Consider the following 72089-nt stretch of genomic DNA (forward strand, 5'->3'; position numbering starts at 1 on the left):
GTTAAAAATATGATGCTTGCTTCTAAAATTGTGAAAAATTCAAATTAGGTTGATTTATGTGTGAGAAGAATTTAGAATATTTTTGTGCAATTTTTGGAGCTATGGAATTTGAGAAATGGAATTTATACAAAAATATCCAAAAAGAATTTAATTAAAATCTAGAACTAAGTTTTAACTTGTAATTCAAATTTTGTTTGGAATTTGGTCTTGCTTGTTAAAGCAAAGTTGTAGAGTTTTTATTTTGGAACAATTTTGTTTTTGGGAGCAAGAGGTGAAAATGCTTTTTGGCTGGTCCAAATAATTTTAGAAAGGAATTTGGAAAAAGAATTTCAAAAAAAAAAGAAAGGGGGAGCTGTTCACTGGCGGGCCGGCGCCAACCAACCGGCCCAGCCAGCGAAGCCAGCCCAGGCCGACCGCGCCGCATCCACCCCCTCCCCGCGCGCGCTCGGACACGGCCGCGCCGCGCGCGCCCGACGGCGTCAGGCCGACGGCGCCGCGTGGACGGCATGCGCTGCTCGCCGGCGCCACGACCCCCCCTCCGCTGCGGACAGCGCCACCTCCCTCGCCATTCTCTCCTCCACCCGGTGCGCGCCCCCTCGCTCCCTCTCGCGCTCTCCTGCCTCCTCTCCGCGCGCACCGTGCCGCCGCTCGCCATTGGAGCTCCCCGAGCTCCGCTCGCCGTGTTCTCGGCACTCCGTCGCCTCTCAGCACCTCCTTCCACCTCTCCGAGCTCCGCATTCGTCTCCGCGTGCTCGGACGTAGTTTCTTCGCGCAGGTAAGCGGTTCTAGCGAGCCGAATCGCTCGCCGGAGAGTCCGCGGCCTCGCCGGAGCTCTCCGCGGCGTCGGCATTGCTGGTTTTCCCCCTTCCGAACCTCTCTTGCCTCGCTAGCGCGCGCATTATGGTCGTCGTGGCTCCCTGAGTCGCGAGAAGCCGCACTCGAGCGCTCTACCGGAGCGTGGTGGCCGGCACCGCTGCGGCAGCGCCGCCGGTCCGCCATTGCCGGTGGCCAACTCGCTGTGCGGGGTTTCAGGGCGAGTAAAGGGGTGGGATCGAGTCGCAAGAAGGAGGCGAACGTGTTGGTGCCGTTGGTTCCGGCCGAGAGGCATCACCGGCGGCGAGCCGTCGTCGGGGATCCTCTCCCCTCTCGGTGTCCTGGCCAGCGGGCCCGGCTGGCAGGCGGGTCCGCTCGTCAGCGGCCGCGGGTGCACTGCACCGGGTGCACCTAGCGGGGTCACGGGGTGGATGACAGGTGGGGTCCTCTGACTCACGTGTCCCGCCTGTCAGTGACTCCGAGGGAATGGATCCGGGTGCGTTTAGTGTTTTAGGTGGTTTTCCGTTTTAAAAGTTTTTCCAGAAAATGATTTAAATGTTCAAAAATCCATATCTTGATGAATATAGCTCCAAAAATGGTGAAATAAATTTTGGTGTGTTCCTTATTTCCAGATCTATATCCTAGTATGATTGCATGTCATGTTTGAGTAACTTTTCTGTGTAAGTATAATTAATCCATGTTTTTGTTAAACTTGGAAAATGCATAGTAAATGAAATATGGCTCAGAAAAATGTGAAACTTGTTTTGCTGGCTCTGCATGTGTGTTTACTCACTGAGAAAATATTGTTACATATTATTTGGTGTATAAATGAATTTATGGTAATTTAAATGCTTGCATGGCAGTACTTTATGATTTTTTAATAATTAATTGAGTCATGCAATAAATCTGGAAAATTTTGTGGATGTTTCTTATGATATTAGACAAATTGTAAAAATATGAAATCTGTTGTTTGACACTTATACCTCAGTAGGGTGATTATACTTACTTCATTACTTAATCTTGTGATTTTTGTGGTTCAAAATAAGTAACCAAAAATTATGAAAAATTTACAGTGGACTTTATGATTAACTAGTAGTCTCCTGTAATTTTTCTGGAATTTATTGATGAACAGAATTGCATGTGATTTTTAATGGGCTTAGAAATGAATAAAGAAAATTTTGAATGGTTGTGTATATGGGTTGAATGGACTAAGTTGGGTTTGGTGTATCTTTGAAGCATCATGTAGGTTGCTGATGTCATTTGAAAAATAATTATAGAAGAGAATGTAATAGATGTTTGATTCAATTGTTTATTCTTGGATGATGTTGACTACCTTGTAATAAGCATGACCAAGTGCATTACCTATGCATCATAACATGACTCCTTTGGTACTCTCTCATATAAGCATCCACTCGGGCATCTCGCACTCCACTCATGAGCATATATGCATCATACAGGCTCGCAGGAAAACGAGGTGGGAACCGAGGAACCCGAGGAGCTTCAGGAGCAGGAACCTCCGGAAGCACAGGAACCCGGAGAGGATTTGCAGGAGTGTCCGGATCACCGACCCAGCACGTTTGAGAAAGGCAAGCCCCGGAGCATTCTAAGTCTCCCTATTCTCGCTAACTTATATAAAGTGCTATACTTATTCTACTATATTGCATATTACGTGATAGGAGTTGCCTGATACCGTTGCTGCATATGTACTCCTTGTTATCCCTACTCGTTATCTACCTTGTCCTATGTAGATAGGCGCGGAGTCTATGCTTAGCTTGCTTAGTCCGGTAAAAGTCGGGTGATGTCCTGTCACCTGCGAGATATAGGTGGATACCTGCTTGATTAAGCAGTGGTTGCTGGGGAAAGAAATAACCAAGTGTGGAATGTAATTGGAGACCGGGCAGGGTCTTATGGTGGGTTGACCATGGTGCCCCTGCCTGTGTCGATTAAGGACCGATCGTTGACGGCCCTCTTGTCATGTTGAACGCATGCCCCACACTTAGCTGGAAGGATAAGTCGTTCCGACCGCGAAGCCTGAACACTATCCGGTCCGGGAATCGAGCCGCCATGCGCTGTATTGGTGGTGGTTGAGGAGAACGACGAGGGCGCGGCGCGCAACCTTGGTATACCTTGGATACCTCGGTCGCCGGAACGGTCCTCGGGTACTGGCGGTGCCTGCCGAACCCGCGAATTGGTCCTGGATAGTGTAATACGGTGATCTGTAGCTCACTTGATCAGTGAGTGTGGTTTGTGTGGGGAATACCTCGCCAGCTGGTTAGAAATCGATTCGAATCGCCATCGCTCCTGGATAGTGAGCACTTGACATGAGCCCTGTCCTCGTAGTAAGGACTATAAACACTTGGGTTATAATGAAACGGATTTATGACTGCTGTGATGAGGTACTATCATAGTCTCATACTTGCTTGTAATAGCACAGGAGCAAACCTAGATAATAGATAATGATACTTTCAACTTGAGCAGATTAAAAGAAGAAAAGATTTATGTAGGTTCGGAAAATAAAACCTTGCGGTCTTTGCAAAATGGTTGTCAGCTACCCCACTAAATAGCCTTCATGATCCTTGATGAGTCTTTATTTTAAGTTTATGACGGGTAAGTCTAGCTGAGTACCTTCTTGTACTCAGGGTTCTATTCCCATGTTGTTTTGCAGATGGTCAAATGCATTATGGTTATTGCATCCTCTGTCTGTACCCAGCTATGGGGGATGACTAGACCAAGGGCAATGGTCACTCCGTCTCTTCTTTTGCTTTTGTGGGAATGACCGAACTATGGCACTGTATCAGACTTATCGTGTGTGTTGTAATTTCAAACTATGAAACTTCCTCTACTTGAAGAACTTGGTTTGTAATAACTTTAAGCACTCCGATGTATTTTATGAATCTTGTAATCTGGATGTGCTTGTGGATGGCGTCCGCTAAACTTATTACGATCTTGGCTGTATATGCGATGTGTGGTTTGAAATCCTTCGAGATTTCACGGACTACCGGGATTATATGGGCTTAAGCGTGATAGTTCGACTATGCAAATGGTCACTATTAGGCTTAATCTCTTATAATTTGGTCGGTTCTGTTACAGACTTCCTTGTCGTAGCCATCGGCACAGACACATCACCACCTATAGACTTAGTCACGTTCAACCCTTCCTTCATCGGCAACCATCCTCATCGGCAACTCATCCTGTAGACAAAACACCGCCGTCTTGTCCAACCTGCCTGCACTCTACCAAACATGGACACGTGTCCAAAAACGGTGTCAACAGATGGATCTTTATAGCAATAGTTATGACCTGTTTACTGAGCTGTTCGGTTATGTGATGCTTGCTGATTATGGTTTGACTAGCTAAGTTTTGCTAAGTTAATTAGTTATCCTTTGTGAGTTTATCTTAGAAGTTTACTCAGTAAATGAGTGTCCAGTGAAGTACTAATTGCATTGGCAAGCATTCATCCTCATCTAGTATGCACCCATTCTTACTTATCATGCATGCAATAGGTGCATCGGACGTGACAGCTTCTTTCGAGCTACAGGTGAACCCCGAAGGCCAGGAGGGCAACCCGAAGACGGAGGTCCAGCAAGCCGGACTCGAGGAGCCCGAAGAAGAGGTTGAGTGCCCTAACCACGAGACAACTTCGTTCGTGAAAGGCAAGCCCCGGAGCATCCTAAGTCTCCCTTTACTTTCGAAAGTTTACTTGAATATGTAATATCTATTGATGCATTTAAGTATAGGAGTTGTGATGAAACCTTTGCTGCATTTTACTCAATCCTTGTCTAGATATCTTACCACTACCTGGTTATAGAGTTAGGAGCGAGTAGCAGCTTAGCCATGCTTTAATCGGTAGAAGTCGGGTGATTTCCTGTCACCTGCGCGATATAGGGTTATGTTGGTTACGATGGACTATATGTGCTATCGTGGATGGAACCTGATTAAATGGACTTAAGTCGGGAGGAGTTTTGCAAGGTTGTAGTAACTCCGTCTGTGGCAGTTAAGGACCGACCGTTGTACGTCCTCTTATCATGTTGAACGCATGCCTAACACTTAGTTGGCCGGATAACTCGTTCTGACCGCGAAGCCTAGTAATATGACTCAGGCCGGAAGGCTGGCAAGTATAAAGTACGCACTACCGGAGGAAGTGCGGTGTGCGGGGGACAATTGGCGTAAGTCCAAAGGCAGGTGAGTTAAAATTCCTGACCTCCCTGGCAGAGTGGTAGCCCGGGGAGTGCGGCGCTGATCGGAACCGTGATTCCTGAGTCGTACCAAAGGTAACCCGTTGGCTCTCCAATGGGGGATGCTTGGGTGAGTGCTAGGAATACCCCTCCAGCTGGATAGGAATTCGATTCGAATCGCCGTCTCTCCCGGTTAGTGAGAACTTGACAGAGCAGCGGCAAACGTAGCATTCACTAAAGAACTTGGTTCATGATAATGATGATAGCAAGGAAGAACATATGATGAACTTGATATGGTTATTATTGCTTGTAATAATCAAGTGAAGTGCTTTAGTACAGGTGCTAATCTAGTGGTAGGCTGATGATGATTAAATATGATGCTCTCACAACATTGTAGCTATAATCTAAGCTTTTGGCAAATGTTGAGTCAACCAGCTCTACTTGATATTAGCCTTGCATGATCCTTGGTGTCTTTTATGTTTTACTAGACTGGTAAGTCTAGCTGAGTACAATCTCGTACTCAGGGTTTATTCCCACTTGTTGCAGATGATATCTTTTATGATGGCTTCTGCAAGACCTGTCTCCATCCCGCTGGGGATGAGGACTAACCGTTGGGCACGGTTCTCTAACAAACTCGTACCTGCTACTTTTGGATGGATGGTGTACGGCTCTGGCTATAACAAGAACTTGTGAACTGAACTTTGGAAAGTGTGTGTAATTATTTTGCTTCCGCTACTACAAACATGGGTTGTAATAACTAAGTAACTCCGATGTGGTGCCGCTTCGACGGCAATGAATGACTATGTAACATTCGCTGTGTTGTGTTGAACTATTACGATCTTGGTTTGTTGCAAGTTGGTTTGAAGTCCTTCGTGATTTCAGTTGACTACCGGGATTATATGGGCTCAAGTTTGGAAACTTGATTGCTTGTCGATCGTTTCTACACTTGAACTCTTATAATTTGGTCGGTTCTGTGACATAGGTGTTTCTGCAAACTCATCTAAGGGTTCCGGTTCAGATGGTTCAGCTTCTTCTTCTATGAAGAAAGGAGCTTCGTCTTCTAAGTCTGGTTCATCTAAAAGCTCTAGAGATGCAGCCTTTACCTTCTCCATAGGATCAGACAAAAGATATGACTCGGCCTTATTATTTAAGGAGTGTGAAATCGTTATGAGAAATTTAAAAGTTTTTCCAAAAGAAATGTGTAGCTTTCCAGTATGTCCTTCATAAAGGAGTCTTCTAAAAGGTTGTCCTATCAACAGGTCGAAGTCCCATGTATCAAAGATATAGAAATTCAAATGAACCATGGAGCCTTCTACCACAAGGGGTAGGACATTAATAATTCCAAGACTGGGGACTAATCGTCTCGAAGATTCCTTTATGACCTTTGTTGTGGGGGTTAAGACCAAATTTTTAAATAATTTAAGTGCAAAAGATTCAGACATGATGTTGATCCCTGTTGACGGTCCTTAAGTACTAAATATAACCATCAAATAAATAAAGAAAAGGATCCCAATGCAACCAACACCCAGACTTAGGGTTTTCTCTGACAAAATTCCACGAGTTTTGGTGTTTGTGTATTTCTGCAGGGGGTTATCAGGAAATATGGAGGAAAGGCCCACATGTCGGGTTTACATAGAGATATGAACGTACCGCAATTTTCTATCATCTAGAAGACTCCAGAAGCCACGGGAACGAACGGGAGGCCGAGCGGGCTCGGGGGCAGGGCGCCCGCCCTCCCCCCTTGGGCGCCCGCCCTGTCCCAGAGTCCAATCAGGACTCGCTTCGGGGATTATGCTCCACCAACCTAAAGGATCAAGAATAACCGTTCAATCAATGTCGGTTTGATCCGACGGCCCAGATTCACTTGAGGGGACTATATAAGCAGACCCCCTGGCCCCTGGAGGAGGCACCCCTTGATACCTATTCATTATTCATAGACAGAGCAAAAGCTAGGGTTTGGAGATGAGAGCTCTCCTCTCATCTCTAAACTAGAGTTGATCTAGATAGTAGCGAGATGGAGAGCGAGGGAGGATTGGAGGAGAGGCCGGCCTGTCGGTTCTTCCTCCGGTTGTACTTTGCCATGATCAAGCTCTAATCAAGCTTGCTCATGGGATGACTCTGGTAATCTACTTCTAATTCATTATGCAATTACTAATCATGTATGTTCTGGTTCACAACTCTTTTGAGTACTTCTAATCTATAGGACCCTATAGGTTAGAATTGTAGTATAGGTGTAAGCGTGGTGCTTAGACCTAGATTACTTGTGAGTATCCCCTGTCTAGCTGGATCGTGTGGTAGGCCGCGTAGGTGATAGTTACGTTGGTCCCCTGTAGTCCACCTCCTGTTAGCAGGACGGGTAGGGTTTATCGGCCTATGGATAAGCATCCTTTGTGGTGTATTCTTATCACGTGGTTCATCCCAGACATAGACATACCCCTTTGAAGTAGAGAAACCATAGTTATCCTCTCTATTCTGCTACCATCGCCCGTATACTAGATTGCTCAACTCTGTATTCCTCTATTATTACCCATTGTTATATTATCTTTAATATTGTTCTTATTCAATTCTACCATCTTTCCTATTTACACTTATCTATCTATCTTGGTTAAGTTAGAGCATAGTTGGTCCTCCCGTTTCCCTGTGGATACGATAAAACCTTTAACCGGGTAAAAGCTACAACGGTATCCGTGCGCTTGCGGATTTATCTGTGTGTGTATAAATACCATAGTACACTCTAGTGCCATGCTGGGGATGACAACCTAGTATTCAAGTGGTGTTAGCAAGTGTCAACAAGCATTTTTGGCGCCATTGCCGGGGAGACGGTTGCTGAGTTGACTATGAACTAGCTTAATCATTTTCGAAAAAAATATTTATTAAAAGGAGTCATACTCTATTTATTAAAAATACCATAAGAAACTGCTATTTAAACAAGAGCTATTTATAACTTCACCACAAGGCATGCAAAAATCATGAGAAATTTATCAGAGCCTATACATAGCATGATAAACAACCTCCTAAATTTTCATGGTGATAGGACTTACAGATCTCAAGATATAATTACCTTCCTTTTACCAAGGATTAAATCATATCTGTTTATTTCTGCAAAAAACATGGCATGTTTCATATTTTTAATAAAAACTAGACTGACTCAAGAATCTGACAAAATTGGAATCACTCTATTTGGATCTGTCTAACTCAAGTTATGAATTTTCCAAAACAGCATTGAATCTGCCCAAAAACAAAATAGGGGGAGAGAGAGACAGTGACTGACAGAGGTGTCCCACTCATCAGTGACACACAGAGCAGAGGCGAGCTCGGCTGCCGGAGATCTCATCGACGGCGAGGTCTCTGGGGAATCCGAGGGCATCTACGTGTTGCTCACATCAAGGCAAACCTGTTGACCTACTTGGCTCAGGATCTACTGGACGACCGTCGAGAATGGCGGAGCGGCGGCGCTGCGCGGCGGTACGTCGGCGTATTGGGGCCATGGCGACCCAGTAGAGGTTGCAGACGAGCAAGAGGGAAGCAAGGCGAAGCTGTAGGAAGAAGAATCACGGCCAGAGGTGAACCAGAGAGGTCTGGCCACGTTGCCGGTGATCTCTGTGAACTCCGGCGAGGTGGAGTTCGCGGCAGAGTTGGCAATGTGACCTCACCGGTGCTCTGCTAAGGGAAAGAGGTGGACGTCAAGGTTGAGGACGTCGCGGCAGAGCTCTAGGTGAAGCAGCTCGGCTCAGGACGTGGTGGTGCGGCCGGGAGAGCTCGCCGAAGCACGGCGGAGCTCGCCGAGGACAGCGGCGGGCGAAATGTGGCGCTCTAGAGGAGTGGACGACGCGTCTGAGGCACGGGGTGGCGTCGTGGCGACTTGAGGGCATCGTCCAAGCTGACAGGTGGGGTCGTCGATGGCGTACGACCGACACCTGGCCAGACACGCGGCGGCGGACGGTGACTGTCCAAACTGAATCGGCCGATTTAGTCGCCGTCGACCGTGACTGAATCTCAATCTTCGTCGACGTTTTACTCGCGATCCACTCGGTGGTTTTGGCTTGGATTTGTCCCAATGGATAGAGCTACATGAGTTCTATAAGTTTGCTTAAAGGATCAAGGTCTGGTTTGGCCTACAATTCAAACTACAACGCTCCCAAGTACCCTACCTCGAATCTGGAGAACCCAGACTTAGCCAAAATCGCCTAAGTGTTGAAAACAGCACCGATTTTTGTCTTGTGGGCCACCTTTGGTCAGGTTCCAACCATTTTCATGAAAAGGCACCAAAACAACTTTTGTAGCTTCTAAATTTTACTACAACTTTGCTTTAGATGTCATTTACATGCAAGGTCTCTAACACTGGTTTCATAAAAGATCTTTAAAAAGATGTTTAGGGGGTCAACTAGGTCAACCTAGGGTTAACCATGACTTAGGGGTATTTTTGGGTGAGACCTACAACATAAACTTTGTTGAAAATGACATTCTAAACATGAATAAAGTATTTTGGAAGACAATGTGCATTTGTATACATTGGTCATACATGACTTGCACATAGAACAAGCCATATAAGTAATTCAATCACATAGTGTATACTCCAAAATGACATGTCATCATGGTATGATGCTCATGAGTGAGGATGATGATGCTTATGTTGATGAAATGCTCATGGTTAACATGCAAGCTAACACTAGGAGTGTTACAGTTCCGACCCCAAATCCTGAACACTATCTGGGCCGGGAATCACCCTGATGTACGCGCTGTATTGGTGATAGTTGAGAAGAATGACGAGGGCACAGCGCGCAACCTTGGTATACCTTGGATACCTCGGTCACCGGAATAGTCCTCGGGTACGGGCGGTGCCTGTCGAACCCGCAAATTGGTCCTAGATAGTGTAACATGGTGACCTGTAGTTCACTTTGTAACACTCCTAGTGTTAGCTTGCATGTTAACCATGAGCAATGCATCAACATAAGCATCATCATGCTCATTCATAAGCATCATATCATGATCACATGTCATCTTATGTATACCATGTGTGATTGTCTTGCTAGGTGACTTGCCATATGTGATAGTAATGTGTGACCAATGCATATAAGTGCGCATTGTCTTCCAAAATACTTTAATCATATTTATAATAACATTTTGAACAAAGTTTATGTTGGAGGTTTTGCCCAAAAGTGCCCCTAAGTCATGGTTAACCCTAGGTTGACCTAATTAACCCCCTAAACCTCTTTTTAAAGATGTTTTATGAAACTGGTCTTAGAGACATTGCATGTAAATGACATCTAAGGCAAAGTTGTAGTAAATTTCATAAGCTACAAAAGTTGTGTTGATGACTTTTTATGAAAATGCTTGGAATCTGACAAAAAGTGGCCCACAAGCCAGAAACCAGTGCTGTTTCCACACTTAGCCGAATTTGGCTGTCTGGAATTCTGCAGTTTCGACATAGGGTACTGGGGAGCTTTGTAGTTTGAAATCCACGCCGAGTTAGACTTTGATCCTGTAAGCAAACCTGTAGATCTCGTGTAGCTCTACCCAAAGGATCAAATCCGAGCCAAAACCACCAAGTGAATCTCCAGTAAAACGTTGACGAAGTTAGAGTTTCAGTCACTGCAATCAGGCAATTCAGAAAAACGATTCAGTTGGATAGAGCTCGCCCGCCGCCGCCTGTCCGGCCACCTGTCGGCCGTATGTCGACAGCGACCCCACTTGTCAGCCCCAACATCGTCCACAAGTCGCCACGCACCGGGTGGACGCCTCAGACGCGCCATTCACCACTCCAGCGCTCCACATTTCGCCCGCCTTCGTCCTCAGTGAGCTCTGCCGCACTTCGGCGAGCTTTCCCGGCGTCTCCAGCCAAGCCAGCCAGCCCAGAGCTCCACCACGACTTCCTCTACCTCGACGTCCACCTCTTTCCCTTAGCCGAGCACTGGTGAGGCCGCATTGACAACTCCGTCGCGAGCTCCACCTCGCCGGAGTTCGCAGAGATCACCGGCAACGTGGCCAGACCTCTTTGGTCCACCTCTGGCCGTGATTCTTCTTCCTACAACTTCGCCTTGCTTCACTCTTGCTCGTCCGCAACCTCTACTGAGCCGCCATTGCCTCAGTTTGCCGGCGTAACGCCACGCAGTATCGCCGCTCCGCCATTCGCGACGGCGAGCACCCTAGGGTCCAGTAGAGCGCGAGCAAAGTTGGTCAACGAGTTCGCCTTGAGGAGAGGAACACGTAGATGCCCTCGGTTTCCACGGAGACCACGCCATCGTCGAGATTCGCCGATGACGAGCTCACCTCTGCTTCCTGTCTCTCTGTCGCGTGGGTCCCGTCTGTCAGCGGACCCCACCTGTCAGCCTCTGTCTTCCTCTCCCCTCTGGTCCACTGTTTTGCAGAGCATGAGCTGTTTTTGTAAAATTCATAACTCGAGTTATACAGATCCAAATGGAGTGATTCCAATTTTTTTAGATTCTTGTGTTAGTCTAGTCTTTATTAAAAATATAAAACATGCCATGTTTTTGCAGAAATAAATAGATATGATTAAATAGGAGGTAATTATATCTTGAGATCTGTGAGTCTGATGGCCATGCAAATTTAGTATGTTGTTACTTATGACATGAATAGGCGCTGATAATTTTATCATGGTTTTTGGATGTCTGTTAGTGAAGTTATAAATAATTCTTGTTTAAATAGGGGTTTCTTGTGTTATTTTTAGTAAATAGATTATAACTTCTTTTATGGTGAAACTTGCTGAGTGATGTAATCATGTGTAAACAAAGCTCAGAAAAATCTGAAATCTGTTGTTTGACACTTTTTGATAGGGTTTCACATTTATGCCTTTAATGCCTTTGTTAGCTTGTCATTTTTGTATCTCACAATCTACATGTGCAAGAGCCCTGAAACTTTTACAGTAACTTTGTGGTAGTATACATAGCATGCTGCAATTTTATTGGAATTTTTGGAGCACTTGTGATATATGCTCATTAAATCATCCTAATAAATAAATAAATAGAAAAGGTGATGATAGAAATGAGTTTAAAAATTGCCATGATGTTTTCTGGTGTTTCTTAGACATGTTCTATCTACTGGTGCATTTGTTTGAACCTATGATACATTCTTAGTATGTGTCAAAATATTATTTTGCTAATTATGTCCTTCCTAGGGCATATCCTGTATAGCTGATAGCAATTGTTTAAGAACTGCTTCAAGATGATGTTTTCTGGAAAACATGTCTATAACAAACTTGTAGCTAACTTACTTATCTACCTTGTATCCAAAATTCATGACATTTGGCTGAGTAGCTTAAAAGTTATGACTGTTGCAAGTACCTGCTACGAAGTGCTTGCTCTCTGGATTTTCCAGGAAAGCCAGCCAACTTTGTCTGTTTTAGCATATTTCTGTTGGGAATCCTTCTGGGATGTCTAAAGATGTTTTGTAGACAATTTGTTTAGCATTCCAGAAAGTATCTACTTGCTTAGTTTGGGCAACTAGCGCCTGAGTTATAGCTAAAACTTGTGACTAGCTAATCTGTCTAGGACACCAGTGGCTAAGTGTGAATAGCTAAGGTTGAGTAGCTTGCCTAGTTAGTCTCTCTACCAGAGAACAAGTATGCACTTACTTGTTGTTCATGATTCTATTAATATTAGAAGCTTATGCTCATGTTTGCACTATGTTTTATGTTCCTTTGGCTGGTCATCATAACCTCATGCATCACATGTGCATTCCCTATATTTATCACCTTGTCATGCATACTTAGGTGTACCCAAGGGCGTGACAGTCTTGGAGTTCGCACAACCCAAGCCGGAGGAGCAGCAAAAGGGAGCCACCTCAAGGAGCTGAGGAGGAGGAGGATCTACCAGAGTGTCCTGACCATCGTCCCTCTACCTATGTTGAAGGCAAGCCCCGGAGCATTATAAGCCTCCTACTATTTTTGTTATCATGTCTAGTTGTCAATTAACTATGGTTATGTATTTGTTGCATTAAGTGTTAGGCGTTGATATGACACCCTTGCTGCATAATTAACTACCTTTTCCACCTTATACCTTACCTAAGTAGGTCCAGGATCGAAATGATGCTTAGCCATGCTTAGCTCGGTAGAAGCCGGGTGATTTCCTGTCACCTGCGAGAGATAGGTGGATACTTGATCACGGTTGGCTATATTTGCTATCGTGAGGATAACCATGTACTAATAATGAATTTGAGACCGGGCGGGATAACAATAGAGTAGCAAAAGTCTTGGGTGTGAATCTATCCCCGTCTGTGTCGTTTAAGGACCGATACGTTGTACGTCCTCATGTCATGTTGAACGCATGCCTAACACTTAGTTGGCCAGATAAGTCGTTCCAACCGCGAAGCCTACGAGTGCAACTCAGACCGGATACCCCATTCTGTATGAGTGCGCACCCCGGTTGGTAGCAAGGATGTGCGGGGAGTCAATGGCGTAAGCCCAGGTGTCAGGTTAGAGTCCTGCCCTGGCAAATTAGCGGTCCCTGGGGGTGCGGCGCTGGACGGACCCGCGACTTGGTCCGGAGTTGTGCTAAAGGTGACCCGAGCTGCCCTCATGAAGTATGCTTGGGTGAGTGCTAGGAATACCCCTCCAGCTGGATAGGAATCGATTCAAATCGCCGTCTCTCCCGGATAGTGAGAACTTGACTCGAGCAGCAGCAACGTAGAGCTCACTAAATAAACTTGATGGTTAAGTTGAGAATGTTGATAGCTATGTGATAATCCGGATATGGTTACTATTGTGATGCTTAAATACTAAATTGTGTGCTTAGAACAGGTGTTAATCTAGTGGATAGCTGATCTAAGTAATTAACTTGCTGCTGAAACATATTATAAATATGTACTTAAGTCTAAAGCTTTTTATGCATTAGGTGAGTCAAACCAGTCCACAAATATTAGCCTTACATACTCCTTGGTGTCACTTTATTTCTGGTGTATGACGGGTAAGTCTAGCTGAGTACATTCTCGTACTCAGGGTTTTATTTACCCTTGTTGCAGATGATGTCGTTTATCATGGCTACTGTGCTAACTGTCATCATCCGGCTGCGGACGATGAGTAGATCATGGGCATGATCACTTCTATTACCTTCAGTTGTGCTTTTGTTGGGGTTGACTATGGATCTGGCATGTAATTAAACTTAGTGTGTATGGTTTTAAAACTACTTTGCTTCCGCTACTAAACTGGTTTGTAATAACTTTGCTCAAACTCCGATGTGTTGTAAAACTATGTTCTGTGATGAATGTATGTAATCTGTGATGGCGATGCTTGATCATGTACGATCTTGGTTGTATGTTGGTTGAATCGAGGTCTTTTGAGATTTCGTCGGAGTTTATATGCGTTCAAGTCCATTGGCTTGACTGCTCTCGTGGTCGCTAATTCACTTGAATTCTTATAAATTGGACGGTTCTGTTACAGCTGGCATCGGAGCAAGATTAAGCATTTCACCATCATAGATGTATTTAAAAACAAATGAATTTGTTTTCCCCAAACTATTTGGCAAATTATACCATACATAGGGCTATTAAAAATGTTTTAATAACATATACCATGCCGGTGGTCATCTCCTTTATGCCCGCTTAAGGACTTTTTGGTGGCTTAATACTACTAACATGGGAGTTTTTCCTTTCGTCGTCCATATGGCGTATAATAATATGGATGCCACTTACTTAAGTGGTAATAAGTGGTAATGAATGGATCATATACCTCTACGCCATGGTAAGCAATGTCTGTTTTTCCTTTCGTCATCCATACGACGTGAAATTGTATGGATGCCACTTGCTTGAGTGGTAATGTATGGATCTATATGCCTCTACGCTGCGGTAAGTGTGAGCTGTGAGAGCATGACCGTCCAACCGTCGATCTAGGGGAGTGTTAGTTGTGGTTACTGGAATATTTACATGTTTTACACATGTATATATGAAGGTACTTAATTGTGGGTAGTAGGTGCAGTCACGTATACATGTTTGATGTATATGTGGGTGTATTCCAAATGCGTAGTGTGCTGCGATATATGTTCGGGGATATATATCGGAGTACCTAGCTTGGTTGTAGATGATTAGACTTTCATTTCTGCACATATACTCTTGTGGGGTTGGGCTGAAATGAAATTTTCTGTAGGTACACTAACAACGAAACGTGTAGACCGTGTATTTACGTATAAAGAGTGCACGTATGTATGCCACCGACTATGCCGATAGAACTTTCTTCTAGGAATGGTAAGGACGTACGGAACGTGCATGCATCATGAATCATTCATGCATCCCTTGTGCACTACTCAATTCTTATAATTCCGAAACTATATCTAATTACCTTCCCTTGTAATTAATCTTCCTTACTCAAGTTGTGGTCTTTCCTACAGATGGCAGCCCCACATGCAAGTGAGACTTTTCTGGACATGTTTGGCACTCCTACCTTGTTGTGGAGGGTACTAAGTTCAGTAGGATATGAGGAACCACCTCAGTACACCTGGACAGAGGCCGAGCATGCTGGATCTTTGCCTTGGGTGGATGTCCAAATTACAGTTCCCCCTTGTCCAAACAACCCACAGTGGCTAGGATGGATAGTAGAGTCCGATGGTCAAACTCCTTAGGAGGGTGCCCAAGTAGCAACCCTGGAAGTACTGTTAGAAATATGCCAGGACTATGGTGATGAGCTAGTGAATGGGCCAGCTGGATCTTTTCCTAGAGTGAGTGTAACCGACACCTTTATGTCCCAGGTAGGAACTGAGTCCCTGGAGATAAGAGAAACCATACTAGGATATAGCTCTAGCCCTGCCATGAGTGCCATGCTGGCGGTACTTAAGCTGTATTATGTACGCCAAGACACCTATATAGAAGCCATGCTAGCGCTTCAGCAAGCTCAAGTTGGGCAGCGCAAACTACGCAAGCGTGTGCGCAAGCACCGCAAAGCCTTTAGTGATGCCCAAGCTGAAATTCAAAACTACCATACCGCTTTGCAAGCCTGCCGCAACCAAGTTGAAAATGCAGTTAGAGAGCGCAGTGAGGCACAAGCTCGTATGATGCAAATGACTAGAGAGCGAGATGAGGCTATGCGCTTGGCTGAAAATAGAGAAGCTGCTAGAGTTAGAGCTTTATTCCACGCTGAGATTAGAGAGGAAGAGCTGATCAGTAGGATTGCTGAACTGCAGTTAGATGTCCATCGCCTATCATAAATCCTATTCCACACCCTGTCCCCGTTAATCATGAAGAGGACCCCAGTGAAGAAGACCAGGATGATGGCATAATCTCTAATGGAGAATCTGAAGAAGAACTGTACTTTCGCAATGGTTTGCTTAAATTATGTATCAGTTTCCATCTCTTTATGTAATGGACATGTAATCTGAAATTCCAGTGAGACTCTATGTATTGGCCATGATGCCCTTTCTGTAAGACTTGAGTTGTGACAATGACTCTGTGTAACCCTATGCACCTGTATGTGATGCTCTATGTTTATGTTGAGCTTAAATAATTTCCAGCGATGTCTTTAATCCTTGAGAAATGTGGTCGTGAATAATCGCGAGAATAACCAGTGTCGTGGATGATATTCCCTTGTTGTACATGGATTATTGTGCCTTGTATTATGAGAATTTATTTCATTAAATTCCGTACGGCATCTATCTGTTATCCTAAATGGTCACTTGGTATGCCTTGTGTAGATGGCTCGCAACACTCGCTCCGGCCACAATGAGGTGCTGCCACCACCACCTCCTCCCCCGCATACGCCTGCTGAGCTCCTGACAACTCTTGTGGAGGGCCAGCGGATGCTAAATGAAGCTATGCAAACCATGGCATAGCAGAACCGGAGTGGTTGCCATGCCCGCCAAGGCGGAGAAGCGAATCAGTATAGCAACTTCAAGGATTTCAAGACACGAAGCCACCGGTTTTCAAGGAGGCCTCTGAAACCTCTGGAAGCTGATGAATGGCTTAACATTCTCGAGCAGAAGTTCCGCTTGCTGAGGGTGACTGAAGAGTTAAAGGCGGAATATGCAGCACATCAGTTAGAGGGCAAAGCAGGTGTCTGGTGGAGTCATTATAGGACCAGCTTGCCTGCCAATTTCAACCACCCACTCCTCATCCAGAGCTGACACGCGCCATGTATTGGACGAATTGCCATCGGAGACGACGCACTCTTTTGCCATGGCGCTCGCTCTTCTCTCCCCCTCCACACCATCCCATCGCATACTGCTTCGTCCCCTTTCATCTCTGCCGGTCGCGCGCGCCACCAGTGCCACTAGCTTCGGGCTCGCGTTCGTCTGCCCCCTCTCCCGCGGTTCCTCCTCCCTGCAGAGGACCGGCGCCGCAGGCGACGTCATTGATAGCGATGGAGAGGTCTCATCGGAAGAGCCAGTGGCTGGGTGGCTCAGCACAGACCTGCTCAGGAGGATATCAGACGCGGCGGACGCGGACCGGGTCCTGGACATTGTTGCGGAGTCAGTTGAAGGCGCTGGTGCTGCTCTGGACCCGCCCGAGTGCAACGCGATCGTCGCCGCAGCTTTTGACCGTGGCAACATCGAGCTCGCTCTCTCGGTGTTTGAGGCCATGGGGTCCGGTTTCGTGGGAGGTAGTGGCCCGTTACTTTCTTGTCTAATGTTTCAGACTTTTGTTTATGGTCCTGAAATTTGGAATACGACGTCTTCAGTCTGGATTGCTGAATCTTTTTTTGCCGAATAATGTCCAGTTGGGGGCTGGAGGTGGGCAAGGCCTGATGTGCGGACTTATGCGTTGCTTGTACAGCGGTTGGCGGCCGCCCTGCGTGTTGCTGAAGCAATCATGATAATTGATTATGTGTCTCGCGCAGGTGTTTCTTCTATGGATGAGGTGATTTTTTGTTCAGACGTACTCAGAAATATTATGGCACCGGTGTTTATCTTTTAGGACGCTTCATTGCAAACTGCAGTATCAGCCATCTTGACAGTTGATGTCGTAGCTTCAACCATTCTGTACTGTAGCTTTAAGGAATGGGTCACTGGGTAACTCAGGGATATATAGATTGGCAGCTATCAAACTGCATACTATATGCATTTTATGTTTATTTACCAAGAAGTAATTTTGTAGTGAAAAAATACTAGACATATTAGATCATATTTTAGGTTCTTTTGAGGCTTAAATCCCAGTTCTAGATCCAAAAAATAGTGAAAAGTACTCCCATAAATGTCTTGCTATACCAATGTCAGAAAAGCACTTTCTCCTGATTTTACACTTGATTTACCATGGAATAACTTTATTTTAGGCTCCTCATCTCTTTCATTTGTCTAATCTTGACCTCCCTACTTCAATTATGTTAAAGCCAGTCACCCCAACTGTCAATTCTGTTAGATTTTGATCCCCAAGGCCATTTTCACATGGCATATTGTGATGTGCACCACCACATAATAAGCACCAGAGTTGAAGGGGTGACTCCGCTCCCCTCCGACTCCGAGAACCTCAACGCTCCTCACCGCCCGCGCCTCCGCCAGTCCGCCGGCGGCCGGCGCCTGACGCTCCCCCGCCCGCTATGAAAGTTTACAAAAGACGCCCAAGGACCAGAAAGACTATGGTTCTCCCAACCGTGGCATCTGTTCACAACCCTGATGCTCCAGTGGTGGACAAGTCAGTCACGCGTAGCACGCGTCTGAAGGCTGCTAAGGCAGGCTTCTCCTACAGGCTAGACAAGAACCCCACGAAGAAGCACAAGGTTACTGCCCTACAGATCAATATTGATGGAGAGGCACGTCCAGTCGCCATTGACACGCTTCAATCCTGGGGAGTCAAATGCGGTGTCGATCCAAGCGAGCTCACGGAAGAGGCGCTGATGCAGGCGCCGACTGAAGACCAATCCCCACCCATTGTTTCCAATGAATAATCGGTCATGGCAAATTTTGTGTTGGAACATTAGAGGGCTCAATGATAGTAACAAGTGGGATGCAGTCAGAAACAAAGTGGAGGAAAGCGCTTGTGCTGTCTTCTGTCTGCAAGAAACAAAAAAGCAAGATTTTGACAGTGGTTTCATTCGTAATTTTGCCCCACGACGTTTTGATAAGTTTGATTTCGTACCATTAGTAGGTGCATCTGGGGGCATCCTGTTAGTTTGGAATAGCTCAGTTCTTGATGGAACGGTACTAGATAAACAACGCTTTGGTATCACAATGTATTTTGTATCGAAACACAGCGGCCAGTCCTGGAAACTGACATCAGTTTATGGTCCTTGTACTGAACCAGCAAGATCTGAATTCCTCTCATGGTTCAAAGGACACTGTATCAACCCAGAGGACAACTAGCTTTTCATGGGAGACTTCAATTTTTACCGCTCACTTGAAAACCGAAACAGACGAGGAAACCTTCATGATACTTTCCTCTTCAACAACGCTATCGGGCATCTTGGTCTAGTTGAGCTACCAATAAAGGGAAGAGCAACTTGACTGGTTCTTTACCTCTGTGAACTGGACGAATGAGTTCCCAATGACAGAAGTATTCCCTCTAGCCAAGCTGACGTCAGACCACATTCCTTGCAAAATCATGATTAATACCAGCATTCCCAGATCCAACCTACTCCCTCCCCTCCGTCCACGAAAGAGTCAATTTCTAGAGTTGTCCTAAGTCAAACTTTTTAAACTTTGACCAAATTTCTAGAAAAAAATGCTAAGATTTATAGTATCAAATTAGTACTATTAGATTCATCATAAAATATATTTTCATATAATGTGCATTTTATATTATAGATGTTGTTACTCTTTTCTATAAAGTTAGTCGAACTTTAAAAAGTTTGACTAACACGGATCCTAAAAATTGATTCTTTCGTGGACGGAGGGAGTATTCAGGTTCGAAAATTTTTGGACTAAACACAGTGAGTTCATGAATGTTGTTGCAAATTCATGGAACCAGACTGATCATCATCCCAATTCGGCCAACAACCTTGCTGCCAAGTTCAAAAGGCTTAGATATGCCCTCAAGTCCTGGAGCAAAAGCCTCTCGAACCTCAATATCCAGATTAGTAACTGCAATGTTGTCATCCTTTTTTTCAATGGCCTAGAGGAAAGACGTGCTTTATTTGACGCCGAACGTAATTTGAGGAATATAGTGAAGGCTCGAGCTGCCAAACTCTTGCACTACAAATGTATTTATTGGAAGAATCGATACACAGTAAATAGAATCAAATTGGGTGATGAGTGCACAAAGTTTTTTCACGCCATGGCTACAATCTCTTGGAGAAGAAACTCCATTCAACAGTTAGTAAATGATGAAGGGGCTGTGATTAGTGATCACGCAGGAAAGGCAAATTTGATATGGAACTCTTTTAGAGGAAGAATGGGGATCACAACCAACCCCACCATGGTTTTCAACCTAACACAACTCATCGTGCCTAATGAGGACCTCAGTTCGCTTGTCACCCCTTTCTCACAGTCAGAGATTGATAGCATTACAAAGAGATTGCCCCCTGATAAGGCTCCAGGGCCGGACGGCTTCAATGGTCATTTCATCAAAACATGCTGGCAACTAATCAAGCCTGAGTTCTACCAGCTGTGTACAGATTTCTTTAGCAGCCAGGCAAACTTGGAGAGCGTCAATGATTCACTCATAACTCTTGTTCCCAAAACTCTAAACCCAGAGACAGTAAGTGACTACTGACCCATCTCGCTTTTAAACAGTAGTCTCAAGATCCTCACTAAATTGCTAGCAGACCGGCTGCAATGCCAAATCCTAAAATTGGTCCATAGGAACCAATACGGATTTATCAGAAGCCGCACAATCCAAGATTGCCTGGCTTGGTGTTTTGAGTATATACATCAGTGCAAACAATCTAGGCGTGAGGTGATAATTTTAAAGCTCGATTTTGAGAAAGCTTTCGATATGATTGAGCACACGGCAATCTTCCAAATGCTGCAGCATATGGGCTTCCCACAGAGATGGATTGACTGGATTAACAATATTCTATCCACGGGTACCTCGGCAGTGATCCTTAACGGAGTAGCGGGCAGGAAATTCAAATGCAGAAGGGGTGTTCGCCAAGGGGACCCTCTCTCCCCATTGATCTTTGTCCTGGCTGCGGAACTGCTCCAAATCATAGCGAACAAAGCAGCAACACAGGGCCTCCTGATCCCGCCGATTCCCCAAGCAAGTGCTGACTACCCCATCGTACAATACGCCGACGACACCCTACTCATCATGCAGGCGGATGCCATGCAACTGTTCTTCTTGAAAGCATTACTCAGAAGCTTCTCAGACTCTACAGGGCTCAAAGTCAACTACTCTAAGTCCCAAATACTACCGATCAATGTCTCCCATGATAGAATGCAGATTTTGGCCAGCACTTTCGGTTGCCAAATTGGCACGTTTCCATTTACATATCTTGGTCTACCTATGGGCACGACAAAACCATGTGTTGAAGACTACACACTGCTGATGGATAGGATTGAAAGGCGTTTATCTGCTTGTTCATCACTGCTATCTTACTCTGGAAGGCTGCAGATGGTTAATTTAGTGCTCACATGAACGGCCACCTATGCAATGTGCACGCTCAAACTACCGATCGGCGTGATTGACAACATTGATAGAGCATGCAAACAATGTCTGTGGAGAGGCAATGACCCGAGGAAAAAAGGAGGGAACCTGGCTGCTTGGCCAATGGTTAGAAAACCAAAGAGGAAAGGGGGTCTGGGAGTCATCAATTTGCAGGTGCAAAAAGATGCTCTCCTTCTCAAACATCTCCACAAGTTCTATAGCAAAGTTGATGTTCCCTGGGTCAATCTCATTTGGAGCAAGTATTATTCCAACAAGGTGCTGCACGCCACCAGGGAGGTTGGCTCGTTCTGGTGGAAGGATGTACAAAGGTTGAGCACAATTTTCAGGAATATTGCCCGATGCAACATAGGTGATGGCACGACCGTAACCCTTTGGCATGATCTCTGGTCAGGTGACGCTTTAGCACTGCGTTTCCCCAGACTATTCTCTTTTGACAGAAATCCTAACATCAGTGTCAGTGAAGCTATGTCGGCCGAAGATTTAGATACTTTATTTGCGTTGTCCCTCTCACAATAGGCGTTTGGAGAACTTGAACTACTCGGTGAATTCTTGCAGTCACAGACCTTAGATGAAGAGAGTAGAGATACCTGGATATATCATTGGGGGCAACGCAACATATTCTTCGAGCAGAGTATACAAACTAGCCTTCCAAAACCTTCCAAAGCACCCAGTCTTCTCTTGGCTATGGAAATCGAAATGCACTCCACGAGTTAAAGTTTTTGCCTGGCTGGTTTTAGTTGACAGATTGAACACTAAAACAATGCTCCAGAGAAGGAATCTGTATGCAGAAAATAATGCATACTGCATCTTATGTAACAGCAGGATTGATGAGGACCTGGATCACCTATTCTTTGACTGTCCTTTCTCTAAGAGTTGTTGGGATAAGATTGGTATGCAATGGAACACGGGCCTCAGTTTGTACCCCAGGCTGGCACACGCGAGACAACAGCAAAACTTCCCTTTCTTTATGGAAGTAGTGGTCATTGCCTCCTGGGAGATATGGAAGCTAAGAAATGATAAAGTGTTCAATAATGGCCCAGTCCACATTGACATTTGGTTCAGAAATTTCAAAAACCAGTGCCTCCTTCAATCCCTTCGGTTCAAGGATGATCTTAGATCAGCCTTTTGTTTTTGGCTAGATGCATTTAGTTAAATTCTTGTTGTATGTTTGTGCTCTTTTTTTTTTACAAAATTTATAAAATGAAGTGCTGTGGGGATTTCCCCCACAGTTTTTGCCTTCAAAAAAATAAGCACCAGAGTTTTTGGTGGTTTATACAGGCTAAGCACCACCTAGCAAACTGCCTTCAACCTATCATCTTTTAGAACACTGCTTCAACCTTGAGGGACATGGTGGGAAGGTTAGGTATATAAGTGGCATCAGAATGTGATAACCGGTTTACTTATTGCAGGTTCCTTTCGGAGTCATTGTTCGCTGTCCAACCTGCATGATAGCAGTTGCTGTTGTGCAGCCTCAGGATGGAACTCAGGTTTGATGCTTCAGAAGTATCTTGTAATACCCCTCAATTTTTTAAAACTGGTCATTTGGTGAAGTAGTCATTAGCTTACAATATGTGAGTAACTGAAACAAGTGCCCACAGTTGGGGCTCACGAGATGGAATAGGGAGGGAGGGTAAGTTGTATTAAATTGGCAGAAGACACACTGGAAAAATATGGTGCTGTAAATCTCTAGAGGCTCACATCCAGATCGCAATATTTTAGGGCATGTATTGTTGGTCTCTAGCTAACTTAGTTTTTTCTATGGATATATATCATTTTGTGGGAGTTTTACTCTTCAGGTTCATTTTTTCTAAGTTCAGTTCGTGTGTGTCCTAGGCTCCCAGCACCTAGGCTTGAGTCCTCTTTAGCTTCAGTGTCAATTTTCTTCATGTTGTAAAAATCAAAATAATCTAGTTCCTGCTGCTGTCTGTTATGCACTAATACCATAGATTACTTATAGTTGCTTGATTTGAAATTCAATTTCCAATATGTTGTTTTATCTTTTCAGATTGTTTCCTGTTCCAAGTGTCGATATCAATATGAATTATTTTCTGGAGACATTGCAAGCATTGAATCTGAAGAAGTTAGGTTAGTGAGTTGTGTTCTGTGTTTGAGCTGTTCATTTAATTTCACACCAATACGAATCCATGATCTTTGTTAGAATAGTGCCTATAGGGCGGCCATGGGCCTTGGCGCCCACGCCTGGTGGCTGGGCTGCCTCTAGAGTATTATGGTAGTTGTTCTTTGATTAGGCATGGATCGCCATTGATTGAGTATGTTCTATATGTTACGTACCTTAGGGATCTGAGAGCATAAACTCTCCAGAGAGTTGGCAAGGAGTATATATAGGTCTAGAGAGTCTCATGGGCTCGACCGTATGGGCCTACAGGCCTATAATATGTCTTCATAGTTAACACCCCCCTTCAAACTCAAGGTGGAAGCAGAGGATTGGAAGCATTGAGTTTGATCAAGTGAAGCCGATGCTGCTCTCGAGTTTGTGCTTTAGTAAAAAAGTCAGCCAATTGCAACTCAGAGGGCACATACTGGAGAGAGATAGTCTTCTGTTGACAATGAGACCGAGTAAAGAAGGCATCCACACCAATATGCTTTGTAAGTTCATGCTTCACAGGATCATTAGCAATTTGTATGGCTCCGGTATTATCACAGAGAAGAGGTGTGGCAACATCACAAGAAACACCAAAATCAGCCAACAACCATCGAAGCCAGACAATCTCTACCGTAGTAGTAGCAAGAGCTCGAAGTTCAGCCTCGATACTAGAGCGAGATACAACAGCTTGTTTCTTGGACTTCCATGCAATAGGAGAAGAGCCAAGAAGAATGCAGTACCCTGTGATGGAGCGTCGATCATTGGGGTCACTCGCCCAAGTGGACTCTGAATAAGCATGAAGCTGAAGTGGACTGTCATGTGCATAGAACAAACTCTGACATGATGTCCTCCGTAAATATCGCAGGACACGAAGTAGATGTCCAAAATGAACAGAAGTTGGGGCACAAACAAACTGACTCAAAATATGAACTGCATGAGCAATGTCAGGCCTGGTGACAGTGAGATAAACAAGACTGCCCACTATATGTCGATATTGAGAGGGATCCTGAAGAGGTACCCCATCAGTGAGACGAAGCTGTAAGTGAAGGTCCATAGGTGTAGCAGCAGTCCTGTCGTCAGTGATGCCTGAACGAGCAATAAGGTCCTGAATGTACTTAGACTGAGAAAGTTGATATCCCTTGGTGGATCGCTTGACCTCAATGCCTAAGAAATAACTGAGAGGACCCAAATCCGACATCTGAAATTCAGCACTAAGCTGCTGCTTCACATAAGAAATGTGATCCTCATTATCACCTGTAATCAGCATATCATCAACATATAGAAGTAGCAAAGTTCGACCACGTGGGGACAAATGAACAAATAAGGCCGGATCATGATCACTAGGTGAAAAACCAGCAGCCCGTATGGCAGAAACAAAACGCTCATGCCAAGCACGAGGGGCCTGTTTCAGGCCATATAAAGCACGACGAAGATGGCAAACATATCCTGGAGGAGCAACAACTCCTGGAGGTGGTTGCATATAAACTTCGTCAGTCAAATTACCATGAAGAAAAGCATTCTTAACATCCATTTGAGATATGGACCAAGAAGAAGCAGCTGCTACTGCAAGTAATGTACGAACTGTTGTCATATGAGCAACCGGTGCAAATGTCTCTTCATAATCAAGACCTTGAATCTGCTGAAAACCTCGGGCAACAAGACGAGCTTTGTATCATTCTATGGAGCCATCTAACTTCGTCTTAACTTTGAATACCCACTTAGATGTAATAGGTACCACGTGTGATGGCAATGGAACAAGATCCCAAGTGCCTTGACGATCAAGAGCAGCAGGTTCCTCAGACATAGCTAGCTGCCATTCGGGAATACAAGCAGCTTCTTGATAAGTGGATGGCTCATCAACAATAGCATTGACATGAGGAAAACCATACTTGTCTGCAGGATGAATAGAGCTACGATCTCGAAGATTATATCGTGGACCAACCTGTAACTCATCAGAAACAATAGATGACTCATCAATAGTAGTATTATTAGAATTATCAACAACGGGCTCATCAGGACTGGCCGAGGTGGTAGAACTAGAAGAAATGTGGGCGGGGTTTTTAGGACGACGTCTGAAAACACGTGTGATAGGTGGTTTAGAAAAGGAGTGAGGTAGTGGAGGTGGAGTTGGTGCAGAAGATGAAGGTGGATCAGAAGGTAAGGGTGGCATGATGAAAATAGGAACAGGAGGTATGGAGGCGTCATTGCTAGGTGAAGATGGAGGAAGACGCAAAAAGGAGGTGGACTCTGTGGGGGAATATGAGGGCTTTGTGGATGGATTATAAAAGAAAGGACGGTCCTCAACAAAATTAACATCACGAGAGATGCGTATGCGACGGGAAGAAGGATCATAGCATCGATAGCCCTTATGCTCAGGACTATAGCCCAAGAAAACACACTCAACAGACTGTGCAGTCAATTTTGTGCGCTCACGAGGGGCAAGCAGGACATAGCATGTGCATCCAAAAACTCGAAGATGGTCATAGCTTGGAGGAGTACCATAAAGTACTTCACCAGGGCATTGGTCAAACAACTTGGATGATGGTTGCCTATTAATGAGATAGACAGCAGTGGAAACAACTTCACCCCCAAAATGAGAAGGAACAAAAGATGAAATCAAAAGGGTGCGAGCCGTCTCTATGAGATGGCGATGTTTTCGTTCAGTGACGCCATTCTGAGCATGAGCACCTGGACAAGAAAGCTGTGCAAGGGTACCCTCAGATGACAAAAATTGTCGAAAAGCAGCGGACAAATATTCACCCCCAGAGTCTGAGCGGAGAATTTTAATAGGAGTAGAGAACTGTGTGCGAACCGTTCGAACAAAAGATTGATAAATGGAACACAATTGTGAACGATGTTTCATGAAATAAATCCATGTATAGCGAGAATAATCATCAATGAAAATGACATAATATTTGTGGCCACCCTTTGTAGCAAAAGGTGCAGGACCCCATACATCTGAATGAATAAGATCAAAAGATCTAGCAGTATGAGAAACACTAGAAGAATACGGAAGTTGTATTTGTTTGCCAAGTTTACAATCCTTGCAATGAAAACTAGACTCAATAGATGTATGACCTAAACAACCTTTATTTATCATGGAGGACAAACGAGACCCACAAAGATGACCAAGACGATGATGCCACTTGGCAAATGAAGCAGAGGATGATGCAGCAGATGAGGCATGAGCTGTAGATGCAGCGAACGAAGGAAGTTGTAGGGTGTCGAGAACATAGAGGCTGGAAGCACCTTTACGGCGATGGCCAGTCCCAATCACTTTCCCGCTGCGACGGTCCTGAATAAAACAAGATGAGTCATCAAAGCCAACAAAAAATGTCTGGTCGGTAACTTGACCAACTGACAGAAGATTCATAGACAACTGAGGTACATAGGAAACATTTGGTACAGAAAAATAATTATTGCAAAGTGAACCCTGATGAGTAATATGACAAGAAGTACCGTCACCTGTCTGAATGGAAGTGCCATCAGTGACCGGCTTGCATGCAACCAACTGGGACTGATCAGATGTCACGTGAAAGGAGGCTCCAGAATCAAGCACCCAGGACGAGGGAGTACCAACAGTCGAGGAAGCAGCCACAGAAACAGTGCCACTAGCTGAACCTCTAGGAGTGGAAGAAGTACCACGACCACGAGCAGCATGACGAGCACGAAAGTCAGCCAGCTTCTCTGGATGCTTAGCAAAACAATTATCTAAACTATGATTAGTCCTTCCACAATGCTTACAGGGTTCTTTTAATGCAGTAGTCCGCTGATGAGAAGCTGCCAACACACTGTGAGGGTTAGGCACAGTAGACAGAGCCTGAAGACGTGTCTCTTCAGCAAGCAGTTCAGACAATGCCTTTGCCATGGTCAGAGTAGAGGAAGTATGAAGTAATCTGGTACGGATAGAATCAAACTCTGCCTTCACTCCCATGACAAATCTGTAGGTAAGGAACTGCTCAATAAATGAGAGTGCTGTATAGTTCTGACCTGCTATACACTGAGGCACCATGGAAATCAAAGAACCCATCAAACGATCAAAGGCAGAATAATACTCATCAATGGACATGTCTTTCTGTTCAATAACATGAAGCTGCCGCATAAGAGTATGTTGACGAGCACCACTCTCCTGGACATAGCGGTCCTTCAGATAAGACCACATAGGTTTGGCTTGCTTAAACTTGCGCAGGCTCATAATCATGGTTTGTTTAACACTGTTAACCATAGCAGCCATGACTTTCCCATCATTGATTTCCCAAGTTTTGATAGCAGCAGCATTACTATTATCAGACTTAAGAGTTGGTGGATCATCAGTCAAATGAAAATAAAGACCGCAGTTTCAACAGTAAAAGCCCACTCTAAATAGTTCTAACCATCCAGTGTGATGTTGATAACAATAGCAGAATGATGAGACTGAGACTGAGACATGATGGAATCTGAGCACTAGCAGTTGAAGACGAAGAAGTGAGAGGGATATCACCGCAAACTGAGCAGAACTCCGTTCTTGAGAAGACAGGAGAGTTCCACGAAGACAGCCACGAAGACTGAAGAAGTCGCCCGAAAGAAGTCGCCCTGCGATCTGATCCGCGCATGCAGTGGAGTGTCGCGCGTGGAAGACCGCGCGTCGCGTCCGGGTTCCGCGCGTGAAGACCGCGACCGTCGCGTCCGCGTGAAGGAGACGGGCCGCGCGCGACGGGTCGGGTCCGCACTAGAAGGCGCGACTCGCGCGACGGCGGACGTCCACGCGTGCACGTGAAGCCCCCCCGCGATCCGCGTGGACGGACCGGGTCCTCGTGTGAAGCCCCCTGCGATCCGCGTGACCGGGTCCGCGCGTGATTCTCGCGGAGACGCACGGCCAACGAAGGCGCAGACGGCGGACGGCGAACGACGAAGGCGACGGCGGACGGCGAACGACGAAGGCGCGATGACGGGCCGCACAAAGCAGAGGCGTGACGATGGGCCGCACAAAGCAGAGGAAAGGATCCCAAGAAAAAAAATTGGATCGTGGGTGAATTAGATGAGGCTAATCCTAACCCTAATCCATAGCTTTGGTACCATGTTACGTATCTTAGGGATCTGAGAGCATAAACTCTCAAGAGAGATGGCAAGGAGTATATATAGGTCTAGACAGCCTCATGGGCGAGACCGATGGGCCTACAGGCCTATAATATAAGTCTTCATAGTTAACACTATAAACCCTACACGATCCTTGCCTATATATTGTACCCTTCTGTACACATATGACTCAATCTACTATAATTCTTGAGCCATACTCACTTTCATGGTATCAACAGCCTAGGTCTTTTCTTTCCGCTGCCTATTCTCACGCACCGGCTCCTCGGCGTGCAGCGCCAACCCAGCACCAGCACTTCCCTGTGGCACACCGTCATGCCAGCCACCCCCCGTCTACCCGAAGTCTGGAGATGACGCTGCCTTGGTCGCTGCCGCCTTTGCTACTGTCACCACTCCCTCCCTCATCGCCGCCCAAGTCGAGCAGCTCAACCAGTGCCTCGCCCAAGAGAAGGCTAGTGAGGCCGCCGCTGCCGCCTAGCGCCTTGATCTCAAGCACTAGGCCACGCGCGACGCTGCTTTAGCGTGCACCCTTCAGGCCAAAGAGGAGGCCGCGGTCGCCACCAAGGACCATGACGCTGCAGCCCAGCGCGCTAGCGAGGCCCTAGCGCGTGCCACCATCACTGCCTCTACCGATGCGGAGTCTTTCGGCACCGCTCCAGTGCCCCTCGACCTCCACTCCACCATGCTGTTACACAAGGCACTGGCCCTTCTGAACATGCATGCCTAGGCGGTTGCCGTCATCAACATCCGGACCCACGTCACCATCGGCATTGACATCAACTCCGGTAACTTCAATCGATGGTGCGATCAATTCCTGCTGACCATCGGCATGTTCTCTCCAGGATCACGTCTGCCTTGCCTCTCCGGTCCTTGTCTCCTCGGACTAGGCTCAAATGGACTCCGTCATGAAGTCTTAGATCATCTGTGATGGGAACGTGATTCCCGATCTTCCGTCAGTTAGATAATAACTATCGTTTTAGTCAGAGCACGACACATCGATACGGCTTCATATCGAAAGACCAGGACCCTACAATCTTAGCACCACAACTCTTCTAGTTATCAACCGTGTCTCCAACCGGTTGACCTCGCCATGAAGGCTAATCCTTGCCTACGAAATGAAGAACACAAGCAAGAACTTGAAAGAACGCAGCTCAATAATTGGGACAACTGCAGATGAATGATTAAGTTGTCAAAGTGGGGTCTCACAAACTGATGAACGACGACTGTCAATGGACAAAATGATCTAAGTGAAACCCAAAACCTAATGACGGCGGCGGCGTATGATTATAAAGGTTTTAGGGTCGTCGCCTACTCTGGACACGCCCACCTAACGGGCTCAAATACGATACACAACCCAATTTACCAAAAACGGTGACGCACACTGAGACAGATTGTAGCCACTGACTTGTTTCGACAATTACCATTGATTCTGTAGGCCTTTTGACGTGAGACTAGTTGCATTGCGTTCCTTGTCAAATTTGCTTTCCAACCATATATGGCATGAGACACGAAGTCCTAGAGGCCGGGGCAGACTCAAATTCAAGTTGGACCAGCCCTCCGGCTTATGTTGGACGTCCTTGCTGCTCATCTATGCATCCATTGCTTTCTTCAACTTCCTCATGAGCCTCTCCAATGTTCCTAAGAAATATAACATCATAAGGTAGTAATCTATTCTCAATAATATGAAAAGGATCGCCTAAAAATGAGCTCACCTCTAGATTTAGTTGGCGCATTCGAGCTCGGGTCATTGGACCTTGCATATTGGTTGGAGGATCAGCGGGTGCTTCTGAAGGAGTGATGTCCTCATCATCCCCCCCTCTTGAAATGAAGTCATCCTTGACTCAAGCTCATCTTTCTCCCAAATAAGGTTTGAAATCTGCAATGTTAAAAGTGAGACTAACCCTGAACTTGGGTGGCCATTCAATTTTGTATGCGTTATACTTATCTTCTCAATTATCTTATAAGGACTAGCGGCTCTTGGTATTAATTTAGACTTACCTGAAAATCAATCTTTTCGCAAATGTAACCAAACCAAATCACCCGGTTCAAGTTTAACTTTTTTTCTACCTTCACTACCAGCAATTTTGTACATGTCATTCATCTTTCAATATATGCTTTGGTTGTTTCATGCAACTTTTGAATAAACTCAGCACGCTTGCTAGCATACGTATGTGTTCTCTCAAAAGTAGGTAAAGGCAAAAGATCAATAGGAGCACGGGGGTTGAAACTATACACTACCTGAAAAGGACTCACTTTGGTGGTAGAGTGTTCTGCCCTGCTATATGCAAAATTCCACATGCGATAAACACTCTTTCCACATCTTCAAATTGCGCTTCAAAATGGCTCAACTTGGTGGACAACATTCGATTCACTATCTTAGTTTGCCCATCAGTTTGGGGATGACAAGTTGTAGAAGATAATAGCTTCGTCCCCAATTTATTCCACAAAGTACGCTAGAAGTGACTCAAATTTTACATCACGATCTGAAACAATAGTAGACGACATACCATGCAAGTGAACAATTTCTTGAAAGAACATGTCAATAATATAAACAGTGTCGTTGCTCTTATGACAAGGAATAAAATGTGTCATGTTAGAAAAACGATCAACTACCACAAAAATACTATCGCTCCCCCTCTTAGTCCTTGGCAAACCCAGAACAAAGTCCATAGAAATATTAGCCCAAGGAACAGAAGGAACGGGAAGAGGCATGTACAAACCATGCGGATTCTACCACGACTTAGCTTGTTGACAAGTGGTGCATCGAGCCACAAATCGCTCAACATCTTGTCTCATCTTAGGCCAAAAAAAATGTGTAGACAACATCTCCTCCGTCTTCTTGGTACCAAATTGTCCCTTCAATGCACCTCCGGCAACAGCAAAAGACGACGAGAACGAACTGAAATGCATAGACGGTTAGCTCTAAACAAAAACCTATCATGCAGCACATATTTGTTCCAAGTATGTCATTTACATTGTTCAATCACATCTTTAAATTAAACATTATTCGCATATTGTTCCTTAATAGTCTCAAGCCCAAAGATGCGACAATCAAGTTGGGACAGCATAGTATAACATCGAGACAAGGCATCAGCAATAATACTATCCTTCCCCTTCTAGTGTTTGATGACATAAGGAAAAGATTCAATAAATTCAGCCCATTTTGCATGCCTACGGTTCAATTTATTTTGAGTTCTAAGATGTTTTAGCGATTCATGATCAGAGTGAATAACAAACTCTTTAGGCCATAAATAATGTTGCCATGTTTCTAAAATGCGAACAAGAGCATATCATTCTTTGTCATATGTGGAATAATTAGGAACAGGCCCATTCAATTTCTCACTAAAATAAGCAACCGGTTTACCTTCCTACATTAAAACACCACCAATGCCAACTCCACTAACCTCACATTCTAGCTCAAAGGTCTTAGCAAAATCAGGAAGTTGCAACAATGGTGCGCGAGTAAGCTTGTCCTTCAAGAGAGCAAAGGACGCTTGCTCTTCTCCCCAATGGAATGTAATGCCCTTATTTGTCAACTCATTCAACAGGGCTGCAATGGTATTGATACCCTTCACAAAGCGGTGGTAAAATCTTGCAAGTCCATGGAAGCTCCGCACTTGTGTCAGAGTTGGCCAACTCTGTATGGCGTGCACCTTGGCTTCATCTACCTCAATTCCCTACGATGTCACAACATAGCCAAGAAATGATACTCGTTCGGTGCAAAAGGTGCGCTTCTCGAGGTTACCAAATAAATGTGTAGCCTGCAAAGCAACAAAAACAACACGAAGATGATTAAGATGTTCAGTTAAAGACTTGCTTTATATCAAGATATCATCAAAATAAACCACCAAAAATTTTACAATAAATCGACGTAAAACCTCATTCATTAATCTCATTAAAGTGCTACGTGCATTAGTTAACCCAAAGGACATGACTAACCATTCATATAAGCCAAACATGGTTTTAAAAGCAATTTTTCATTCATCACCTAATTTCATTCTTATTTGGTGGTATCCACATCTTAAATCAACCTTAGAAAAAATTATAGAACCACTTAACTCATCAAAGCATGTCGTCTAACCTAGGAATAGGATGACGATACCTTATCGTGATGTTGTTAATTGCTCTACAATCCACACACATACACCAACTACCATCTTTTTTTGAACCAAAATAACTGGAATGGCACAGGGACTAAGGCTCTCACGTACATATCCGCGGTCCAAAAGATCTTGGACTTGACGCTGAATCTCCTTAGTCTTCTCGGGGTTGGATCTATAAGCAACTCGGTTTGGCAAGGTTGCTCCATTACGAGTAAGTTGGGGAGCGACAAGAACAGTATCAAGATGAAAGGGACGATCAACTATTTGAAGGAGAGAAGTGCCACGACTAAGAATAGGAATTGATTGACCGTTGCCGACCGTAATGGAAGACAGTGGCGACGAGAGGCGGAAAAGTAGAATACCATCGTTGGAGGACATGTGGAATGTCGCTCTGCTGTCCATAACCCACGGTGCAGACCCACTCTGAACCGCCATCTGGTTGAGAGCGGCGATCAGGCTGGTCGGATCCCAGCTGGCTGGAGGTTCGTACGCCGGAGGGCCGCCATCAGTGGAGAACTGAGACGGCGCGAAGGCGGTGTGTCCCTGTGGAGGAGGCACAGGTGGTGTACCCCACTGCTGCTGCTGCTGAGGTGGCCACTGGATGGCCCAGGGGTTATAGCAAACCCAAGGACCATCCGGCTGAGGAGCCTGACGCCCGCCGGTGCCTCCGCCTTGCTGCTGGTTGGGCCCGCCGCCGCTGTTGCTGCTGCTACCGCCACTGCTGCCGTTACCACCACGCCCACCCTTGCCCATGCCACCATCCCCACGATTGGTAGGTGCAGAGGAGGTGGATTGGCAGGGCGGTGTAGTGCAGGAGGAGGTGGTGGAAGCCGCAAGGGCTGAGGCCGAGGCCTCCTTGCAGTCGGTGCCAAGGCGGGGTTCCTTGACGCGGAGCATGTTGGTGGCTGACTTAAAGTTTGGGAGCGGCGAGGAGTTGGCGATGATGTCGGCGGTGTCGGCGAAGCGGCTGTCCGACTATCGGCCGGCAGAGGCGGCGGCGTGCGGCTACGGGGCGCGGCGCTCTGGAATGCGCGAGGCAGGTTGGTGGCGCGAAGAAGATCGCGCGGCAGCCTGACGGCGGCGCGGCTTACGGAGGCGGCGGCGCGACTGGGTCTGCGCGGCAGCCTGGGTTGGTGGCGGCGCGAGTGGACTCGCGCAGCGGCCTGGTGGTGTGGTGGCGCACGTCCTCACAGAGAACGCACGGGCAGAGGAGACGCGAGCGGAAGAAAGGAAGGGAAGGATCGTGATTGGATTGATACTATGTTGAGAAACACCGCACACCCTAACCAGAGGGTGACCTTCATTATATAGCCAGGAAGGCTTGCAGTACATCTACAGGTTACAATGTGGTACTAATACAAGTTAGACTAGGAGTACAAGGCCAATGGGCCGTAAGCCCAATATGGGCTGTTATAATTATATTCTAATACCTCTGTGCCTCCCTCCAGCACACTCCCTTGTCGCCGGGGCTGCCTCTCCATTGTGGCATCAGCGTCTCGGCCACCCTAGTCTTGAGGCGTTGTCGAAGCTTGTCTAGTGTTTCTTGTCAGATTGAGGGTTGTTCAGAGTTATGTCATGCTTGTCAGTTAGGACTTCATGTTCGTCTGCCCTTTCGTGTGTCCACCTCTCATGCGTGTAGCAAGTTTGATCTTATTCATTGTGACTTGTGGACCTTCCAGTTGTCAGTATTTTTATTTATAGATATTCTTTGGTTATACTTGATGATTGCACTCACTACTTGTGGGCTTCTCCTCTGCGCCGTAAATTTGACACATTCAGCACGCCTCGCTCACTTTGTTGCCTATGCCTCCACTCAATTTGGCGCCCATGTCAAGGCCGTCCAGTGCGATAACCGGAAAGAGTTTGACATATTAATCAATCTACTATCATTCCTGAGCCATATTCACTTACGATCTTTTCTTTATATGCATAGTATTGGCTGTAATGGTCCGTGGATAATGAACACAGCTATTAGTTGGTTTTCTCTTGTAGTCCAAGGCATGAGTGTGTGGTGTTGTATGGGGTTTCTTTCCCCCATTTTATTCTTTTTAGTATACTGGGTGTTTGAGAAAAAATTCTGTCAGCAGAACATTATTGCAAGACGGATGTCCTTATCATTCATTGTGGGGAAAGAGTAGGTTAAAAAAGCACTTCATGTCTCAGTTATCTAGGCTTTACTTGATTCTGTAGTAGCAAATAGTTTTTTATAATTCCAGTGATTGTGCATCCTTTATCGATTTTGCTACTCTATTTATCTCAGATAATATTTGAATGTTGCCCGCTTTCTCAATGGTATTGTATATGACATTATGTCTCTAAGGATCTCCTCCTGCCAAACGCAGCATGGATATTTCAGCCCTGGAGAAGGCCTTGAGATATATTAATATGTGGAAAGAAGGTCTTCCAACTGCTGTCCACTCGATTGTGGTAGATTTTCTTTCAAAATGTACATTGATCTAAATTTGTCTATATTCTGAAGATCTTCACTTTGATGCAATTGCAATTTTATGTCAACTATTGGCCTTGTTTGGATGCCTATGTATCCATCTCAATCTATGTGTGTTGGGGGTGGGTTGGTGCCCACTGCCAACACACATGGATTGTGGTGGCCAGTAAAACAAGCCCATAATTGTACTGAAAATTCTGTTCAAAACTAATGGAAACATGGAGGAATAATCTAAATTTTATACAATAGAAATTTGAAAAATATAAATTGATATTATTTTGCTAGAAACAGTATGGGAAATTATGGTAATGCCATTTTTCTTGATTCTTGAATATGCAGAAGATCTGTGTATGAATATATTAAGAAGAAAAGGGTATAGAACCCAAAAAACAACAAACAACTGCACCAAACTACTAGATCACTCACACAAAAAGGAAGGAAAAAGAAGAAAAATAAACTCGCCAAAGATTGCAAGCACCAAACAGCCTCGACCAACAAACTAACTAATGCTGGACCCAAGGGTGAGGAGATGTGAAACCCCTCGAGCCCCAGCTAAACACCAGAAACGTAACTCCTCCCTGATGAACTCTAAAACTCCAAACTAGGCGAGATTCCATCAAACGCGCATCGATTACGCAGATTCCAGATTGCCCATGCTCCAAGGATAATAATGGAGTTGAGACCTTTCTGGACTTGACAGTCCACTCTTTCATAAGATTTGGCCCACCAATCAGCAAAGGTCAAATCATCGTGTTGAGGGGTTAAATGTTGCAAGCATGTTATGATGCTGCCATAAAGTTGAATAAAAGCTACTAGATATTCGTTTCATACACACAGGTGATCAAGTAGCAGACGGGTTTACCAAAGCACAACCAATTGTGAAGCTTCAACAATTCAGGAACAATCTCAACCTTAGAAGTGGCTGAGTTTGAGGAGTGTTAGAAATAGAAATTTAGCGCATTTATAGGGAACCTTGTATGTTTGTTATACTAAATATAGAAGTTGAGCTATAATAGGAATAGGTTGTTGTGATTCAGACCACTATCCTCTGATTCTGGGGCTGCAGGATGTCATTGGATGCAGGAAAAGATTTCACTTTAAGCTTTTTGGCCCTCCCTCGATGGGTTTCTAGAAGCAGTAAAGGAGGTCTGGGACTCTGTAGAACCTAGAACCTGTCCTCTCGATACACTTGCTTTGAAATTCAAGGCAACTGCCAGAGGATTACAGAGCTGGAGTTTCAGAAATTTTGGCCACTTCAAGTCCCAATTGCTCATGGCAAAAGAAATCATCCGCCAATTCGATATTGCTCAAGAAAGCAGGCCTCTCCATCCTAATGAGTTATGGCTACGCAATAATCTCAAGAGGCATTCACAGGCACTTTCCTCCCTGCTGCGAACAGTAGCAAGACTCAGGTCCAGGATGCATTGGTTAAAGGATGGGGATGCCAACACAAGACTCTTCCATCATTTTGCAAGGTATAGAAAAAAGAAAAATTTCATCCCCAAATTGCAAGTTGGTGATCAGGTTATCACAAAGCATGAGGATAAGGCAGCGGCTGTTCTTGACTTTTATGAAAGACTCATCGGGGCTGAGTATGATAGAGAAAGAACCATAAGTCTGGAGGCCCTTGGCAGCCCTAGATTTAATCTTGACACTTTGGATTTGCCTTTCTCAGAAGAAGAAGTGTGGAACACCATAAAGGAGATGCCATCGGATAAAGCCCCTGGACCGGATGGGTTCACTGGCAGATTCTATAAATGTTGCTGGTCGGTTATAAAAAATGATGTGTTGGCAGCTGTTCATTTTCTTTGGACCGGAAATTTCAGAAATCTCCAGAAACTGAATTCTGCTTACAATGCACTTATTCCAAAGAAGACTAATGCGGTACAGGTCAAGGATTTTAGGCCAATTAGCTTGGTTCACAGTTTCGCTAAACTTGTTACCAAACTTTTGGCTAATAGACTTGCAGGTCGACTAGATGAGATGGTTTCATGCAACAAAGTGCTTTCATCAAAAAAAGGTTTATCCAAGATAATTTTATGATGGTCCAACAGACAGTTAAATTCCTTCACTCTCAAAAACAGCCTAGTGTTCTCTTGAAGCTTGATATTACTAAAGCTTTTGACTCGGTGTCTTGGGCCTTCCTTTTGGAGGTGCTGAGAAATTTGGGATTTGGCCCCCGCTGGTGTGACTTGATTTATGGACTCCTATCATCTTCTTCCACCCAAGTTCTCCTGAATGGCATCCCAGGAGATGGTATTTTGCATAGAAGGGGACTAAGGCAGGGAGATCCGCTTTTGCCAATGCTCTTTATTCTTGTTATGGATGTGTTAAATCAGATGTTCACAAGGGCTGCTGAAGTTGGGCTGCTGCAACCTTTATCCAGAAGGCCTATCCAGCACAGAATCTCCTTATATGCTGATGATGTTGCCATTTTTCTCCAGCCAAATGCAGCGGATATCAATCTATCTCTCCAACTATTGGATCTATTAGGGGATGCATCTGGCCTAAGGACCAATGTTCAGAAAAGTAATGTGTTGCCAATCCATTGTGCCGAGGATGATTTGGCCCTCATTCAGAATTTATTGCCCTGTGAGATGCTGGAGTTCCCTTGCAAATATTTGGGGCTGCCCCTGACAATAAAGAAATTGACTAAGACGCAGGTTCAGCCCATCATTAACAAAATTGCAGATCAACTGCCGGGGTGGAAGGCTGATTTGATGACCCGTGCTGGTAGAGTTGTTCAAGTGCAGTACGTCCTCACAGGAATTCTGATTTATGTAGCCATGGCAACAGATCTCCCACCTTGGGCTCTCAAGGCCATTGACAAGATCCGAAGGGCCTTCTTGTGGAGAGGCCGAAAAGAGGCTAAGGGTGGCCATTGGCTCATTGCCTTGCCTAAGGTTTGCTGCTCCCGCGAGCTTGGAGGGCTTGGGATTGCTGACCTAAAGGCTCTGTGCATTGCTCTAAAAGCACGATGGTCGTGGCTCAAGCGGAGCGAACCCAACATGCCGTGGGCAAATCTTCCTTTCCAAGTCAATAAAGAAATCGATGCCCTCATTTCGGTGGCTGTAGTAACAGAGATTGGAAATGGAACTAATACTCTCTTTTGGAAGGACAAATGGATAAATGGCAGGAGAATCCAGGATTTTGCCCCTCTAATTTTTGCACTGGTTCCTAAAAGAAGGTTGATTAAGCGTACTGTGGCAGAAGCACTAGTGGGAGAAAAACGGAGCGAGGATATTCAAGGGGAGATTGATGCTGCTGCCTTATCTCAGTACCTTAATCTTTGGGATATTTTGCATGAGGTGGAGCTGAATGAGGAAGTCCCTGATAAACATGTATGGAGGTTCTCTGCTTCAGGCAGCTATTCGGCAAAAAGCGCCTATGATATGCTTTTTCAAGGTGCAATCATTTTTGAACCTTATGAGAGGATCTGGAAGTCTTGCCCCCCCCCCCCCCCCCAATGTAAATTTTTAATGTGGCTTGTCGCCTACAATACGTGTTAGACAACGGATAGATTGGCAAAGAGGGGACTCCCTCATCCCGTCAAGTATCTTCTATGTGATCAAGAGGAGGAGGACATTCATCATCTTCTGTTGGGCTGCGTCTTCTCTAGATGTTTTTGGTTCTCCCTCCTGTCGCGCTTGGGTTTTGCAGCACTTGCCCCTCTACCTTCTGACCAATCTTTTGATAATTGGTGGTGAAAAGTTGATGGTGCTGCCTCTGGAGATTTGAGGTGGGGCCTGAATTCCTTTGTTATTTTGGGAGCCTGGAGTATCTGGCGACATAGGAATGATTGTGTTTTCAATGGGGCAACTCAAAATGTCAGTTTGGCTTTGGCTCTGACTAGAGAGGAGGCGCATTGGTGGAGCCTGGCAGGAGCCAAGGGATTGTCCCTCCTCGCTGCTGAAGGATCTGTCTAATGGCAGCTATAGGGTCGTCTCTAGTTGTTGTTTAACCGGTGATCCAGTTTTCTAGTGTTGGGCCTGCGTGTGTGTGGTTGGACCTGGGGTCTATGTATAACTCTATTTATTTATTTTTTCTTCTATTAATACAATGATACGCAGCTCCCCTGCGTGTTCGAGAAAAAAAATTCCCTAATTGATGTAACTTGCCACGGTAGGGGCTCTTCCCACCTATATAACACGCAGCCAAGGATCCCCGGAGGGTAACCTTGTTGACCCTAATTTTTACAGTGACCAATTAGTAGCAGAGTATATGTGTTTGAAGCCCCACACTGGCCAAGTCCAAAAGTATCCTACCAAAACAAACTGTGAAACTCTTGCGTGTTTGAGAAAGGAAACCCAAACTGTGAAAGCCTGGGTTTGACTCCCGTCGGAGCGAATTTAAACAGGCCTGAGTTAAAAAACACCCATTGAAGGCTGTGTTCCGGAGTTACGTGTAACCACCTGAGTCGCTTTCTACAAGATGCACATGGCCGCATGCATGTGTCCTAGGCAATTGCTCGGTGGCATATCTGGGGCAGCTGGCCTTTGGACTGTTTCTTGGCCCGCATATGAGATGTTTATTCTTAATGCAATGTCGCGGAGGCGGCCTTTCCCCTGCAGGTTAAGTTTTTGAGGTTAAAATTTTGTTTGCTTCACCGCATTGACCATCCAACACCTGTTAGAGACCAAACAGTACCTTTAACATGCCGTACACATGGTGGACAGATTATTAATGAGCATCAACGTTTTGACTACCGTGTTCAATATTTTGGCAGTCCTTTGACTACTGCATCACTAAACAAAGATTTTCATAATATGCTGGAGACCACCAAATTCTGTTTGAGTTATTGCTGATGATATCACAAAATGTTTCAATCTATGTACACTCTTTGTAAACAATGTTCACATATAAGGGTGAGATTGTTAACTTAAATATATGACTTCCGATATCTTTATCTTTTGTTTTTGCTGCAGATCCGCACACCTTCAGGAACAGCACGTACTCACAGATTTGCTACCCAGACTGTAAATCTTCCTGCTCAAGAAGGAGAAAGGGTAACCATTTCCTTAGCGGTCCCATCCAACGTTTATCGTGACATGGGACCCCTCAAGATTGCTGCACGATCACAAGGATTTAAACCTGGAGAACCTATGTGTCTCACTAATCACATCAATGGGCAAGTCTCGAAGTTGCTAAGAGCTCCATCAAAGAACAAGGGAACATTTTTCCTTAGCCCATATTTATTGGTCGGTGCTATTGCCTTCCTTGCATCTGCAGATGCTGCTTCCACACTCATTGACCCAAGTCTTCCTAGACTTGTTACAGCAACTGCCATTGCATCAGCTGCCGTAGCAACAACACTAAATGAAGTGATCCTGCCAACAATTCAAAAGGCAAGTCCAATTTTGACAAGAAAAACTGCAAGAGAATGTTTATCTATCATGTAAATAGATTTCTTTTAATGTTTGACTGGGTCCATGAAATTAGATTCATCTATCTGAAATGAATCATGTTAGGAAATAATTCTTTGCATTAGTTTGTCCTATCTAGTTCCTCTGTCTTGTAATACAATGCATTCTAAAAATTTTAAGACACCTTAACGGAATACTCAAATAATGCATATACCCATGGATTAAACCCCATTAAGGTTTTTCCCTCAAATAATGATTTCAATTTTTACAAACTTGCTAAATCTAAACATTGGCACTAAATAGAATGGCCTATATTTCAGTATAAATTTTAGAAGTGATAATGCACTATATTCCAAGACGGAGAGAGTATGACATTACAACTTAGGTTTGCATTAAACCATTTGGCCTTTTCTTGTTTCATTAATTTATCTTTTCCAATCATATATTAACACAATAATCGTATTGTCTTTTGGATTAGTATTTCATGGTGGCAGCCTAGTTTCCATGTATGACAAAAAAGAGGAATTGGTTTGGGCAAGAGATTAATGAAGTCCATTATACGTTCCCCTAGAGGCATTGACTTAAGTCTCTTGTTTTCGTCAGCTTCCACGAGAAGCAGTGGATATAGTTGCTGTACGGCAAAAGCTTTTGTCTCAATATGACATTCTTCAGAGTCGTCTTAAGGAACTGAAACAGTTTGCCCAGAAAGAGGTTTATTTCTTTAATCACTGTTGAAATTAAATATTCTGTGAGAAGGGTTGTGGATATCTATATGTAATCATCAAAACTGTTTCTTTTAAGGTGTGGATGCTTGCACGGATGTGTCAGTTGGATAACAAGATAGTAGCAGTTGGTGAACTATCTTATCGGTAATGCTCAGGAAGTTGCAGTAAATCTTGTATCATACCATATTAGTTATAATAATGTGTCAACATCACACTTTGGGTTACTACTCTGTTCTAAATTATAAGACATTTTGGCTTAGCTAGATATCTTGATTTTACTACAAACATAGCATCATCTATGTATCTATAAAAAGTCAAAACGTCTTATAATTTGGAATGTAGGGAGTACTAAAAAAATATTTTGTGGCACACAAACTAATTTCCAGTGCTAGACGAGGTAGAGTAAAGAGGGTACGGGAAAGCTTGCAAAGCACACTCTTGGCAAGGATCGAGCTAATGGAAAGTTATGCAAAAGTAATCGACAAAACCGTACATGGAACTGTCATCCATATATTTTCACCTTTAAATCGAGCTGATGTATTAATCATGCTATCGCAGCTGTGTTCAATGATTGAAATTGAAGTTGAGATGGACTCTGATGTTATAGCTGCTGAAGCGGCAAGCAGTGCAGTAAGTAGTTTCTGTATCCTGTTGATCCATACAATAAAGTGGGTTAAATATAACCATTTCTTATTTAATCCTGACCAATGTTTTTCAGGAGAGAATATCAGAGCAGATACAACAACTAATGGAGATTGATAGTCTTGAAGAGGCAAGTATTTCCTTTGCTTATATAGTTACATTAGGTGAGTTTTTTTATCAGAAAGTTGTAACATTTTCTTCTGAAACTTATTCAGCAATGGCGCATACAAGCTGAGGCTAATGATGAAGCAGAAAGGCTTCTTAGTTCAGATTCCTCAGAAACATTTCCAGCTGGAACTGTAATGTAATTTTGTTAATGCGCAGACAATATTCTTTTATTTCCTGTTAGCTATTTCTCTCTCTTCAATTTAAAATTTCTCTATCAAAGTACAAACAAAACTCTAGTTAGGCTTCTCAAGGAAACTATTGCTACAGAAAATTAAAGAAATTTTTTTTTCTCGAACGCACAGGAGTGGTGCGCATCAATATATTAAGAAGATAAAAAAGGGTAAAGAGCCCCAAAATGTTACAGAGTAAAGGGCCTGTAACCCGCCCATATATACAAAGCAAAAGATCTAACTAGCTAAAAAAGATTAGCTAGGACTTGACCAGGAAACAACAGACCCTCAAATTAAGAGGCTGCTGGTGCTTGGGCAAGGAGAAAAGAAACCCCTTGAGCCCCAGCAAGCGACCACTGTAGTAACTCCTCCCTAAAGGCTAAGATGGAGGTTGGTAAGCTTGGGTTAGCTCCATCAAAAACACAGCGATTCCGATGATTCTACAAGGTCCAAGCGTCTAAGATGACCATGGAGTTCAAACCCTTCTTCCCTTGACCTGACACTCTTCTGCTTATCTTTTCCCACCAGTCTTCAAAGCTTGTCTCTTGTGCTTGTGGTGCAAGGTTGTGTAAGCCGAGTCCGTGCAAGATGGCAAACCAGAATTGTCGAGAAGAAACCAATAAATGGTCAAGTGTCTCATCTAATTGGTCACACAGTGGACAAACTTCTGGATGTGGGAGACCTTTTCTTGCTAGCCGATCAGCCGTCCAACATTTCTTGTATGCCACTGTCCACATGAAGAATTTGCATTTGTTTGGCGCCCAGCTTTTCCAAATGTGTTCCCACTGGCTGAGTTGTGTGGATCCTGTGAAGAGGGCTTCATACGCGGACTTTGCCGAGTACAGTCCAGTGGAAGAGAACTGCCATACATGTGTGTCCTCTACCTCCGACTGCAACTCCACATTTTCAAGCAAAACCCAAAGCTGAAGGTACTCCAGCAAAACATTAACAGTGCGTGCTCCTTTTAAATCTGAGGTCCATCTCCTATTGTTTAAGGCATCAAAAACTGTTCTTCCTTTTGCTCTTGTTGCCACTGCAGCGAAAAGGTGCGGATATGAGTGTTCAAAACTTTTCCCAGGTAACCATCTGTCAGTCCAGAAACGAGTATTCTTGCCATTGCCCACTGAAGACCTCACAGCTACAGAAAAGAAAGCCTTGACCTCTGGTGGAACTTTGATTGGCAAGAAAGCCCATGGTTTGTCTGGTTAAGTCTTTTGCTGCCACAACCATCTCAATCTCAGGGCCCAACACAAGTACTGGAGGTTAGATATGCCCAATCCACCTAACTCAGGTGGTCTAGTGACTTTTGACCAAGCAATCAAACAGTGGCCCCCCTCGCATCTTTCCTTCCTTTCCACAAGAAACCTCTTCTTATCTTGTCAATGGCTTTCAAAGCCCAAGAAGGAAGATCTAGTGCCATTACTAAGTAAATCAGCATGGATGTGAGAACAAATTGAACCAGCACCTTCCTACCAGCTTTATTGAGAAGGTCGGCCTTCCACCCTGGTAACTTATCCGTGATATGACCACGCCATCAAGCAAGATGTCACAAGCTCCAAGTCAAGCCATACAAGCTCCAAGTCAAGCTACGCCCACTCAAGTTTCACCTACACTGACACCAGCCCAAGTCATCAATAGACCGATTACACGCAGTCGTGCAAAGAAGCTACAACAAGTGGTCCACGCGCTACTTTGTGAGATTCATTTTAACATTAATAAGAATTATATACTAACTAAGTGTTGTACTTTGATTGTACTCAGGTATATAGAAGAAGAGAAGGATGAATCGGACCTGAAGAACGGACCAGTGCAAGTTCCAGAAGAAGTCAAAAATGGACCAGTGGAAGTCAAAAACGGACTAGTGCAAAGAAATTTTCATAACTTTTTAGTCACAAAAGCTATGAAGGTCCATGAGGACTTGTTGGAAAGCTTGTCGAGTCTACTTTCCAATGAATCTAGTGGCGACCAGTTTGGATACACCATATTGCCTGCAGACCAAAATTAGTACAGACTGCTCAGAAGGTCAATAGTCTGTCATGACAGAATGTTGGTACAACTTGCCAAGTAAAACTGTACCAATCTACAATGTATCGTGCTGGTTGGCATACATTGCTGGAAAGCCCTTTGAGTCTAGTTTCACACCCAAGAAACGGTTCATCATTTGGACTTCCCAATAAAAAGTTATGGTCAGTTTATTGGAAACTGCTCTGGAGGCCAACAGTTACGCGAAGCCACTTCGAGAATCCATTTCGAGGGGACCTTTCACATTGCCTTCCCTAAGAAACTCTATTTCGTTTTCATACCTATCTAGCAGGGCTGTTGCTAGTATAAATACCCCCTAAGACTCATTGTAATCTAAGACTTTTGATAATTGAAATACAGAACCCCTTTTGTTTAGCTGTGTGCTAGCAAATATTCAGAGAGTGATCTCTACCCCTTGCTCTTGTGATTTCCTCGCGGGATTACATAGGCAGCGGCATCATCCGCTCCCAATTGGTGCTCCTACTCCCTTCAAGGTAATTCTTGATTGATTGTAGGCTGTGTTGGTTGGTTCCTTGAGAGTGTGGTTGGGCGAATCCTCGATTCAGGTTGCCGGTTAAAGACGATGGTTGGCTTCGAGTTTTATTTGCCAGGTTGCACTAGTTATCGCTGCTTGCAGCAAGTTATCCGACTGTTCTTCAGCTAGTTATCGGTGTTCATCCTATGTCATGAAGATCGGGACAACGTGTCGCATCATCTGGTATCAAAGCTTTCGTTACCACGGTAGGAACTCTATCCCTAGCTACATATATATTTTTGCTTTGTCCTATCCACCAAAAAGCCAGAAAAATATATTGCTTAGACCTTTGTTTCAATCTGTTATTTTAGTGAGTTCAGTTAAGTCGCAGTCCATTAGAGTCTTTGTTTTAGTTGCTGATCATTTGTCCTTCGCGTGTTCTTTTTGCCTCTTTTATATCTAAAAAATCGTCACAAAAAAATCTCTATAGCTTATCATCCTTTGTATTAACTTTGATCCTATCTAGCTACCGGTTGTTTTATTTCTGTCTTGTGCAAGTATCATAATCTGATCCGTGTTTTTAGTTCTATATAAAAAGAAAAAAGTGTCAAAAAAAAGAAAAAAAAGTGCCAAAAAAAATTAAGTGAAAAAAAAGTTGAGAAAGGTTTAGAGAGAAAGTCTGAAAGATTAGTTGGTTTATGTACACAAGTGCTGAAAGTTTCATATCAAGTTCTGCAACCAGTTTGCTATCTTTGTTTGGTGCAAAACTTTGGTTGGGTCTGATTGTAACACTTGTGTCCCAATCATACTCCTTGTTTGCATCAATTTTGAAATTTCTTTGCTTGTGTGTGATCTATTTATACACTTCGAATCTTTTGATCAGCACTAGGCAGAGAACTTCTAGTTTGGATCGTTACTTAACTTTACAACAACTAGAATTCAGATTGCATTTCTTGTGTATTACTCCCCACCAAGCTCCACATAAAAACCATCGTAATCGGTACTCTCTGTTCTTGTATTCGTCTCGCCATCACTTTCAGTTGCCACCACACATTTGTTTTCCTTGTAATGTGCAGCAGAGGAATTCATAAGAGCTTCGGTGGTTAGAGAGGTGAGTTGTGAGAGCCACCAAATTTTCATATTCCACAAATACAAATTATTTGTATTCAGCTAACTGTTGACGGTCCTTAAGTATCAAATATAATCAACAAATAAACAAAGAAAAGGATCCAAATGCAACCGACACCCAGACTTAGGGTTTTATCTGACACAATTCCACGAGTTTTGGTGTTTATCTATTTCTGCAGAGGGTTATCAGGATTTATGGAAGAAAGGCCCACACGTTTACATAGAGATATTAATGTGCCGCGCAATTATCTAACATCTAGAAGAGTCCAGAAGCCACGGGAACGAACGAGAGACCGAACGGGCCCGGGGGCAGGGCGCCCGCCCTCCCCCCTTGGGTGCCCGCCCTGGCCTGAGGGCCAATCACGTTCAACTTCGCGGATTATGCTCCACTGACCTAAAGGATCAAGGAAAACCGTGCGATTAATGTCGGTTTGATCCGACGGCCCACATTCACTTGGAAGGACTATATAAGCAGACCCCTTGGCCCCTGGAGGAGGGCACCTCTGAACCCTAATTCATTATCCATCTCAGGAGAAGAAGCCTCTGATCAAGCCCTAGAGCCACCACATCAATTAGATCTCTAGTTTAGCATAGCTACATAGGATTAGAACTAGAAGGAGTCAATCTTCGATTGGTTTCCGGATCTGTCAAGAGGATTCTTGGTAATTCCTCTATTGTTTTTCAATTGTTCATCTTTGTTGTTCAATATTATGAATATGACTTTATTCTACTTCAATATATTGATTATGACTTTGCTCTACTTGTTTATATTTACAATTATATTGTTCTTAGTTTATCATAGTTATATGCTTGACTTAGTTAGATTGGAATTATATACATGTTTAGGATCGTATAGCGTTTATCCATGTGTACAATGGGTAAATGATAAGTATTGTGTAGGCGTGGTGCCTATACCGTATTTATCTGCGATTGTACCCTATATGCCAGATCGCGAGGTAGTTCGTGGTAGTGACAGCTCATTGATTCTTATATAGTCCCCCTCTCGTGTATAGGGCTGGCAGAGCAACATTATTACAGGGGAGTGATTGCTATGTTTCTCATATTCCTTGATAATATCACTATGCATGGGCGTAGTCCTGTCTCGCAATGATTGCCAAGTATAATTGCACTAACTATGATATGCTAGACTTTATAGTTAAGAATAACTTAGGAAATATTCTTGTAGTTCGTCCTAATTCCATGCTAATGACTTGCTAGAATATGTGTTGAGGTGCTTATTATTATTATATGTGGCTAAGTTATGCTGATCAGATTAATTACCTTTGTCACCATTCATACTTTATCTATCTTTTATGTGACATTTATCCCTGTATGAAAGAGATAGATAACTGCTCTCAATTATACATGCAATGATAGATACCATAATAGATTTTCTTTCCTATTATAATCTGATCATTGTTGCCCCTCTCAAAGGTTGCTGACTTTGCAACTACAGCAACCCCACTATTTTGAATAGCTCTACCATCATCATAGGAATTTTGTGTGGAACTTCAATCCATTTATGGTATAGCTACTATATTTTTGTGCAGTCATCATTGGCCCCTTCGCCAATATATTAATCTCATCTGTTGCTTCCTCACTCATCTCTTCCATCTATGATTATGACAAATTTCTATGAATCTAAATATGGAATACATCTGAAGTTACATTTGTTGAGTTTTCTTCTTACTTACATGCAACCTAAACCACTCATGAAATGATTCATGATGCATGCGATTGATGTCCCATTTACTTCGAACCCCAATTGAGGATAGGTAGTGAGAATGCTTGCTGTATATACCATTTTATCAGTTTAGAATGTATTAAGTAATTCATCATGTGAAATGTAAAAATAATTTAGATGCCTTACTCCAAGTATGGTCCTGTATTGTCATAGTTGAACAAAACAAATACCAGGCCAAACACTATAGCTAACATTGTTCATCCTAAATGGATTAAACCCATCCGTGCCCAATGCTAGACGGATATTTTGACTATCTGCAGAAAATTCTGGATACCTCTCATCAAAGTCCTGCCACAGAGGTGAATCTGCAGATGCCTTAGTAGACCATCCTTTTTTCGGTCCTCATCATGCCATCTCGTTAGACTTGCTGTTTTAGAGGATAGAAATAACCTTTGGAGTGTTTTCTTTATAGGAAAGTAGCGGAGAACCTTTTTAGGAACCTTATACACATGTCTTTGGAGTGTTTTCTGTATAGTAGCACAGAACCTTTTTAGGAACCTTATACACATGTCTCCCATCTAGACTCTTCCTATTAGATTTCCATTGAGAAACCTCACATTTTGGACACTGATCTTTATCCACATTCTCTTTCCAGTAGAGAATGCAATCATTTAGACAAGCATGAATACTTTTGTAACCAACTCCAATAGATTTCACCAATTTCTTAGCTTCATGGAAGTCTCTAGGTAGATTTGAACCCTCGAGTGCATCATTAAATAGATCTAGTAGTATGTTCATAGATCTATCAGACCATCCAGCAAGGAGTTTGATGTGGAGCAATCTAATTAGAAACCTTAGTTGTGTATATTTCTTGCAATTTGGGTATAGCTCTTTACTATTTTCCGCTACCAACTTTTGAAGGGCAACTAGTTGAGGACAAGTCTCCAAAGTTGAACTATCATCTTCAAAATCTCCTCTATCATCTAGACCAGCAGCTAAGTCTCTAAGCAAATCAGATATTTCATCATCCTTAGTAGAGTCCTCTAAGACCTCAGTAGCATCACAATTCCCATGATTCATAGAAGAGCTAGCTTCTCCATGTAAGTTCCATGTTCTATATCCTTTTAGAAACCCATTACATATCAAGTGCTCACGGACTTCACTCGCCTCTTTCCAAAATGAGTTCACACACTTTCTACAAGGGCATAATATCTTGCTGCCTACTGCAGAATTACTAAAAGCAAAAGCTAAGAAACCATTCACTCCTTGCAAATATCTCTTGGTGTGCCTATGTGAAAGTTTTAGGTTAAATACCATTTGACATGTATATATAACTTTTAATATTTGTAAAATAATTGTTTTTTACCTAGCATTATCATCAATCCATGTTTTATCCATGGTCAACCTTCACACAAGACATTGACCAGATTTCAATATGAAATAAAAAAATATCACAACCATTGAAACAGTCACATACTAGGGAAATAGAAACCTGCCGAGACAAAGAAGTAGAGGTGCTGCCAAGAGCACGTTCAAATGCCTTGCCGAGGAGTCCAATTACACGTGGAGCAGCTGCAATTACAATACGGTGAGATCAGGCCATTGCATATATATCTCAAAACATATATCTCAAATCGTTTATAGATACTTCGTTCCAAGGTACAAATGAATGGAACTAGGATGTAACATGACATATAGGAGCAAGCACTTGAAAAGATGTAGCAGGTCTGGAAAGAAACAAAGCTGAACTGAAATGAAGCAAGAAAAAATTCAGAATTTTTTTCACAGAACAGATCAAAAAGATTCAAATAAGCACAAATTTCAGGTAGCTTGTTACTGCTCTTGAGAAACAACACCCTGACCAGGATTGGGAGTGCTCGTGATGGGAATTGATTTGAACCAGATTGCTTTCAAATTTTTAGAAATAGACCATTCCATTTTCAAATGTATGCATGCCTAGAAGTGTCATGTTAAGTTCATTACTAAAATATTTCTATCAGCAGCAGTGCAAGCAGTTAGCAATAATCGATCTGGTGCAGCTCGATCTAGACTGTTGGCTGATACATATATACCAACAATTTTAGAGAAAATTGGTACACGGCACTGTATATATTAGCAATCAAATGCAGGCAACATCGATCACATAGGGTTCCATCTAATAAAAAAACAAGCAACCAGTGGCAGGCGTATAAGAAGCAGAGTATATATGTGCAATCAAATGAAGAAATGAAGAAGAGTATATATGTGCAACCAAGTGGCAGGCGTATAAGAAGCAGAGTATATACAAGCAACCAGTTGGCCATCGCTTGCAGGAGGCAGCCACCTGACCGGAGGCAAGCAAGTGCCAGGCGTAGGGGCTTTGAGGTGGGCTTGTAGACTCGAATTGAACACCTGCTCTCTGGATCGGCCCCTGCAAGCAACGCATCCATGTGTCACCTGCTGTGCGAGGAAACCTGGGACCTAAACTACGAACGGACAGATGGGTCCATGATGTTCTTCGACGGGTCCCTAAACATCAATGGCACCGACGCCGGAATACTCTTCGTATCGCCTAACAAGGACAAACTCCGCTACGTCCTTAGGATCCTCTTTCTGGCATCTAACAACGTCGCTGAATACGAAGCATGCCTACATGGCATACGACTGGCTGTCGAACTGAGAGTCAAACGCCTTTACATCCACGGTGACTCGGCCCTGGTCATCGACCAGTTAAACAAGGAATGAGACACAACCCACGCAAAGATGGACCTCTATTGCAAAGAAATTCGGAAATGGGAATCCAATTTCTATAGCATAGAATACACCCACGTGGTCCGGGATAGGAACCAGGCAGCAGATGCGTTGTCAAAAATAGGGTCATCTTGGGCCCAGATTCCGCAAGGCGTTTTCGTTCAAGACATCCACATGCCAAGTGTCGGTACAGACCTGGTCGACAAGCAACCCAATGAGACAATGCTCATAGACGATACCAATCTGACAACCAGCAGCCACGATTGGCGCACTCCCTTCATCAAGTATATATCGGATGGATCGGGTTTTCAAGATAAAACGGAGAACGAGCACCTCATTCGGCGGTCTAAGAATTACATACTGGTTGATGGTAAACTTATGCGATAGAATGCAAGCTCGGAAGTGTTGCTGAAGTGCATATCCCAAGATGATGGCGTCAAGCTCTTAGATGACATGCACGCCGGGTCCTGCGGCAACCACGCTGCCTCCAGAACACTGGTCGGGAAGGCCTTCCGAGCAGGTTTCTACTGGCCAACCGCGGTCGCCGACGCCGAGAAACTAGTCCGACACTGTGAAGGATGCTAGTTCTTTGCCAAGAGGACCCACGTGCATGCTCACGAGATTCAAACGATTCCGTCGTCCTGGCCGATCGCCTGTTGGGGCCTTGACATGATCGGGCCATTTAAGCTGGCCCCCGGCAACTTCAAGTTCGTCTTCGTGCTAATCGACAAATTCTCGAAATGGATCGAGTACATGCCACTGGTCAAAGCAACCTCCTAGAAGGCTGTGGAGTTCCTCAATCAAATCATACACAGATTCGGGATCCTCAATAGCATAATCACTGACCCGGGCACTCAGTTCACCGGCACTACATTTTGGGACTTCTGCGATGATAGGGGCATAGTCATAAAGTACGTGTCGGTAGCTCACCCACGGGCCAACGGTCAAGTAGAGCGAGCGAATGGATTGATTATCGATGCTCTAAAGAAACGACTGTACACGAAAAACGACAGAGCACCAGGACGATGAATGAAAGAGTTACCGGCTGTGGTCTGGGGTCTCCGGACACAGGCTAGCCGCAATACGGGTGTATCACCCTACTTCATGGTTTACGGCACTGAAGCAGTGCTCCCTTCCAACATGACCTTTGGATCTCCAAGAGTCGAGAATTTCGACCAGTCTTCGACCGACCTCGCTAGAGAGCTCGAAGTCAACTGCACAGAAGAAAAGCGCCTAACCTCGTGGCTTCGAACAGCAAAGTATCTCGAAGCTATTAGGCGGTACCACAACTGGAACGTCAACGACCGCTGCTTCGTGGTCAGTGATCTGGTACTCAAGTGGAAAACAAGCCAGGAAGGAATGCACAAGTTATCTACACCTTGGGAAGGACCCTTTATGGTCGCCGAGGTCACACGCCCTACATCTTATAGACTGGCGTACCTAGACGGGACACGCTTGCCTAACTCCCGGCACATAGACAAACTGCGCCGTTTCTATCCCTAAGAACCTAAGTTCCAGTATATTTCGTTTGTAAATCTCTTATGATCAGTAGTAATAAATTTTTTTTTTGCTATGTACTTCTTTTATATGCAGAACTTTCGACAAGTGCCACAATTTCCTTTTAGGAAGAAGGTCCTCAAGGGCCATCAACCCGACTCAGTGATACATCACTCAAACAACATTGTAGCCTTCAAAACCATGGTTATGATAAATCAAGCTTTATTACAAACTTTATATACAAAGTTTACAATAAACACCCCTTTGGGCGGTCTCTAGTCTACTTCTACAGACTACTTTATAGGCCTACTGCTCGAGTTGATCACCCGCACGGCCCTGCTGTCCAGTCGAAGGGGGTCGAGGCCACCGGCGTCTGGCTGGTCGAGACCACAGGCGTCGACCGCCCATCTCCTGCAATTGACGCCCCCGACAACTCCCTGGTCGACCTGTCTGATCCAGGCTGGTTGAGGGGAGTTGCCGTCCCAAAGAGGTTGATGTCGCCGATCACTATCGACGACAGATCGAGCAAACCGACATGAAGGTCGTCTGCCTCCTGCGGAGCAACCTCCTTGGGATACCCCCTCTCCAGCCGGGACAAGTCGACCAAGGGGTAGTGGGCACGCACCATGCTGAGGACGTGCGCACCGGCAAATTCCCCGGCATCCTTGACAAACTGCTGAAGCTAGCCCCATGCTCGTTGCGCCTTCTCGACCGAGGTCAGCCTCACTGCGCGGGGCTAGTCTTCGGGAAGCTCGGGGCTGATCAAGTCGAGAACCGGGGCCACTCCTTTCCAGATCTTGATATAGTTGGTCTTCCAGGAGTCCCGGTCCGTGACCAGCTCATCAAGGTGTTTCTTCGTATTGACTTTAAGCACTACAACAGAAAACCAAGCAAGAGGTCAGTATAAAGCCGAGAGGAGGAAAGTTGTGTAAACAAAAGCCGCGAAATGGCTCCTACTAGCCAACTCTCGATTCTTATTCTTCGGCTCCTCGCTAGCCTGCCGCCCGGCTTCCAGCGCGCCGGCACGCTCCTGGTCGAGCCGTTCCTTTTCTTGTCGAAGGCGTTCAACCTCCTCCTCTAGGTCTGTAAGAGTAATTGCTGGTCAACAAAACCGACCACGTGGTTATATACAACTGCTCGGAATGCATGACTCACCTTTCGTATCCCGATCCTTGTCGGCTAGTCGCCGATTAAGATCGAGCAGGCGCTCTTCCTGAGCACCCCTCTCGGCTGCCTTCTCCTCGGCCTCTGACCGAAGACGGTGCACTTCCGCGGTCAGGGCCTTATTCTCGGCTACGATCCCTTCAATCTGGTTGAAGCACCTTTTTCGGTACTTCGCTGTTTGCATTGCGCTCTGCAAGAAATTTATATATCGTCCAATGAACAAGCAAACGGTATATACACATTTTAGTTGAACACTTGACCACTCACCTTTACTTCATCAACGAGTCGTTTGGCAGCACGCTCCACCCTTGCCGCCTCCTCAGTCTCGGCGAGTTCTTCGTGACCGATAAAATGGTCCCCACGTTGGCGCCACACGGAAACGTGCTGATGACCATCATGAGGACGCCCTTGGATTTCCTCTACTTCATCGTCGGAGGCTGCTGGGGCTTCCTTGCCTTCTGCGCTACCCCCGACCGGGGTAACAGGTATTAAAGGCTCCCTAACTCGACCAGGGGAGCCCTTTGACGGAGACGCTCCTGCTCGGGGCGGAGTCGGGGTCCTCCTTTCTTCAGTAGGAGGGGGAGTGGGGGCTTTGTCTCCCTCCTCCGCGACACTGCTCGGGGGAGGCGCCCTCGCAGCATCGTCGCCCCTTGTTGGGGCGCTCCTCCCGGCCATCGCCTGGGCCGGGACTTCCTCGACAGCTTCTGCCGCGGTCGCAACCCTGGGCTGCTCTTCGACCTACCCTTGAGTGGCCTGCTCGGCGGCGTTTTCAACGACAACCGCCGGCTCGGCCGTTTTCTAACCAGCGACGTTGTCCGGGTCAACATCAGACACCGCACTAACAAAAAGATGACATTTTGCCAATGTCAAAAGTCGCAGCAAAAAAAAACAAATAGGAGGAAGTGCAGAAGTGAGATTGTCACACTTATAGATCGGAGCGCCTGTGCGTCGCTGTGAAGAACATCCTCTTGGTTCTGCCAGCCGCCGCTGCTGCTTCCATCCCCCCAAGTCGCATTTGCTCGGCATGTGGGGCAGGAGGATCACTGGTCACCCGACCAGTGGTGATCGGCGCGACGTCGGGACGACTGCGTGGCCTTCGGACCAAAGAGGGTGCAGCCTCCTCCTCCTCGTCCTCGTCATCGGTGATCCTCACGAGCCGACGACGCTTCGGAGCTTGGCTGGTCTCCGCCGGCAGCGCCTCCGCAGGGGATGGATCCACCGCCATTGGCTTTTTCCCCGCCACCCTGTCCTCGGTGGTCGGGGCAGGGCGGCTCTATTCCTCCTCACTGCTGGTGTATTGAGGACACCGAGTAGCATCGCCCTCCGGCGGGTCCATCCACACAGGATTCTCCATACCAGGTGCGAGTGGCACGTACACTGCGCATCGGTCAATGTCTCCAATCTGCAATAGAACCAACGACAAGTTATCAACTAGGAGGAAACAGTATTCACATGGCAATACTAATCAATAACAGTATTTATTTACCTTAGGAGCTGGCCGTCCCAGCTTGAAGGCATGCATCCGATCACTGCTTCGAACGAAATTGTCATTCGATAAGTTGAACAGCTCGTTCATCAGCTGCTGGACCTCCGCCTTCTCTAGACCATCCGGGCACATTCTGGTCGGGTCTTGGCTCCCCGCGTACTCGTACGCCGAGTGTATCCTCCTCTGGCAAGGCATCACTCGACGCACAAGGAAGTTCCCGACCACTCCTGGCCCGTCTAAGCGGGACTAGTCGAGCAGGCTCATCAGATCTGCCAGTTGCCTAGTGAATTCTGGATGGTCCGTCCAGCTGACCCTCTTCTCGGGGATGTACCCCACGTCGCAGAACGTGGCGCTGCCCGGTTCTTCCTTGATGTAGACCCGCTTCTTGTACCATTCGGTGAGAGAAGTGTTCCATGAGCAGCTGAGGTACCGGTTCTTCATCCCATCACGCAGATTGAGGTATACTCCACCTGCAATCTTGGAGCCTCCAACTGCACCTTTCTTCCTCAGACAGAAAAGATAGCGAAAAAGATCGAAGTGCGGCTCTATTCCAACATAGGCCTCGCACAAATGAATAAAGGTGGAAACAAGAAGAATTGAGTTCGGGTGCAGGTTGCAGATCCCGATCTCATAGTAAAGAAGGAGGCCTTGAAGAAAAGGATGAACTGGAATCCCAAAACCCCTCTTGAAGAAATCCTCAAAAACGACAATCTCACCAGCGTGGGGGTCGGGGTAACTTTCCCCCTCTGGCATCTTCCATCCTCCGAGTTCTTGATTGTGAAGGAGCCCCTTTTCGACGAGGTCATTGAGGGACCGTGTGTTGCTCCGGGACTTCTTCCATTCTTTGGCCATCATCTCGGCCCTCTTCTTAGCATCACTCTTCGCCATCTCAACTCTCGCAAAGTCTCGAGCTTGGTTTTGAGGTTCGAAGGTGTTGAGGAAGATGGAGGCTCGGTAATATTATGCAACTGCTGGGTAAAAAGCAAGGATACGACCTTGAGCTTTTATAACAATAGCTTCACCTCTTCCACTTCCCGCATTCTTGGGAAGTGGGCGGATTCTACGGCGGCTGCGGCGTTTCGGTTTTCAATAATTACCGTCAGATAATATGGTGGCTTTTCGGCATAATTGGTGGTTTCCTTTTCTTGAACCACGCAAAGAGCAGCTGCATAGTTACCAGGCGCACCTTTTTACGCAACAGTCTGACAATGCCCCAGGATGCCTTGTCACATCACGCATTAATGTGGCGAGATGCTTTTTCCAAAAGACAAGTGGATCTGGTGGAGGACCGTGCATGACATACTCGGGGACTGGTCGACCAGCCCTCCCACTTGAAATTCTAGGGACTGTACCGACCACCGAGCATTATATGCTCGGGGACTGGTCGACCAGCCCGTCCATTTGAAAGTCTGGGGACTGTACCGACCCCCGAGCATTATATGCTCGGGGACTGGTCGACCAACCCATCCATTTGAAAGTCTAGGGACTGTACCGACCACCGAGCATTATATGCTCGGGGACTGGTCGACCAGCCCGTCCATTTGAAAGTCTAGGGACTGTACCGACCACCGAGCATTATATGCTCGGGGACTGGTCGACCAGCCCGCCCATTTGAAAGTCTGGGGACTGTATCGACCACCAAGCATGACACGCTCGACAACTGGTCGACTAGTCTGCTCCATTGCTGACGAGCGTGATATGCTCAGGGACTGGTAAATTCAATTGCATAACTTCCAGCTCAGTAATTTTAATTTTTTAGACCTTGCTACAAGCCTCATACTTTGCCTTCCAGCAAGCTCGGGGACTACATCGGTACGATGCATCTAGCGATGCATGTTAGTATCAGAAATTATAAGATAATTTTCTTTTTAGACCCTTGCACCACGTGCCTACGTCACCAACTACCAGGCTCGAGGACTAAGTGGGCACACTTCACCTTGCGGTGAATATTCTTGCTTTTTGAAAGTCTATACTTTTCAGAAAAGTAAAGTGGGCACACTTCATCAGGAAAGAAATCTTTTTTGATTAAGAGCACCATGCATTGTTTGAACAACCTGATTCTTCGATGTCGATGTTGATCAACTGTCTTTTGAGTTGGTTAAAATATCATTGCAACTGTTTGGATGACTTTCCCGTTTATTGAAGACATCAAGTCTTATTGGTCGAAGAAGTTCAAGACGGCGTGTTACATCACAATACATGGTGCTCGGGGACTAGCTGTGGGGGTATAAACCCCTATACCCTTACGACTAGACTTGCGCCAGGAGGTTTGGCCCATTACAAGACGAGTTCGAGGCTTGATCCGACTGCTCGGAGTTTTGCGTAAGGAAACAAGACGTGGAGATCGAGCAGAATTCTAGTCGGTTAGAATAGGAATTGATATCGGGCTATCTATGGCAATTGTAACCGACTAGGATTAGTTTCCAGATTTGTAACGCTGCCCTCTGGACTATATAAGGAGAGGCAAGGGACCCCCCTAGGCAACGGATCTCAACACAATTTAATACAATCAGATGCAGGACGTAGGTATTACGCCCACACGGCGGCCGAACTTGGATAAAAACCTTGTCCGTGTCTTACGTCGCCATCAAGTTCGTAGCTTGCGCACCGTCTACCGATAAACTACTACCGTGGGTATACCCCAAGGTAGACTGCCGACTAGCTTTCGTCGACACTTCTCCATACTCGATGCACTCGACGTCGCACTCGTATGCGTGCTCGTAGGAGGAGCTAACGGTGATGACTCCCTTGGGTCCGGGCATCTTCAGCTTCAAGTAAGTGTAGTTGGGGATAGCCATGAACTTGGCGTATCCTGGTCGTCCGATGATGGCATGGTATGTGCCGCGAAATCCCACCACTTCGAAGGTGAGAGTTTCCTTCCTAAAGTTGGTTGTCATGTCGAAATAGACCGGCAGGTCGATTCGACCTACCGGTAACGCCTTCTTCCCTGGCGCGATGCCATGGAAACCGCCCACGCTTGGTTGGAGCTGCGCTCTTTCGACGCCAAGGAGGTCGAGGGTCTCGAGGTAAATGATGTTCAGGTTGCTGCTGCCGTCCATCAGGACCTTCGAGAGCCTGGTGTTGATGATGATAGGGTCGACGACAAGCAGGTAGACACCGGGAGCGACCACCCTGTCGGGGTGGTCGTCGTGGTCGAAGGTGATGGGGGTGCTCGACTAGTTGAGATACTAGGGCACCGCCATCCTTGCTGCAAAGACCTCGCGGTGCTCCCTCTTGTGCTGCCTCGTGGTGAGCTGCGTTGAGGGTCCACCGTAGATCATGTAACAGTCGTGGATGGCAGGGAAGCCTTCGTCTTCTTTGTTTCCCCCCTTATCGTCGCTCTTGTCTTTCCTTTGGTCGTCCTTCTTCTGCCCCAGGCTGTCGAAGTACTTTTTCAGCATGTGACTGTCTTTGAGCTTGTGATTCGCCCCTCCCTTGTGATAAGGGTAGGGCTCCTTGAGCATTTTGTCAAAGACGGCCCCCTCTGGGGGATCTCGAGGCTTTTTGCGCTCTACGGCGGCGACGAAGTCATCGTCGAGAGCCTCCCGCTTGATGCGTCGTGCTTTCTTCTTCTTTCCCTTCTTAGACCCTCTGCTGGGACCCTCGTCTTCATCCACTGGCGTCTTCCCTTTGCTGCCTTCGTGGTTGAAGAAAGCACCGACCGCCTCCTCACCCGCAGCGTAGTTTGCCACCATATCCATTAGTTCGTCGATGGTCTGAGGTCGGTTTCGACCCAATTCCCGCACCAAATCCTTGCACGTGGTGCTTGAGACAAAGGCCAAAACGACGTCGTGGTCGGGGATGTGCGGAAGATCAGTGCACTGCTTCGAAAAGCGTCGAGCGTACTCTCAGAGAGATTCTTCTGATTTCTGCTTGCACTTGCTGAGATCCCATGAGTTGCCGGGTCGTATGTAGGTCCTCTTGAAGTTTCCTTCGAACACCCAGACCAAATCGGTCCAGTCGTGGATCTGGTAGCGGGGAGTTCCTCGAGCCATCTGCGGGCGGTGTCAGAGAGGAAGAGTGGTAGTTGGTGGATGATGGCTTGATCATCTCCTCGAGCACCTCCCAACTGCCATGCCAGCCAGAAGTCCGCCAGCCACAGCTCTGGCTTGGTCTCGCCGTTGTATTTGGCAATGCTGTTCAGGGGTCGAAATGGCGTGCTATGGATTGCTCTGCTGAAGACTCGAGGGCCCGGTGGTTCTGGAGCCATTCGGTCTTCGTCGCTGTCGTATCGTCCACCGTGGTGGGCGCTGTAGCCGCACTCCTCTGTGTCCCCGTGCCGGCGGCGGCGATGCTCGTTGATGTCGTGCCGAGCGTTGTGCCGCCGTTGATTATCGACAAGGTGCTCCAGGACTGGCGCTGCTTTCCTTCCTCGAGGGGGTGGTTCTTGATGGACCGACACCTCCCTCTCGTTACGGGTCGGCTCGGCGCGTTTTTTCGTAGCTGGCCCCCGACGTCGAGAGGCTGAGCTCTCGGCCTGCTGAGCTGCCTCCACATGGAGCAGAGTCCACACTTCGTCTCGAATGCGCCGTGCCTGGGAGTTCGAGGGCTCAGGCATGTTACGCAGTAGCAAGGTTGCCACCATGATGTTCTGGCCTGCTCGAGGGAAGCGGCTAACGAGCGGTTCTGGCTCCTCGTCTCCGACGATATGTCGGTACAGCTCTCGAGCACGACCGCGCGCGCCTCCGCCGTGCGGGTACGGTTGGTCCTGCTCGAGTTGGGTGAGGCGCTCGTGATCCTCGTCGAGCTTTGCCTTGAGCTCCCATAAGTGCGCAAGTTGCGCGGCTTTGTCTTCCTGAGGCGGGGGGTCGACCCGACCATTGTTCCTAGGTGTCCTAGGATCTTTCCTCGCTATGGGGGTTTGGCCACCGACGGCGGCTGTTGACGGTCCTTAAGTATCAAATTTAATTATCAAATAAATAAAGAAAAGGATCCAAATGAAATCAATATCTAGACTTAGGGTTTTATCTGATAGAATTCCACGAGTTTTGGTGTTTGTCTATTTCTGCAGGGGGTTATCAGGAAATACAGAAGAAAGGCCCACACGTCGGGATTACATAGAGATATTAACGTGCCGCGCAATTATCTTACATCTAGAAGACTCTAGAAGCCACGAGACTGAAGCGGAGGCGAAACGGGGCCAGAGGCAGGGCGCCCGCCCTCCTGCCCTGGGCGCCCGCCCCCTCCCTGAGTCCAATTAGGACTCTGCTTCATGGGAGATCTCTGTTGACGGTCCTTAAGTATCAAATTTAATTATCAAATAAAAAAAGAAAAGGATCCAAATGAAATCAACATCTAGACTTAGGGTTTTATCTGACAGAATTCCACGAGTTTTGGTGTTTGTCTATTTCTGCAGGGGGTTATCAGGAAATATGAAAGAAAGGCCCACACGTCGGGTTTACAAAAGAGATATTAACGTGCCGCACAATTTTCTACCATCTAGAAGACTCCAGAAGCCACGGGAACGAACGGGAGGCCGATCGGGCCCGGGGGCAGGGCGCCCGCCCAAGTCCCTTGGGTGCCCGCCCAGCTACAGTAACAAATCAGCTTCAACTTCGCGGATCATGCTCCACCGACCTAATACTTCAAGGAAAACCACACGATCACTGTCGGTTTGATCCGACGGCCCAGGTTCACTTGAGGGGACTATATAACCAGACCCCCTGGCCCCTGGAGGAGGCACCCCTTGATCATTATTCATAGATAGAGCAAAAGCTAGGGTTTAGAGATGAGAGCTCTCCTCTCTTCTCTAAACTAGAGTAGATCTAGATAGTAGCAAGATGGAGAGCGAAGGAGGATTAGAGGAGAGGCCGGCCTGTCGGTTCTTCCCCGGTTGTACTTCGTCATGATCAAGCTCTAATCAAGCTTGCTCATGGGATGACTCTGGTAATCTACTTCTAATTCATTATGCAATTACTAATTATGTATGTTCTGGTTCACAACTCTTTTGAGTACTTCTAATCTATAGGACGCTATAGGTTAGAGTTGTAGTATAGGTGTAAGCGTGGTGCTTAGACCTAGATTACTTGTGGATATCCCCTGTCTAGCTGGATCGTGTGGTAGGCCGCGTAGGTGACAGTTACGTTGGTCCTCTGTAGTCCACCTCTCGTTAGCAGGACGGGTAGGGTTTATCGGCCTAAGGATAAGCATCCTTTGTGGTGTACTCTTATCACGTGGTTCGTCCCAGACATAGACATACCCCTTTGAAGTAGAGAAACCATAGTTATCCTCTCTATTCTGCTACCATCGCCCATATACTAGAATTGCTCTATTCTCTATTCCCATATTATGACCCATTGTTATCTTACCTTTAATATTGTTCTTATTCGATTCTACCATCATTCCTATTTACACTTATCTATCTATCCTGGTTAAGTTAGAGCGTAGTTGGTTCTCCCGTTTCTCTGTGGATACGATAAAACCTTTAACCGGGTAAAAGCTTCAACTGTATCCGTGCGCTTGCGGATTATCTGTGTGCGTATAAATACCATAGTACACTCTAGTGCCATGCTGGGGATGACAACCTAGTATTCAAGTGGTGTTAGCAAGTGTCAACAATCTCCACCGACCTAAAGGATGAATCTAAACCATACAATCAATGTTGGTTTGATCCAACGGCCCATATTCACTTGAAGGGACTATAAAACCAGACCCCCTGGCCCCTGGAGGAGAGAGCCTCTGAACCCTAATTCATTGTTCTTCAAGGGAGAAGAAGCCTCTGATCAAGATTAGAGCCACCACATCAATTAGATATCTAGATTAGCATAGCTACATAGAATTAGAACTAGAAGGAGTCAATCTTCGATTGGTTTCCGGATCTGTCAAGAGGATTCTTGGTAATTCTCTAATTGTGCTTCTAATTGCTTTCTAATTATCTTTGTTCTTCAATATTATGAATATGACTTTGTTCTACTTTAATATATTGCTTATGACTTTGCTCTACTTGCTTATATTCAATATTATATTGTTCTTAGTTTATCATAGTTATGTACTTGGCTTAGTTAGATTGGATCTATATACATGCTTAGGATCGTATAGCGTTTATCCATCAGATCCATGGGTAAATGATAGATATTGTGTAGGCGTGGTGCTTATACCGTATTTATCTGCGATTGTACCCAATATGCCAGATCGTGGGGTAGTTCGTGATAGTGACAGCTTCATTGATTCTTATATAGTTCCCCTCTCGTGTATTGGGCTGGCAGAGCAACATTATTACAGGGGAGTGATTGCTATGTTTCTCATATTCCTTGCTAATATCACTATGCATGAGCGTAGTCTTGTCTCACAATGATTGCTAAGTATGCTTGCACTAACTATGATAATGCTAGTCTATATAGTTGAGAATAACTTAGGGAATATTCTTGTAGTTCGTTCTAATACCATGCTAATGACTTTCTAGAGTATCTAATTGAGGTGCTTATCATATTTATTATGTGGCTAGATCAGATTAGTTATCCTTGTCACTATTATTATTTCATATATCTTTTATGTGACACTTATCCCTGTATGAAGAGTTAGATACAATGTTCTCAATTATACATGCAATGATAGATGCTCAATCTCATATTCTATTCTGTAATCAATATTGATGATTGCTAATCCCTTCCCAGTGGTAAAAATATAAATAACGATACCTGGAATACTTCCCAGTTAAAATGCTACATCGGTATTAATCTGTGCGCTTGCAGATCCCATTCATTATTTATTTAGAAGAGCAATTGCATATTTCAATACCGCGTCTCTTATATCATGCTGGGGATGACAACTTGGCTTAAGTGGTGTGAGGGATAGGTTTGGCATTTTTTGCATCGTTACTAGATTTAGAGAACTTAGTCTACTTTTGGTAATGATGTTAAGAATACCCAACAAGCATTTTTGGCGCCGTTGCCGGGGAAGGTTGATTACTAATCAGGAATAGAATAAAAGATTTTGAGTTATCATTCGCATCACTAATATGATTGAGCTTATCTATTCTCTCATACAGTTTTACCCCGATATTTTTCTATTTTATCTTATGCAGGGGAATGTATGAATAGAAGACATCTTCCAAGAAATTTTGTTGACAATCCCAAAGCATTATTCAAGAAGACGAGAGCCAAGCTCAAGAAGAGATCATCAACACTTCAGCAAGAAGCTTCATCCAATCAAGAAGATCACCGGAACTTGTCTTCAGAGTTCGAAGCCATGGCGAACAAATCAATCCGCGAGTGAAAAACACGCAGGACCCCTACCTGGCGCGCCAACTGTTGGTGTTTTGACCCCGGGGGGGTAACGCCAACGAGTGAATTTGTGTGTGTGTTCCCTCTCCCAGATGGTGATGCAAGAATGACATAGTGATTTATCCTGGTTCGGGCAAGAGAAGGCCCTACGTCCAGCGGGGGAGGAGATCTTCTATTATCTTGCACGTAAGTGCTTGTACAAGGGTGAATACAGGCAAATGTTGCTAAGGATTCTGAGTCCTAGATGGTAGTGATGTATGGAAGGTTGTTCTACTTGTGTCTCTCTCTGTATCTCTTCCTCGGTGTCCCCTTTTATAGTTCCAAGGGGAGACCCTGGTTACAAGTCGTAGGCAATAGAATAAGGCTCGATAGGGGCATGGCACGCTGACCTACTCGAGGCCTCTGTACCGTCATGGCTTCGAGCCATCTTGTTACTGGGTACTTTGGTGATGATTGCGCGTGCTTCTGGGTTTGGCTCCTGTACATCGTCTCGGATTGGCTTAGGCACGAGCGTGCCTGTACATCGTGGCAGTGGTCACATCTAGAGTGGTTGAAGCGCTGACTTTCATTGCCCGACCCTTCCCTGGGAAGGAACGTATTCGCTCGAGGGTCTAGTACAGCGGATGGCGTTGTTGAGCGATGCGCTGACTTTGGGTGCCTCGAGGGATGCCGTGATGTGACATCTCAGCTTGTCACACTGTGCTAGGTTGTACTCTCGTTTATTTGGGGGATAAAGCTGCGAAAAGTGGGGATTGGACAGATGCTTGTTCCCTATCATGTTTCTCGTGACTGTCGGGTTAGGTGAGAGCATGCTAGGCGCATTAAATGCCCTAGCTCCCGTACCTGCGATAGGCGGCGGACAACACCTTTACGCTCGAGGCCTGTCGATTCGCCCGAGCCACTTCCGTATTCGATGGTCATTTAATCGAGCCTCTATCGATTCGCACGACCTTGTTTCTGTGTTCGAGGTTATAGTCGACATCGAGCTTTATTGATTACGTGTGTAAGCAGGGGCGTCGAGTTAGGGCCTCGAATTATGTGTGGATCCTTTCGTTATGAGCGTTGGTTGGGGTACCCCTTACTGACACCCTCGACAATAACTTTGGAGATCTCCAACTCAATCTATCTATTCTTGATGGTGATCTCCATCTCTATGATCCATATATGCCATCCTCTAGTGATGAGTCCACCAAGACTAGATATCACTAATGCAAGGCATTGAATTAAAATTACATAGTGGCGGATAGGATCATCACAGTGTGGCACACAGGCCATTACATCAAATGGACAATATCTATGTGGCTCCAACCATATTGTCATTGTCATGACATACAAGCCATGAATTTATTGCATACATGCATCACATACACATAAGGGCTATACCAGTCATCAATCCTAGCAAACCGAGTTAACCGATTCCAACGTCTAAACTTGCAGGGCCCAAAACTCTATTTTCTTGGCCATTTTTTGCAATCCTAATTTTGCTGAACTTGGATACATGTGGAAGAATCGATTGTAAAATTTTATTTTCTATGATTTTTATTTAGAAATCATCTCAATCCAAGTTACGGATCAAAAGTTACGGCTGTTTTACCAAACAATACTTTTCTCAGCAATCCGGTGCGTGGCAGTAGATTCCATCTACTACCGCCGCGCATCATATGCGCGCAACACTTGCTCTAGGGTTCCATTAGATCAATCTAATCGATCTCTATCTCGCCGTGACTGGGTTTACATGTATCACTTAACTCAGATGGTGAAATTCCTACCGATATGACTAAATCGTTACAATACCTGTTCGTCAAGACCATGAACCAAGATCAGAGACTCATCTGAAACCACACACATCTCTATATGTACCCAATCGAACCTATAACAATGCAGCAATGGCTCAGATACCACTGAAGGGTTATGAGGATGCTACGCTAGAGAGAAAACCAAAAATTTGACCTCATAAACCAGGATCAACTACTAGTTATAGATCACGAGATTACCACTAGACGTGTAGGTGCAGTGGAAGCGACTCGGTGTAGTCGTGCGCGTAGTAGGAGCGCCGTGTAGTTGCATGGTCGTCTATCATGTTAATCCCTCTGATGCGGTTCATCCTTGTGCTATACATACAACACCTCCGAGGTATCCACACATATAGGGAAGAAATGTCGCGCCTCTGGATTGCTTGGTCGACGAGGAGCAATAGGCACGGGTGTGGTTGAGCGGCAGCGGCTGCTAAATGACCTGTGTTAACCCTAGCCACCGCCACTCTCTCTTCTATAGGTGTCCCCTAATCAGCCCCAAGTTGGAGGCCCAATTAGAAAACCCTAAGCCTTGTCTAATTCGGGTCCAACCCGAATTAGGCTTCTAGCCCCTTAAGCGTGCAACCCTATGGGTTCACGTACATATAGACATGAGCTGAGTACTCTTACTCACCCAAGAGTTATCAGCGGCCTCTTGCAAGGCATGCAACTCCTATACGCATGTAGAGATCATATCAGATGAACCACTACAAACACATACATGTTATTCCCTTGCCACATGATATTTGGTCCAACTTGTGGGTTAACACTTAACCTAAGCACGGCCGTGCATTTGTTGATCCCATCACTTGACTGATCCAGTGATATCTCTCTCACATAGAGAGGGACAAGTTCCATCTTGATTATCTATGTCTCACAGGATGTTTCTCGACAAACCAGAAGACCACCTTTATAACTACCCTTTTACGGAGTAGTGTTTAATAGTTCCTAAGTAGGTTGTTTCACATCTTGGGAACATACGACAATCTTAGGTCTAAGGACATAACGTACTTGATTCATAAAGAGATAATAAATACATCCCATGTTGGGTCAGTCCAGCCCCATGTCATACATGAGCCCACATTATTAGTTTGATATCTTTATGTCTCTGACTTATGAAACATAGTCATCAACTAATACATGTGCTAATCTAATATTCATGTGTGTCCTCACATGAAGGTTGATTAGGGACAACTTTAGAATAACCATACAAGTAAAAGAGTTTCAGAAATAATTTACATAATATATGTCAATCGATACAACCACCCTTAATATATGTCGTGGAAACAATCATAATATCATCATCTCTATGATTATCTCTAGGGCATATTCCCAACAAGTTTCATGTCACTAATGTCTAGGAGATTCTAATCCAGATTTACCTCATCACAACCACCCTTAACATTTCTTAGTTAAGTCCTTCTTGTTAGCTATGATGAAGGTGCAGGTACCAAGTCTACTGTTCTCCTGGAGCAAACAATGTTTTGAACCGCTTACATAATCTAGCTAGAGCTTCCTTACTACACAACATTTGTAGAACTAAATCTTGCATTTGTCAACCCAAAACTTGAATCCTCGAAGACAAGATCGGGTCTGTGCCACCTGAGAGCATAATACTCCACCATTGAGCCCATTGCCAGGAGGGTACACGAGTTGCCATTCTCACGATAGAATAGCCACGACAGAGATTACTAGAGCATGTGGACAAAAGTTCTTGATCCAAGGGCCAACAATGAACGGTCCTTAACAAACATAGTCAGAGACACTATTTTTGGACTTCTTTCCTAAGGCAAGTCTATCGATCGATCACAAGTTGAAACATCTTTATCCTTCAAAGTTATTCCTTGAAAGCCCAAGTTTGGTTTTGGTAATTAATGACACCAAGTTGCTAATGCCTTGTGTTTAAGTGATTTGAGTTAGGCATAGCAACACATGTGATGAAGGTGCAAGGTGGCATGGAAAGGTGACCACATGATTACAAAGAGATGAAGCATGGAGTAGAGATCATGGTGGTGGACAAGGAATTAACTGATCAAGGCAACGTTATAAACATAGGGTTTTACTTTTGCCGGTCTAAGTTGAGTAGAGAAGTGATTGATCGGATTTAGGATAGATAGCCGACAATCAAGAGGGGAAATCACGGTCATCTCTGGGTGCATCCGGTGGTGAGCGTCTGGTGTCAGGGCATTTTGCAACCCTCTCTGCGCATGAGTCTGGTGTGCTCCGAGTCCAGTGATCGAGCGTCTTTGTGATCCTCTCTGCGCACGGGTCCGGTGAGTAGTAGATGCGTCCGGTGCTCACTTGGTCGCGTCTGGTGGTCTGCAGATGACTGTTAGAGATTGATGCACGAGTTCAAAAGAGAACACATGGCTAACCCAAGAGCTCCGGACACAGGGGGTCGAGCGTCTGGTGTACCCTGCTAAGCGTTCGGTGCCCCCGATTTCAGCCCAGTGAAAGTGGCCAATGGCTCTTTTGTTGAGAGGGCTTTTAAATAGGAGGGGGCCGGCTTTGGGAGGTTCTCTTTTGCACATTTGATTACTAGAGGCATACATTGAGCTAGAGAACACTCCCTCCACTCATCTCCTTGCGTGATTGCTAATCCTAGTGAGATTGAGTGAGATTCAAGTGCATTGCTTTGAGAGTTGCATTTAGTGGCACTTGATTCTTGAGTTTGCTACCGATTTCTTATTACTCTTGGGTGTTTCACGACGCCCTAGACGGCTTGGAGCAACAGTGGTGTTGAGCTTGTGATTAGAGATTGTTTCGAGCCTCACCAAGTGATTTGTGAGGGGTTCTTGAGCCTTCCTCGTGGGAGATTGCAATTGGCTACTCTAGTGGATTGCTTGTGTCTTGGAGGATCCCCATCTTGTGAGTGGATGTGCGGCACCCGCTGAGGGTTTGGCTTTGGATTGCCAATTAGCTCGCGATCCATCAAGTGGGTGTATTACCACAACGAGGCCTAGTTGCCAGGAAGCAAGTGAACCTCGGTAAAAAATCTTGTGTCATCTCTTGCCGAGGATTATCTATTGTGATTGTGATCTTGAGTGATTGGTTGGATATATCTCTACTCTACAACATCGGTAAAACAATCATTCCCCTCTCATTTACTTGTGCATACCTTGCTAGTTGTGTAGCTTGTTTAGCTTAGCTTTCTTGTTGTAACGAGTGTTTAGCATTCTTGCTAGACTTGTGTAGGTGGCTTGCATAGCTTAGTTGTGCTAGTGCTAGAATAGCTTCGCCTTTTATTTTACTAATCAACTTGTCTAGTTGAAGTTTGTAGAAAATGTAAATAGGCAATTGTTGGGTATTTTAAACGCAAACAGAAAAAATCCGCAAGCGCACGGATACCGATGTAGCTTTCACCCGGGAGTATTCCAGAGTATCGATTTTCCACAGAGAACGTGAGTGTACTAATCAAGATCCAAGATCGCCCAAGGATAACTATATGAATATTTTTGTGGGAAGAGAGGAAGTTTCCTGAGAGTTCTCTAGTTGATCTAAGAATCAAGAATTACTTCAAGATTATCTATTTCGGGACACCAGAACACTAACCACAGAAAGAGATGAGAAGGGGGCTAGGAAGCTCCGACTACGGTCCTACAAACACCGATCCGAACGAGGTGGAATACGTCGACCGTTAGGGCTGTCACTACCCTAAGGCTACCACAACAATCCGCAGGATTGGGTGCAATTCCAGGTAATTGCAAGACTAAACACCATGTCTAATCTATTAATTACTACTCTAATGTTATAAAGACTAGAGCACTTGATGCAAGCGGGAATCCAATAAATAACTTGAATGTAAATAAAAGTAATTAGAGAACTCAATATTATGAATTGAAGAACCTGGAGAACGATGAAGAACGAACCAGATGCTGCAAAGGTACAATGTTGAGGAAGATCCGACAGATCCGGCTCCTCCTCCGCTCTCCTCTTCTCTCTCCCTATTTTCTAGATTACAACTAGAACTAACTAGAACTAGAACTAGAACTAGATGAACTAGAACTAGATCTAGATGAACTAGAGGTAGAACTAGAAGAACTAGAGGGATCCTCTCTACTTGGATGAAGAATTGAAACCCTAGCTTTGATTCTGTAGAAGAGGTATGATCTCCAGGGGCCAGGGGGGTCTGGTTTTATAGTCCCTTCAAGTGAATATGGGCCGTTGGATCAAACCGACTTAGATTGAACGGTTATCCTTAATCCTTTAGGTCGGTGGAGATCTCCCGCAAAGCAGAGTCCTGATTGGACTCAGGAGGTGGGCGGGCGCCCAGTAGGACAGGGCGGGCGCCCTGTCTCTGGCCCCGTTTCGCCTCCCCTTCGGTCTCGTGGCTTCTGGAGTCTTCTAGATGTAAGATAATTGCGCAGCACGTTAATATCTCTATGTAAACCCGACGTGTGGGCCTTTCCTCCGTATTTCCTGATAACCCCCTGCAGAAATAGACAAACACCAAAACTCGTGGAATTCTGTCAGATAAAACCCTAAGTCTAGGTGTTGGTTCCATTTAGATCCTTTTCCATGATTAGTTGATGGTTAAATGTGAGCATTAAGGACCGTCAACAAGCTCCCCCAAGCTTAACCTTTGCTCGTCCCTGAGCAAAGATGAACTCAAGAGTTTCTGCAGTGGTTTCATGCCTTAAAGATACACATGTGTTCAAACAAGATCTCATCTCTAGGTTAGAGTAAACTGTTAAGACTTAAAACTTACTCATTACCTTTCACCATGGGACTTGTAACCGTCACTTCTGTCTTGAGTAGTTAAAAGATAGAACGGTCTAGTCAAGCACCATGTCTCTTATTCTTGATCAGCTATAGCTCTGGAGTTTTTGCATATTTTCAAATAAAACTCAGAGATTCCTTGTATGACTCTCTCTAGTCTCTCTTTTGTGGTATTTCTGGATCCTTACCAAGGCATTAATGGTGTATGCCTTCTCTAAAAGTATGTGGTATTTGTGGTATAAGGCATAGTGGCATTGCCTTCTCTCTCACCCTACTCTAATAAGGCTTTTGATATCTGGAGCTCATAGGTGGGAGAGAACTAATACATACTTAGAAGACATTTATTGCATAGTCAAACCATGGATCCAGAAGAACAAGTCAATAAGTCAAATCAAGATGTGCATGTGTGGCGAATGAATGGTGTATGGTGATGATGGTGATAACAATGGTGAAAGTCTAATTCTACTTATGCTCTTTTGAGGGGATACATACCTTCCTTGCTCTTTTGAAACTTTTTGAGGAGAATGAGATGCTCTATATATATATTTTTTTCTCTCAGGTGGGTATCTTGTACCCCTAATTCTACTGTCGGACACTTGTCCATTTTTACCTCTCGTCTCACTTTTTTTCTTTTGAGGTTCCGGGCACTTGCCCCTTTTTATTTCCTCGTATTTTTTTTTCTTCTTTTTTTTAGAGCATTCATCTCTTGAAATAATATAGCAAGTGGTAGTAACCAAGATAACTTGAGCATTTATTTCACGGGAAATAACAGAAATAGGAGAATGTTTTTGGCTATTCTCTCCCGGATTAGGAGTAGAATATTTTTGGGTGGTTCTGTAGATGGAAATGGATGGATATATGTGGATGGTACTTCCGGAGTAGAAGTAGCATGTATGAGTGAACGTGCAAGTGAATCTTGATTTTAACCACATGACAAGCTCCTAAGGGTCTACACAGCTTGACCACACTCAATGCTCATAAGTAGTAAAGTAAATGTGTGGTTCATAGTCTAGCAAGCATGTATATATGGCTGTGGTAGGAATTTAAACTCTCATCATACAGGAACTCATCTTGCAACAATTTAAAGATTTTCAAAGATAAAATTCTCCAGAATTCTAGCATCTCTAGGAACAGATAAACACCAGCTCAACCTTCCCATATCGTATCCGTTAACGACTTAGACTTTAGATCAAGTACTCTCCCCACAAGTTCAGGTTTAGAGCAAATCTTAATTAATAACAGTCATGCCTAAACTTGAGAGAGATTTCAATTTTTAGAACTAGTCATGGCAGAGCAACTATTCATCATTTCCATGTGAAAGCTTATCATGAGGGTTCATAGCAAACTTTATTTATTTATTTATTTATCAAACTAAGCAAAGATATATATAAGCTCAATATCTTTATTTGGGTTTTTATGATTATGCATCTTTTTATTATTTGAGTAAAATATAAACATGAGTAGAATACTTAGCTGGATAAATGGGGGTGCTCTCCCCCAAGCTGGATTTTGACGTAATTTCTTCTGATGTAGCTAGCAGGTGGTGGAGGTGTATTTGAATGTCAGCAGCACCCTGACAGTGATTAGGATGTCCTCCGACTGCTAGTCTTCTTTGATCCTTGAATTCTGTGAAGCTCAAATAGACAACAAAGCTTTGTGGAACTGGTTAAGGGTTAGCGTAAATACCTAGCCTTTATCATGTTGAGCCTCCTCAATAAATGTTACTCTCTTTAGTAGGATCATAAATTTATTTTTATATTTTCATTTTTATAGGACAGGAATATATTTATTTTATTTTTATGCCACCACAGTGAATGTACTTATGGGTTTTATGCCATCAGCATACTCACGTGGGGCTTACTATTTTTAACATTTTTTTTATTATTATTATTTTTTTTAAGATGATATGCACCTGATTAACTAAGAAAACTATTTTAAATAATTGAAAGGGAAAAAGGATAACTACCAAGTTTACCTCTTGGCAAGGCGTTCGGTGTTTTTTTTAAGTCCTCCGAACGGGACTCTCCGTTTTCTCAGTCGTCCTGGGATTCGCTGGATGGCGTAGTCGGTGGTTCCGGCAGCGCCTGCTCTTCATGTATAACTATCTTCTCTCTACACACGTGACTCGGTGCTACGGTCTCCTCAGGACAGTTCTGATCAAGCTGTATGTCTTCAGACCTTACTACTTCTCCTTCGTAGTCTGCTCATCCGTCCTTGATGATTTGCCTTCTCTGGTTGCGGTTGCGTCGTCTTCTTCTTGTCCTGACCTGCTTAGAGTCTTCAACTATATAGTTAAGGTCAGTAAAATGGTGGCGTACCTTCTCAGAGGGGAAGTTCATGTGGACTTCTCCGGTTCCAATGTAGATGATTGTTTTAACGGTGCTGAGGAACTGTCTCCCAAAGATGATGGGTGGAACGTACTCGTCTTCTCCCATGTCAATAACCTTAAAATCATCTCGAGCTGAATGTATGTTGGTTGTAGGGGCATGGTTCCGTGCAGGAGCTGATAAGTGACTGTGGCCATTATGTTGACGTCAGATCCGGTGTCGTAGAGTGTCTTCTGAAAAGAATATCCGTTGATTGTGCACTCGATGCTTGGAACACCGGGGTCATCCTTCTTGGTCAGGAACGGTGACTTAAGTTGACGATCTTGACCTCCTTGAACTGCCGTGACCATCTTAGCTGACTCGGTACAGATTTGCTTGTTCTTGTTCCTCCTGTTGCTTCTCTTCCTTGGTTCATGTCGGGATTGCTCTAGGATTTGTGTAGTCTTGTTTCTTGAAGGAAAATGTCTCCTTCCCCTTGATGTAGAAACTGATCTTGGTAGCACTAGCGTAGATGACAGCTCCTGAGGTATTTAGGAATGGCCTCCCCTGGGCATAATGTTGACGCTGGAGCCAAAGTCGCAGAG

At 45.0% G+C, this 72089-nt stretch overlaps 2 protein-coding genes across 5 annotated transcripts; one reads left to right on the plus strand and one right to left on the minus strand.

The window, feature by feature from the left end:
* On the plus strand, positions 17020-44061 carry LOC8067997. 4 transcript variants are annotated; one of them, XM_021464804.1, is made up of 12 exons: positions 17021-17526; positions 17644-17783; positions 22874-22951; positions 23470-23549; positions 35087-35171; positions 40116-40535; positions 41157-41264; positions 41355-41422; positions 41665-41752; positions 41837-41908; positions 41997-42084; positions 44020-44061. In XM_021464804.1, the coding sequence occupies exons 1-12, from the start codon at positions 17103-17105 to the stop codon at positions 44025-44027; spliced, it is 1659 nt and encodes a 552-aa protein (XP_021320479.1). In that variant the 5' UTR covers positions 17021-17102; the 3' UTR covers positions 44028-44061. The 4 variants fall into 4 exon arrangements, 3 of the variants coding, with proteins under 3 accessions (XP_021320481.1, XP_021320479.1, XP_021320478.1); XM_021464803.1 differs by lacking the exon at positions 44020-44061 and adding an exon at positions 42136-42383 and having other exon boundaries at positions 17103-17526; positions 41997-42050; XR_002454950.1 differs by lacking the exons at positions 41665-41752; positions 44020-44061 and adding an exon at positions 42136-42383 and having other exon boundaries at positions 17047-17526; positions 41997-42050.
* Positions 25377-29646, minus strand: LOC110436960. Its single transcript, XM_021464807.1, has 2 exons — positions 26818-29646; positions 25377-25510 (listed from the first exon to the last, which is right to left on the minus strand). Exons 1-2 carry the CDS (start codon positions 27800-27802, stop codon positions 25494-25496), a joined length of 1002 nt encoding a protein of 333 aa, XP_021320482.1. The 5' UTR covers positions 27803-29646; the 3' UTR covers positions 25377-25493.

The sequence above is a fragment of the Sorghum bicolor genome, chromosome 7, assembly GCF_000003195.3.
Source record: "Sorghum bicolor cultivar BTx623 chromosome 7, Sorghum_bicolor_NCBIv3, whole genome shotgun sequence".
NCBI lineage: Eukaryota > Viridiplantae > Streptophyta > Magnoliopsida > Poales > Poaceae > Sorghum > Sorghum bicolor.

Coding starts and splice junctions, on each gene's coding strand:
- LOC8067997 (XM_021464803.1), top strand. CDS start 17,103: ATGGCGCTCGCTCTTCTCTCCCCCTCCACACCATCCCATCGCATACTG. Junction 17,784..22,873: donor GTGTTTCTTCTATGGATGAG/GTGATTTTTTGT, acceptor TACTTATTGCAG/GTTCCTTTCGGAGTCATTGT. Junction 22,952..23,469: donor AGCCTCAGGATGGAACTCAG/GTTTGATGCTTC, acceptor TTATCTTTTCAG/ATTGTTTCCTGTTCCAAGTG.
- LOC110436960 (XM_021464807.1), bottom strand. CDS start 27,802: ATGGCTGCTATGGTTAACAGTGTTAAACAAACCATGATTATGAGCCTG.